General features: G+C 42.7%; 2 protein-coding genes across 2 annotated transcripts; one reads left to right on the top strand and one right to left on the bottom strand.

Annotated features, from left to right (window-relative positions):
- Positions 1 to 14,909: 14,909 nt before the first annotated feature.
- LOC145404256 (uncharacterized) lies at positions 14,910 to 18,997 on the bottom strand. The gene is made up of 4 exons (XM_080275778.1): positions 18,948 to 18,997; positions 18,478 to 18,665; positions 15,567 to 15,746; positions 14,910 to 15,280 (listed from the first exon to the last, which is right to left on the bottom strand). The coding sequence occupies exons 1-4, from the start codon at positions 18,995 to 18,997 to the stop codon at positions 14,910 to 14,912; spliced, it is 789 nt and encodes a 262-aa protein (XP_080131904.1).
- Positions 18,998 to 23,348: 4,351 nt separating this feature from the next.
- On the top strand, positions 23,349 to 37,979 carry LOC145404255 (vesicular glutamate transporter 1-like). Its single transcript, XM_080275777.1, has 7 exons — positions 23,349 to 23,451; positions 26,510 to 26,718; positions 27,697 to 27,822; positions 30,312 to 30,465; positions 30,699 to 30,854; positions 32,716 to 32,795; positions 37,848 to 37,979. The coding sequence occupies exons 1-7, from the start codon at positions 23,349 to 23,351 to the stop codon at positions 37,977 to 37,979; spliced, it is 960 nt and encodes a 319-aa protein (XP_080131903.1).
- The last annotated feature ends 34,110 nt before the right edge of the window (positions 37,980 to 72,089 follow it).

The raw sequence follows: 72,089 nt of genomic DNA, 5'->3' as shown, positions 1-72,089 counted from the left end.
ACCGACCAAGTCAATATTCTCCTCTTCATGTATAGCTGCAGCAAATCTAACTTCTTTATCTACTTCACTACCATGGTCCTTTTACCCTCCACCTGACAGTCAGAAAGGGTGTTGTTATCACTGAGATCAACAGGTGTCCGTCCGTAGAGTTGGGCGGCAGGGCGGCAGGCCGGACGCAGAGAGTTTGTTTCCGGGCCAGAACTCAGAAAGTATTCACTACAAAGACATGAAGTCAACACTGTTATGTGTCTTATAGTGAACTGTGCCTTTTGGTAGGTAGTATGCTGTGTCTTATGTAGCTTTTTGAAAATACAGTAATGAAAAAGTAATTTAAAAAAATCGTTTCCGGGCTGGGACTCAGAAACTAATACAGGTACAGGCTTCAAATTTTCCAGTTATGTGTTAATGTGCTTCCTTGTGCCTTCTGGTAGTTAGAATGCCATGAGACTATATAATGTTATGAAACTGCTTAAATACATAAAACTGATTATTTTAATGCTTCTTTGTATAAAACTTTGCAACTATTATACCTAGGAGACAGAAACTGTGCATGATAAATGATTACATGAATATCTAATTATGTATGATGTTTCATGACTGTACGTATCATGTAGTCATAAAAATGGCTGCCTAAATGAAAAAAGCACGTGTCATACTTTCATCAAATCTGCTCATAATTTCACTAATACTGTGGATAAACTACTGAAATTTTTAAGTTTTAATGTCTCTGTCTTATACAGAGGAGGGAGGGTGAGGGCCGTTATGCGCTTGGTTACGTGTGCAGGGAGGTGGGTGGGGGGGGGTATGTGCTTGGTCAAATGGAGCGTTGCAACAGCGTAGCGTTGCCTACGTTTATATCATCTTGTCACTGCCGGACAATTTTTCTATCTTATGCGGGTCCCATAGGAATGAAAGTATTGATGAAGGCTATATCTAAAAGCCAGTTGAAAAGTCTCTCCTAAAGAGAATAACATTGTCCGGTGGTTGTAATTTTAACAATGATAGACGTCCTGGAAGGGTTAAGCCGTCTGGAAACAATCTGAGAACCTTCTGAGATCCTGGCAAGCTATTTAATAATATATTTAAATGGGTTCCAGTTTCACTTCAATATTTAAAAAATCTAGAAGCGCCATAGTACTGACTGGCATTGTACTGCAAATGAGCAAAAGTTTGCCGGCACATTCCTGCTAACTGTGGCAATGTAAGGTATTACATGAACTATTTTCACGTGACAGAAATATGAGGTACACAACAAAGGAGTACAGGAAGAAGGATACTTCCTGTCATTCGGGCAGGAACGAGAAATTTGAAAGACAGGACACAGTGCTGGTAGAGGACTGACGGTATTCTTTAACTCATGACTGTACACTAACCGAAAACTATCCAAACACCTGGCACGATCGACGTGAAAATGAGCAGAAAGTAGCCTGTCACCTCGGAATGGCTGGTATGTCTGCTTAAGGACTGGCGCATTATAAAGCCATTACACTTTGTGGTGCACTGACAAGAGAAGCACATGAGGAGAGCTGTTTAAAAACATTTCGGTCATATGTTTCATATTATACGGTTCTTACAGCGTTCATATACTTTTTGGTGAGAGTGTACCCTTCTCTCTATTCTATAATATCATATTTGTTGGCACACGCTCCATAACTGTTTTCTTCTAGTGCATCACAGCAAGCTTTTTATCTCCAGCATCACGAGCTGACTCCCTCCTTCTATTCACAGCCAGTCCCCATCCCATCTCATCTGCTCAGCTCCGCTCCCATTTCTTTCTCTCTTTCCTTCCAGCACAATCTCCCTTATATAATTCTAATTACCATTACACAACAATTTCTTCCCCTAACAAAACCATACCTCTACACAACCCCTCTTTCCCATACACAACGTCTTCCTCTCCTTTAACACACTCCACTTCATTTAAGCATCACTCTCCACTCCTTTGTAACTTCTTCCATCCCTACACACAACACAGCTCTTTCTTTCAATCACATAATCCTTTTCCTCAATACGCTGCACCATCATTCTCCTATCCCATATGGAAGGTGGTCCGTAAATAGCGCTCCATTAGGAACTCATCTGGTGGTGTTTTATGCGTTGTGGAGACGGCTCAGCCTACAGGTGTGGGCGCGGGTGTAGAAGTAAGAATTAATAAATGCATCCTCGACGCTGAGAACGCTGAAGCCGTTCTTGCAAAACAGGAAAATTCACTCAGCGAAATGGAAGAGGAACGTTACATATGTACCTCGCTGCACAAGCCTTTATACAGTGCATATCCTCGACCCCTCCATCAGAAACTCTTTTATATTTCACGACACACAGTCATGTTTCCTGCTCACCCTTTCCAGCCCTTTAAAATTTCCACCTCTTAACCATTTTCACAACGACCACATTAATTTTATTATCTCAGTGTGCCCCCAGACGATTTTATTCGAGCTGGAGGGGTTAGATAATAGTTTCAATTAACATCTTCGCTATTACTCATCGTTCTTACGTTGAATAAAATAATCACGAGACAGCAAAAGTACAGCAGCAACTCATTCCACACATACATCTTTCGACTTCACTATTAGACAACTCTCCCTTCCAGTATCCGTCATTCACATTCATCCCTTTTATACGACACAAACACTTGCACTTCAAAACACATAGGCTACACTCCGTTTCTTCCTCACCTCTCGCTTCTCCTCTACACAAACACTTCACTTCTTGTACAAAATACATGCACTCCCAACACATACACTCCGTTTTTCCCAGTCCTCGCTTCTTTTGTGCACCAAGACTTAACTTGTTAAACAATCTACCTACCTGCCTACCTACTTATCTATCCACCTACACACACACACACACACACACACACGCACTCCATTTCTTTCCCAGGCCTCGCTTTTTCTCTACACAAACACTTCATCTCTTACAAATATATATACACTTTCAACACATTTATACATTCTGTTTCTTCCTCAGTCTCTACTTCACTTTCGTACAAAATATGTCTATCTATCTATCTACACACACACACACACACACACACACACACACACACACACACACACATATACTTTCCATTACTTCCACAGTACCCGCTTCTTTTCTACACCAACACTTCACCTCTTACACAACCTCTTTTCCCCATTATTGCACTTTTTGTTCCTGCCAACACAACACATCCTCGTACCAAGCTGCGTCCAGGCCTACAAAAACTTTCCCTTAATGTCCAACTCCATGACGCCTAACACCAGCCATTCTGTATCTCCCCGGCCCATGTCTCTTCCCTAATATATCCCCTTAAATCCCTAAGCTACTTATATCCTTAAGAAACCCGTACTTCCACTCTACTCACTCACTCCTTCGATATTTCCTACCCCGTTCCTTCTCTAATTCATTCTCTTAACTCTCAACACTATATACTTCTTCCCCTAAACATCCCCTTCTCCCATTCTGCTCACTCTCCTTCACTGTTTCCTTTCCTGTTCCTTCCCTTATACAATCTCTTAACCCCCAACACTACCTCTCTCCCTAGACATCCCCTTCTTCAATTCTCCTCATTCCTTCATTCCCGTCCTTTCCTTAAGATATAACTCCAAGCACTCTTTCTAACCCCGAAAAACTACAACTACTCATCTCACCCTTACACTCACCCCTTCTATCCATAACGCAGTCTCTTATATCCTGCCCAGCTCCAGTCTTCTTCCTTAATATATTCCTCTAACTCCCATCTAACGTCTTCACAACTCCCTTCCATTCTACTAATTCCTTCCCATTCTTGGACACCCCTTCCGCCCTTTCCCTGCCACATCTTCATGGCCTTTTCTTTCCAGGCTAAGCTCCTCACCCATTTTTCACTCCGTCACATCTCTAGACAACCCTCTTCCAATAAGCTTATCTCTTTCCAACCCCAGCACTCTCCCTTCCACCCTTCTATGCAATACCATACGAGTATCTCCACGCAGCACTCCTTCCACTTCCTAAATCCACTCCCACCCCTTCACAATCTTTCTCCCCTTCTACAAACCTCTCTCCACCCAAACTCAATCCCTTTTCCCAACCCTTTATAAATTTTCTCTACCTTATTAAGCTTTATACTTTTGTCCCACCCACACGGGGGTGGGGATGGGAGACCAAACCTAGTGTATGCCCCTAACAGTGTCACTCACTCACTTTCTCATTGTACCGTTATAAAGGATGGGGTCCAGGACTCATGGGATGTGTATTAGTGGATAGGGGCTGTTGGTAGTGTGTCTGGTGTGTGTCTTGGACGTATCTGGGGTGTGTCTGAGGTGCCTGCTGTGTGCATCTAGTCGACCGGATACCTGCGTCGTGCCGAAACAGCCGTAAATATGACAAAAAGGGATATGGCACTAAGCAGTTAACAGTACTAGAACGACCTGTGAGCCAGAAGGGTGTCACTGAGGTGGTTAACCGGTAAAGCGTTAGATTTTCCCCTGAAAATACTGTTTTGTTTTTAAAAGTATAAAATACAATAAAGTTTAAAACTCTCCATCATCTTTCAAAACTCATTTCACTCTTCTTTAGCTTTTTACCACCTCTCTGCAATCCATTTCTTCCTCTCGACAACCAATTTCCACTCCACCACCACCTTTTCGCCTCTCTGTGCTCCATTCCACCCCTCCAAACCCCCTTTTTCATCTCTCCACAAGCTCTTTCCACCCCTCCACACCGAATTTTCACCCCTTCACAACCTCTCGCAACCTCTCTGCAACTCCTTTTCACCCTACTCCTCCACGTCCCATTTCCACCCCTAAACAACCCCTTTGCATCCTTTTACAAATTCCGTCTACCCCTTTATATTCATTTTTTTTAATCCTTCGACCATTTTTCACTCCTCTATAACCACTAAACCCTTTCCCATGCCCTTTCCGTCCCTCCATATCACTTTTTTACTCTTGTGCAATACCCTTTCCACCTCCAACCTGTCCTTTCCATCCCTACCCTGCCCTTTCCATCCCTACCCAGCCCATTCCATCCCTCCAAAACCCTTTCCCCTCCTCCACAACTCTACACCTCCTCTCCAGCATTATCTACCCCTCTGCACCTCTTCATAAGCTCTTCCACTCCTCTACATCCCTTCCCATTCCTCCACAATCTCCTTCAATCCCTCCACGCAAATTTTATCACTTATAAAACCCTTTTCTACCTTAAACAACCCCTTTCACTCTATGTATAAAACTTCTTTCCTACTCAGCTCTCTTTTCACTTCTTCACAACTTGTACCAGACCTTCTACAGTGTACACAGTCTTCACCCTCTCCAATCTCCTGCATACATCTCCACCTCTACTAAGCTCTTATCCTTCCAGTCAAAATCCCTTTTTACCTTCTACGGAGCCCTCTCCACCCCTACCCAACCCTTGCCACCCAATCATAACCCCTTTCTACCCTTCTACAACCTCTTTTCGCTCTTGCCCAGCCCTTTCCACCCAATCACAACCCCTTGCTACCCTTCTACAACCTCTCAATTCCTATCCAGTCTTTTCCACCCAATCACAAAACCATTCTTACCCTTCTGCAAACTCCTCCCCACCTCTACCCATCTATCTACAACCCATCTCCACCCCTTGTAAGTCCTATTCCACTCCTCTACAACCCCCTCCTACCCGTAGTCAGTCCTATTCCATTCCTCTACAACTCCCTTCTACCCCTATTCAGCCCTTTTCAAGCCAGAGTCACTGTCAGGTCTCCGTTCAGTCGGATCACATCCAATCCTATTCCTATCCCTCAATAACCTCTTTCTTCCCCTCTACATATCCTTCTCTAACCCATCAAACCCCTTTCCGCTCCTCTACGAACCATTTTCCAATCCACCACAACTCTCTGCCCGTCCACTAACCACCTTCCACACCTGCACATCGATTTTCATCCCTCTATAACCTCTCTCCACCATATCACAACTACATTCTATCCTTCTTCTAAACCCTCTCCACTCCTACCCAACCATTTTTTTTTATCACAATCAACACTCCTCCACCCAACCAACCCCCAATCCACCCTACCAACCCCTCATCCACCCCAACCAACTCCATTTCCACCCCAACCAACCCCTCCTCCATCCCAACCAACCCCATTTCTACCCAAAACAGTTCTTTTCCAGCCACACTCATTTGCAGGTCTGGGCTGAGTCGCGTCACGTCCCTGGCTCTCTGGGGGAGGCTAAAAAGGGAGGTGCAAGGCAGATGCAAATGTAATCAAACTTATTTCATGTTGTGATGCTGTGGTGTGTGTGTGTGTGTGTGTGTGTGTGTGTGTGTGTGTGTGTGTGTGTGTGTGTGTGTGTGTGTGTGTGTGTGAGAGAGAGAGAGAGAGAGAGAGTTTAAAGTAAATGTATACCTAATTACGTTTACTGGCAAGATGTTTTTGTTTGTGTGTGTGTGTGTGTGTGTGTGTGTGTGTGTGTGTGTGTGTGTGTGTGTGTGTGTGTGTGTGTGTGTGTGTGTGTGATAATCGTTATGAACACATTTTTCATAAGGAAGGTATTGTAGTGGTGTTTATGAATGTTTACGCAAAATGAACATGTGTATGTACATGTACATGCGTTTGTATTATTGCATGTATCTATGTGTGTGTATATATATATATATATATATATATATATATATATATATATATATATATATATATATATATATATAAATGGATTAGAAGATAAATGAGGCTGTGGGATGTATGGTGATTACTGTGAGTTATGAGAGGCTTATGGGGGTAGGTGGCCGAGTGGACAGTGTTGAGTATGATGTTAGGCTTGATCCCGACTAGGACAACTTCAAATGGTCGCACCGATATTGTCGGGCGCATCCGCTGCCTGCTTATACAAACCTCCCTCAATTGTTTCCATACTTCCGAAAGGAGAATGATGGACTGCAAGAGCTTCATCCTTCAGTCCACCGGGTTCACATTTCAAATGTGCTTGGGGTCACAATAAAAACAGCAGATTCGATTCCAATATTTACGGGGTACAGCGTCAGGATTTTGAATCTGATATCGCTGTGTTTACTGCTCTTCCATTTTACCTCGCCGAAAAGTCTCAAAATCCTCCTCCTCATCATCATCATCATCATTCCGACGTTCTTTTCCCACACAGGGATGGGGTAAAAACGTCATAAAAACTCCCCCACCAATATCATAACACCAGACCTGAATGTGATGTCCCTAGTTACCTCCGACAAGGAGGTTATTCTTTCACCGCTGTCCGCTTGTTTGTTGGTTGGTTGGTTTGTGAGCAAGATTACACAAAAACTACTGGACGGATTTCCACAAAACTTGGTAGAAGAATGGGCGTTTACCCAGAATAGACTCCATTAAATTTTGGTCCGGATCCGGATAAAGGTGCGGTCCAGGATTTTTTTTTTCTTTTTCACTTTCTTTAACATTGTGAGACAGGGTGTTTTTCGACATTTTCGTAAATTTTTCAGCGAATATTGCAAGGATCTTGATGAAAGAAATCACGAATATTTGGGATGTTTGTATCTACGAATGTGTACAATTTGGCGCGGATCCATATAAAATTCCGGATCTAGCAGATTTAAATATGCTTTTACAGGGGGGTAGTCTTCTTCCAGCTGCCGTACAGTAACAAGTACGACTTGACTGAATTAAAAGGAACTGTATGTTGGGCCTTGGCGGAGGTATGCACTCTACTGAATGCCATTCTAGTTTTTCATGGTTTCCACATCACAATGAAGATAAATATTCAGTATCATGCCCAGAGGATTTCTAAGGTGCTTTCATTTCCCTCCTTCCCATAAAGGCTTTGACCACATTGTTGTGGGCGTTCCCAACTGCCTTACTCGCTCCCACTCCTAATCATCCTAAGAGAAACGAATTAGCTTTAGTTTAGAATTCCACTGTGAAAGAAAGTTAAAACCCAAAAAGCGCAAGGGAACTCTTCAGTAACTTGGAATCTCAGACACGTCGGTGCCAAAACCTGAGTTCTTGGGACACTAATAGAAATGGATAACAACCTTTATCAATTTGGAAACACAACTGAGTAACGAATGTCAAAAACAAATAAACTCTTTCTTGTCAGTGATAATAAAGCAAGCTTGAATCTAACAGTCTTAACCCCGAAAGCGTAAAAGATGTCAAAATCAGAATGAGCTTTTGCTATATCAAGCAGGTTAGAATTTTTTCACCAATTTGTAGCACACTGACTCTGTACACTGACATGTGACCGCAACTGTATACAAGATCCATAGCTGACAACATCCAAGTAATATCCTACAGTACCCAGTTACCCAAGTACCCAAGTTCATAGCTGACACTAACCTTCATACATGGTTGGGTAGTAGCTTTTATCTTCACGCCTGGTGTCAGTTTTATCTTGAAGCCTAGTGGTTAGTTTTATCTCGAAGCCTGGTGGTTAGTTTTATCTTGAAGCCTGGTGGGTAGTTTTATCTTGAAGCCTGGTGGGTAGTTTTATCTTGAAGCCTGGTGGGTAGTTTTATCTTGAAGCCTGGTGGGTAGTTTTATCTTGAAGCCTGGTGGGTAGTTTTATCTTGAAGCCTAGTGGTTAGCTTTATCTTGAAACCTGGTGGGTAGTTTTATCCTGAAGCCTTGTGGTTCGTTTTATCTTGAAGCCTGGTGGTTAGTTTTATCTTGAAGCCTGGTGGTTAGTTTTATCTTGAAGCCTAGTGGTTAGTTTTATCTTGAAGCCTGGTGGTTAGTTTTATCCTGAAGCCTGGTGGGTAGTTTTATCTTGAAGCCAAGCGGTTAGCTTTATCTTGAAGCCTAGTGGTTAGTTTTATCTTGAAACCTGGTGGTTAGTTTTATCCTGAAGCCTTGTGGTTCGTTTTATCTTGAAACCTGGTTATTAGTTTTATCTTGAAGCCAGGTGGTTAGTTTTATCTTGAAGCCTGGTTATTAGTTTTATCTTGAAGCCAGGTGGTTAGCTTAGTTTTATCTTGAAGCCAGGTGGTTAGCTTTATCTTGAAGCCTGGTGATTAGCTTTATCTTGAAGACTGGTGGGATGTTTTTATCTTAGAGCCTGGTGGGTAGCCTCCTTGCTCGCCTTCAGATGTCAGCTGCTGGGATATGTCAACCTGTGGGAAAGACCTCGAAAGCCAATGTTATTCGTATCCATGGAGGCGTGTCAGTGACCTAACAGCCCTAACGCCCTACCAACGAATCCAATGCAACACTCACCACCGGCGAGCTTGAACGAAGGGTTGGCTGGGTTGCTCCCTCGGAGAGTTATTAGATTACCTGCAAAGATAGGAATAGAGGTGATGCAAATGAACTATAAGTCACATGTTCGGGCCAATCCATATGTATATTAATCTCAAATATTCCAAATATAAAACTAACACGCCATAACTGCGTAATACTGTATATACAGGGTGTTTCAGGACTTGACACACTAACTTCGAAGGCGAGTCTTGGGCCAATTATGAGCTAAATTTGCTGCATGACACACATCCATGTACCACACGTTATGAAGCTACATGTACTGATGTCATGAGTGAAATGTTAGGGGGATCATTTCTGCCCATATGGAATTAACTGTAGCTTCATTACGGCTAGGAGCTAAACCCATGTTCATATACCGTTTTTTGTTCAAAATTAGCATAAGAATCACCTCCTGAAGCTAGTGCATCAACTTCTGGGATATTTATTTACCTGTCTAAATAACTCGTATAATATATATTATATATAACCGTATAATATACATTTTATATATCATATAAAGCAGTGTTTCTTAACCTGGGGTGCTAGCTCCCCCAGGAGGTGCTGAAATAAGTTTTAGGGGGTACTGGAAAATGCTGCATTATTTTTCTTGTTTTCTTATTGGTTTTGCCTAATATTGGCATCCATGACGTTTTATTTTTGGAGAACGTATGAAATAAAATGTCAAGCAGTACTTCACTTGCAACTGTAGTTCCACTAACCAGATGTATGGGGGTGGTGGGCCGTAAGACTTTACCACAGGGGGTGCTGAGGTCGGAAAAGGTTAAGAAACGCTGATATAAAGTATGAGAGAGAGAGAGAGAGAGAGAGAGACAGAGAGAGAATTGGAAAATACATCACTGTAGTAAATGAGTCCATGAAGACTAAGCACTTCATTCAAAGGGATATCACACATGCTCAAAGAAAAAAAAGCTTAGCAAAACTAAAATACCAATAATCATTCATCAGTTACATAATTTACCTTGCAAGAAGTGACGACGCATGTGGCGGAATCGATGAACAGCGTCAGTCGCTCCTTCAGCACATGTACATCACCATACCTGCAGGACGCAAATATGAGTTAATCAACCTGAAGCTCACCGCACCTGGTGTCCACAGTATACGACGGAACTAGACATTTACAAAAGTTAATAAAGAAGGGAACCCCGGGGTAGGGACCTATGAGCTTCGCGACTATGAACCGACATACGGAGAGCAGTACACTATCACTGCAGCACAATCCCTCACACAGGAACCTTGAGAGCTAAATGGGTTAGGCACAGACGATTCTTGACGACAGGAATGCAAAGAGGTAGTGGAACGCGGCGGGCGAAACCCTAAGACTTTTTTTTTTCGATTTTTGTTTTGTTTTGATATCATCCGCCTAGCGACACGATTATGTAATCGACTGCGTCTTTGCGTGTGTGTGTGTGTGTGTGTGTGTGTCTTACCAAAATATCTCAAAATCATGTGGGCCAATTGTATTCAATCTTTGTGTGCTGTATCCTCGGAGATGTGGCTTGAATTAGGTAAATTTTGGCGAAGTTGTGATGATAAGTCATTCATTACAGTGGATTACTGATTTTTTTTTTTTTTTTTTTTTTTTTTTTTAGTGGTCTGTCCTTTATATTTTATTCCTGCAATCTCCTCACGATTTTTTTTTCCACCTCAGAACTAACTTGTCGAATGGAGGTTTGATATAACCTTCATTAATTCATTCACTACTGTGGTTTTCTGGTTAACTGAGTAGGTTTGTCAGGAAACAGCCAGAATCAAAGAAAAATACGTCATCGGACTGAAGGGATTAACTCTATATCAAACATAATCTTGTTTTCAATATACGTACTTCCGTGTTGTTGTTTTACACACACACACACACACACACACACACACACACACACACCATTTGTAAGTTCATTCGTCGTTGTTTATAATACTGTATTTTGCTGCACATTTCTAGGTCTGTTCGATTTCTTTAAGCTTCATTCCTCCTTTTTTCTCTTGAACGTCTCTGTCTGTCTGTCTGTCTGTCTGTCTGTCTGTCTCCCTCTCTCTCTCTCTCTCTCTCTCTCTCTCTCATTCGCATTTTATGAATCATAAAAACACATACACAGCAAAATGCCTGCCACCAAAGGATGGTCGGCAAGAAGCAGCTATTCAACATCCAACCTAAAAGTCGAAGATCGCATTCATAACGAAAGGAAAAGTGAACCTTAGGAACACCCCTTTTCCAGCGCCTTTCAAACCCTGAACCCCATGTGTTAGTGGCCCGAGGGTGGCAATACAACCGGAATTAGCCGTTTTCGAGGTCGTGAAGTGAAGCACACGAATGTAAACAGATATAATTGTTTTATGAGGGGCTGGGCTGGCAGGCTGGCTTGGTGGTGGTGGTGAGGGAGGGAGGGAGTGAGAGATAAAGATGGAGGGAGGGGATGAGGTGGTAGGAGAGGGGGAGTTTGAATTGAGAGAAAGAGAGAGGGAGAAAAGTGAGGGGTAAGGAAGGATAGTGGGGAAGTGAGACGTAAGGGAGATGAGGGAGGAAGGAGAGAGGGGGAGGAAAGAAGGATGGTAGGGAAGGGATAAGTTTGAGTGGGGGAGGGACAGTATGATGGGGAGTGAGGGAAGAAAAGACGGGGAGTCATGGGGGTAAGGATATATATATATATATATATATATATACTGGAAGGGAACCCGGTGTTGCCGGGCCAAAAAGGCGAACACTCTAATCTATTTGTTCTAGTCCACTATTTCTTTCTACTCCAGAAAGATCATGTGCCTCTTATAATTTAGAAGGGAAATTATCAGATGTCCAGGAAGTTTCTCTTTCAGCTACAGCAGACTGACACACAGGATTTGTGCACACTTGTTTACTATTTCAGGTGAACTCAAATGATCTCCGACCGGTGACCTCAAATGACCTCGGAGGTCAACCTCACATAGCCTGTCTGAAATGGAGGTCATGTGAGTCTCCATGCCAAAAATTGGGCTGCAGGGGTACCCGGCGTAGCTGGGCCAAAAAGGTGAACACTCAACCGGTGACCTCAAATGACCCAGATCTGAATTTTGACCCCTCTAAAACCATCCTTGGCTCACCTTGGTTCAGAATATACAGTATATGGGTCTGGGGGTCTCTGGCCCTTGGTTTGGGAGTACTTGAAGGACAAACAACGTGGCTCTTTTATATACAGTATACTGTATATAAACACTGTATATATATATATATATAGTATATCCATCCATCATCCTATCCTACATTGCCCCAAGAGGAGCGTAGGAGCCCGGGGCTAGGCACTTGGTGTCGACATTTAAGATGAGAGTGACCAGCCTCACTCATCCCAGAGTGGTATTACTGTACATGACTTATTCCTTGTTATCTCTAGACGACCATAATCTGCTTGGCAGCAAGTTTTTGAACCATAATGGTCAGATACAACCAACGCTAACCCTCCGACATGAGGGGTTGTCCAAAGTTAACAAAAGGACGTGTTTTATAATTTATTTTTGCTATCTCTAGACGATTTTATGCAGCTCACAAGAGATATTTCGAACTGTAGGTGTTAAATATTGCCTACAATAAGCTGTTCAACACAAAAAGTCTCCCCTAAAGCTGACTATAACCACGTGGTAATAGCAAAAAAAAAATAATACAACAAAGCCATGCAACCGAAGCAGTTAACATCTTGTTACTGGACCTGAATTATTTCGATAATAACCACACTTCCATTATCCACTTCACTCCCATGACGTATTTTACATTTTAAAATTACTACCAAAAGATGATTTTGTTCAGCTTTGAAGAAACTTCCGGACTGACGGAAATACAGTAAATATAATGTATATTTATGAAACCTTTCAGTACTAGTGGTGTGTCCTACGTGAAGTTGCCTGGTGGTAACTGCAACAAAACATTACGTCATGAGATAAATGGAGTCAATATTTTCCGTGTCTACTTGACATGTCCTATCTTATCACTGCAGTCTGAGCAATATCATTATCAATACTGTTATCACCCATTTGTAATAAGTACAACACTAGGCCACTACACGTAAGTCACTATAACTACAGAAATAATTTTGCTTCCATTTCTTCTCCCTGGTCGACACTATCATTGATTTGTAGACGACAGAGGAATATGGTGATGGTGGAGGTGAGAGCTTAATAACAAGCGTATACGTTGACGCAAATGAAAATAACTGCACTGAATACCCGAGAAAAGAGGGATGATAGTTTTGAACGAAACTGCGGGAGGGAGACTGAGGAAAACACAGGTGAACAGAGGTGCGCTTATTCGCCACTAGTTTTGTCAATGACTTACTTGAGAATAAACTCCCCTTCTATTCACCTACATTTTCTTCCAACTCTTCCTACAACTATCAAAATGCCTTTACACTCGTTGGAAACAAATATTGGTACGGTCGTTCAGTGTAGCAGCTGCGGTGTGCCTCAAGGAGCATCACAAGACAAAGAATTATGATACCATCAGACGTATAGTACACATGCTTAAACTATCAGCTCTTGCAGATGCAAAGGGAGTGATTTAAGAAACAGTACGGCCTCATCAGTGTGAGGAGGTAGTTTTGAGCCGTTCAGTTTGATACACGATGAATTACAGAAACTTGGACCAGTAATCTCTCTCTCTCTCTCTCTCTCTCTCTCTTTCCACACCCTACATACGTGCCATCCATTATGGGCCACATCCGGCTGAAGAGTTTTGACCCACTAGACCAGCAAGCGTCCATTTGGTTATATAATTACCACCCAGCTTACTTAATTTTCTCCTGCGATACAAAAAAATTATCCGGCTTGTCACTCATTGTAAAGTCACCTGATGATAACATTACATCAAGTGAGTGGATGGTGCCTCACCTTCTACCAACTCTATATTATTACCTTTGTCCCCATCACTACCACAGTCACCACAACACCATCACCATCGGTACCTACATCACCCTTACTATTACCCTACCATCACTATCAACTTCAAATAGACAGCAAATGAATAAAGAAAACTGCATCTTTTTATCTTGACTAAGTTTTCGATCATCATCAGTCATTACACATTCCAGCAACATGAGCATGTCACATCAGTCATCATCATTACCACCATCATCATCACAACTGTCACCACAATCACCATTATCGTCACAATCACCACTACCACCCTCACTGTCACGTGTGCCAGCATCACCACTCACCACAGTCACTACATCCACCATCACTGCATCTTCAACAACAAAGGAAGTGAAAGATCAGACACATTAGAGTGCCATTACTTAAACTTTCAAGGTGCCAGTCCTAAGTACCATTACTGTTCCACAACAATTCCATCTTCTGGTAATAATGAAACTGATGACTATTTTCGTACACCACATAATCACCGTAAGTACCGTTTTGTGTACCGCCGCCCCCAATCTGTCCACACGAAAGAAAATGAGTACGGCGGCGGTACAAAAAAGAAACGAAGATAATGAAGGAAGAGGTCATGGAGGAGAGGGAAAGAGAAGTAGGAGAGGAACAGTAGCAGAAGTGGACGACGAAATGGAACAGCTGGAAAGGAAACGGGTGAAAAACAGACATGGAGAATGAAACAAGTAATGTGAGAGACGCCCATTGTAATGTACAAAAAGAAACACTTGCTAAAACTTGTAAAATACTTTTATTAATTCCCTCCATAGTAATTTTCTGCAGTTAAAATTATTCAAAACAGAAAACTTCATTAGTTAAAAGCAGTCTATCGAGCAGACACGGCAGTATGGTATGAAACTGCTCTCAGTAAATTTTTTGCAGACCTGTCACCTGCGTTGTACTCCTCCCAGAGTTTTACAAGCTGTCCATGATGTTTTGTGTATTTGGCGCGTTCTTTTCGCAACACCTTCCCATCTGAGAGGAGAAGCACTTGGAGAGTTACTAGTCTGGCCTCGTTATGAACTAACTTGATGAGCTGATAAAAACTGAGTTGTCCTTTGCGAGCCTTCAGATTTAACCTATTATGCCAACCTTCAACATCATTATTGGTACGGACACTTCTACCGAATACACAACACGCACAGGGAGGCCAAATGTCAGAATTAATCCATGTGTTTTTTATGTAGTCTAGAAGATCTGTGAGTAATTGAGAGCCGTTTGCTTTTCTGTAAAACCTTATAAACAGTTCTTCGATATGCTCAGCTGGCACGTATGGTAACGCAAGGACTTTTCTAAGGTATTTATGCATCCCAGCATCATTTGGGTAAGATGCTTGTAGGCCTAGTTCTTGTATTTTCCTACACACTGCCTGCCCCCAATGAATGCTGCATCCTCGAATACCAACATCTGGCAGGATGTCAGGAATCAAACGCTAGACACTCCTCAAAATCAATAGTAATTTATTCAACTTTCAATTCCTCACCCAGAAGTTCTTTACTCTTTGCAAAAACTTTTTTATAATCTCTGCATCTTTTTCCAGACATCATCGCAAACAGCAGTGGCACCTGTTTCAAATTACTCTCACACCGTACAAATGTGTGGATGTTAGGATGTACAATTATCTGGTAACGTACCTTATCACCCATTTTATCTATCTGTCTGTCTGTAGGCATAATTATGTAGGTATAATTATATACTTGCTACAGGTAAAATTCTATGCTTTGTAATAATTGGTGATTGTTAAATCGAGAGTTTAAAGAGTTGTCTAGGCGAGTTGAATGAGAGATCGAAGTATGTCTAAGGTCCATGGTACAGCTGATGGTCCGAGCTGGTGTTCCAAAATGGTCCGAGCTGGTTTGCGAGGTGGGCCGAGTTGGTAATCGTTAATGGTCCGAGTTGGACCTACACCCTTGCCGCATACATCTCAGCTGCACAGGTCAATCAAATAAACTATAGAAATGTCTCGCTGATTATTGTAGCGCGCTTCCTCTGTCCTGAGAAAGACCCAAAACCCCTTTTAGCTCAGTTGATGACGAAGTGTGGTAAGACTGGATCGGTATTTCTGTTAACTACTAACCAAAGAAATTCATTCCTACAGCTTAACATGGTCTCACCGAATTTTATGCAACGGCAAGTTAGTATTCAAGCTGTGGTAGTGGCCCAGTTCTGCCAGAAGAAAACAAATGGCCTGGAGTCAACCTATCCCTCCAGTCTGATAGCACTTGGTCAACAAAAGAGCTGAATGTGGGGTAGGGAATCTTCGTCACGTCGGAAGGAAAACTATGTTGCAATAATCTGACGGAAAATTTGAAACACAAATTAATCTCTTAATTTCGTGGTTGACAAGAGGGAATGCCGTCTATAATACTGCGGCTTAATTTTAGTTTTAAATGAAAATAACTATTGAACTTTAATTTACTGTACATACTGATTAGGCAAGAACAGAAGCCCCTCACTTTCATCTCGAAGAACAAAGATTTATTAGTCAATGCTTAACTAAAGTATTTAATAAATATAAAACAATATTAAGTGAAATAGTAGTATGAATTCATTTTATGTCATAACCATGTGATGAAGAGGAACGTCTTCACGTGATGGAAATGATATAGCTGAGCAGCTCCACTGTCCGGGAATACATATGTCCCTTAACTACCTTCCTATCCTCTATGAGGAAAACAGTGAATTACTGCAAGGGAAGGGCAACTTCAGCCTGCAATCCGCTGGATTCACGTTTCATATGAGCACTGAGCCACAATTTGAGCCTGTCATTATTAATTTTTGAGTGTAGTGCAGTCACACAACGACCAATGAAAATCCTGCAACTCATATTCATCGGTCGTTGTGTTACTGCAAGTGATCCAGTACTACTTCCTCTCTTCGTGATGGCGGTGGTAACCTACCGTCCAGTAAAGAACGAAACTTGTGCCTTCCATCTTGGGTGTGGTACGAATTTCTGAACCAAGCTGAACACTCAACTAAAAATGTGCTGTACACCACAAGGTAACAACTCTCAGGCTCTTACACTTGCTTTCAGCGGAATGAAATCGTCTGTTGTTTGTTGGAATAAAATACTAAGGTTGTCCCGACATGAGAGGGTTAATGGTGACAGTATTAACACCATCATGCTCGGATGACTCACTCTCACCTGAACAAAAAGTTTGGTATTGGCTGGAACAGAACTGTGCCCATGCAGACAGGGAGAGGATTTCAATATAATGTCACAATGATTCACGCCGACGACAGCGTATCTGAATGCCAGGTTATTAGCAGCAGCAGCGGCGGCGGTGGCAGCGGCGGCGGTGGCGGCGGCGGCAACGACAACGGCAGCGGCAGCAGCAGCAGCAACTACAACCCAAGGCTCATCTGACAGAGAACCCAGTGGACGGCAGACTTAAGTTGCCCTTCTGCAGTCCACAGTCCACCTTTTGGGGATGGGGAAGTAGCTGAGACACCTTTGTATAAACAGTTTGTAGAGCCGCGTGGTTTATATCGGTGCCACCACATGCAGGCGTCTCTCGCCTGCATCACCACGAGGTTTATGATCCCTCTTTATGCGGTTTATGCAACACGATACAGAGGCACACGTATTACTGCAAATATTGACACACAACACGCAACTCTGGTCATTGTTGTGGCTGTGGCGTTGCATCATACCTTATCTTGCCGAGACACACTCATTACCCGCTCGTGGTATTGTTGCTGCTGTAGTAATGGTGGTGGTGACAGGTACAGGCAGGGTAGTGGCAACGGATGCATTATGAAAGAGGATTGAGAGTTAAAACGTTCACTTTACTCTTTTCACTCTAATGTGGCCATCTTAAATGCTGAGCTGTGACGCAACATTAACACAAGGACATTGCGCTAGTCACGAAAGGCTAAGGAAAAGATGTAGAGTCGAGGTACTCTCTTATACTGTCATCAAGAATCTAACGGAAATAAGCCAAAAAAGTCGAAAATCTCCGTCAAGTTAAGCTGAAAGACCTATAGCAGCAGTGATGCTCGTGGTGAAAACAATAATGCAGTAATTTTATTATCACCAGCCAAGACATACATCACAGGTCAAATGTGCAAAAGTAAGGTGCTAGTGTAACTAATGTTCTGGCAAAAGTGGTAGAGGCCGGCCAGAAACAGCGATCCATTAATACAAGGCAGGGACGGTACTTCTACAGGTAAGTCAAACACTAATCCTTTTTTTCGGTACTAGGAAATGGTTGTGTAGGCCTTCATAATAACAATTACATACTGATTGTGAACAGTAGAATCTTAATTAAAATCAGGGGAAAAACAGAGATACTACTGATACTACTACCTTCTACTACTACACTACTGTACACTACTATTACTACTGCTAATACTGCTACTACGAGTACTAGCAGCTGTAATGATGGCTGTACTTGAAGCCGAGGTGGCGTCGATGGCGAAGGCGGCAGTGGCAGTGGTAGTGGTAGCTGCAGTGGAAACGGCAAAGGTAGTTGCAGTAAGTGTAATAGTGGCGGCAGCCGTGGCAGTAATAGGAGCTGTGGCTGTGGCAGTGGCAGAGAGGTTGCAGCGGCAATGGCAGTAGCCGTGGCAACGGCAGTAGCTGTAGTATTGGTATCAGTAATAGTAGCAGTAATAGTTGTGTGTGTGTGTGTGTGTGTGTGTGTGTGTGTGTGTGTGTGTGTGTGTGTGTGTGTGTGTGTGTGTGTGTGTGTGTGTGTGTGTGTGTGTGTGTGTGTGTGTGTGTGTGTGTGTGTGTGTGTGTGTGTGTGTGTGTGTGTGTGAGAAAGAGAGAGAGAGAGAGACGGATGATGGTGTATACTGTACAATGGTAATAAAACAGGTTGTTCAAACAGGAAGGAGGATGCACGCCCCCTGCCACAACACATCCTCGGCTTCATCAGTCGTTGAAGCGGCCGCCACAACCACCTCCATACCCGAAGGAAACAACGAAGCCAGTAAGAAGACAGGTAAGAACTTCACAGGAAATTATATTTATGCCGTAAAAAGGGTGAAAGCTTGTACCTCTTCATCTCCACGACGGGGAGATTTGGAACCGTTTAAGTAAGATATGATTTAAAGATCATGGTATGTTTTGAGATCTTCCTCTCTTCGGGCAAAAGAGTAAAGTTCTTGTGTTGGAAGAGATAATTGGAGAAACGACTGGTCACGACAGATCTTGGAGGAAAATAATTGCTTAAGTAACAATACTTAACACTTCACTTTCAAATGCCTCTTCAATATACAGTATATATATATATATATATATATATATATATATATATATATATCTATATATATATATATATATATATATATATATATATCTGTGTGTGTGTGTGTGTGTGTGTGTGTGTGTGTGTGTGTGTGTGTGTGTGTGTGTGTGTGTGGATGTGATAGGAAGCGCTAGGAGGAACACATTGAGGTGGACTGGCCATGTGGAGAGGATGGAGGGTGAGAGACTGACGAGGAGAGTGTATGTGAGTGACGTGGAGGAGGGGAGAGGGAGGGGGAGGCCGAGGATGAGATGAAGGGATGGAGTGGAGAGGTATACGAGAGAGGAGGGTGTGAGTTGAGAGCAGGGCAGTGAAATGGGGGGGGACAGGGTGACATGGAGGCGATTTGTTTGTCGCACACCCCGTACGGGATTAAGGCGTCTGGCAATAGATAGATAGATAAGTATATACTGGTATATATATATACATACGGTATATATAAATCTACCGGTATATCTATCAATCTATCTATCGATTGATCGATCGATTTATATATATATATATATATATATATATATATATATATATATATATATATATTGCCAGACGCCTGAATCCCATACGGTTGCGACGTACCCATACGTCGATGGGATGCCTCAGGTTAAGCAAACATCTTGCAAGTAACTCCTATGCCTTCTGCTAATTGCAATGTGGTCAGTCTGGTTACAATATTTACCACATGGTGAAATCAAAGTAGTTTTATGTATTTTTCTATGCTCAAAGATAGTTCCACCAATCATAAGGTAATTTGCCAAACAAAAGCCTCCAAATGCATATATATATATGTGTGTGTGTGTGTGTGTGTGTGTGTGTGTGTGTGTGTGTGTGTGTGTGTGTGTGTGTGTGTGTGTGTGCCTGATTATACATCCAAGCACTTAAACGCTAGTAATATTTCTCTCGGCCCGTGGTGGTGATGATGGTGAAGGAATGGTGTTGTACGTGCCACTACGGCTGGTGCTGCTGGTGCTGGGGTTCATTGCCAGTGCTGTGGAAGGCATGCTTCGGAGAGGCATCAGTGTGGCCATCGTAGCCATGACCAACACCACCACCACACTCAACAGTAACACAACATCACCCGCCGCCTGTCCTGCAGCTCTCAATGCCTCACTTAACATTCAACAGACCCAGGTACTACCGCATCACTGCACTGGTGCTGTCGGACGCAAAATTTCCCTTATTCTTTCTACTCTACGTCTCACTTCCATCTGCCACTTACTGTAATATTCCTAAACTGAGATGCTTGGTATGTTCCTCTGCCCTTAGCTCTAAGGAAAAAAAAAAATGACAGACATATCTAGAGTGTGAAGTGGGCGCAGTGGAATTGTAGGCAAGTCTAACACATCATGCACTGCAGCCTATTATTAACATGTTATTAAGCAACTCTCTCGATGGTACAGTATATGTATGTCATATATCCTTGTGAACTGCTGAACATCTCAAGTCAATCTCTGGGTCAGGTTTCATTTTAAATACAGATCCTAACTCGTTTCTCCTGCGGTGGTGCACTTTAGAATAGAAATTTTGCCCCTGACAATGTAGCATCAACCTTCTCATGATTGGGACACCTCTAATAAACTCCAGTACTATATTCTAGCTACAGCTAGACGACTTCATTTCAGTGAAAGTGTGTCATACCAGAGTTAATAATGTTATCTTGTTTTGCGGTGTTGAGGGCGGTGGAGAGTACGACTGGAGTGTACAGTGGCAAGGCATCATCCTCAGCACCATCGCCTGGGGTTGCCTGATCACCAAGGTTGTAGGTAAGACACACACACACACACACACACACATGGTGAGGGGACTAGGGACCCCCTCCTCTGTGTTTTAGTTCCTAAAAAGAGACAGGCCAGAGAAAGGGATGGGGGATGGAGTTATCCCCGTACCCTGAAGATTGGGTCTATGAATGTGCGTGGATGTAGTACGACTGAGGCTAAAATGGAGGAGATTGGGAGAATGTTTGTGAGAAGAAAGTTGGATGTGTTAGCTTTGAGTGAAACGAAGATGAAAGGGAAGGGTGAGTCAGTACCATATATATATATATATATATATATATATATATATATATATATATATATATATATATATATATATATATATATATATATATATATGGTACTGAGTGTTGTATAAAACCTTTGAGAATCTATAAGTAAAATAATACATACCATATAATTTACAAAAGGGAAAACAAAACACTCACCAAACAGTAAGCAGTGTTGATGAATGTGTAAAAGTGCAGGGCTAGCGAAAGATGAAGAGGGTGTCAGCAGTTGTCCGATAGTACTAAGGGTCAACCCCCTACATGATGGCTGACGCTTCCATCTGTTGAAGAAGACGAGTTATGTTTACGTCTGTTGATTGCACATGGACCATTACAGCACACATTCAACTCATCCGCTGGAAAACGACACGCAATGATCGAATTTATATTCAGGTCAGCAACTACACTGCTGGGTGAAGTAAGACATGGAAAACCATCTGTTTTCAAGTCTGTCCGGCCTAAGTTTGGGGAGTATAAAGGATAATTAAAAAAATAAAAAAATAAAAATAAAGAATTATTTTCTCTCAATAAATCATATCCTGCGACTCCGTAATAATCATCGTGGCTACGAGTATACACATAAATAATATTGTAAAGGAAACTTCAATATCGCCTGGTATCCTAAACCGCACCCCACCACACCACGCAGTGCTCTGCCTCAGTGCACCCTACCCTACCCCAAGGTGCTTTACCTTCAGACACCCCACCACACTATCCTTTGTCTCTTCTACACCCTACAGTGATCTGATTTCCTACACCGGATCTCTCCCGACAGCATCACGCTCTGCCTCACACTACACCACATCACACCATGCTGTCTCCTCCATTCACAAGATCACAGTACACCTACCTCCCCACAACACTACACCACACCTGCCTTTGCAAAGATGCATCTACTCTAAGACTAATTTTCGTATCATCAACAAATGTGGATAATTTACGACGTGAGAATTTGCCAGTATTTTTTACCTCCGCCAGAAGGTATATGTTTTACCACACGTTGGTTTGTTTGTTTGTCTGTCTGTCTGTTAGCAGGATTACTCAAAAAGTTATGAACGGATTTTCATGAAATTTTTCGGAAGGGTAGGGTATGGCCCCATGAACAATCGATTAGTTTGGTTGTGATCCGGAATTATTTGTTTGTTCACACCATATCTTTAAAAGTTCTCAATGAATTTCAATGAAATTTTGTGGAAGGGCGGGCCATGGGACGAAATCTTTAAATTTGGGGGCGGATCCGGATCTGAATCATACTGCACTGTATCTCTAAAAGTTCTTCATGAATTTCAATGAAATTTTGTGGAAGGGTGGGTCATGAGCCAAGAAAGAATTGATTAAATTTGGGGCGGATCCGGATCCGGCATTGATGGAGGCATGCGCTCTCGGAGTGCTGTTCCAGTTTATGTATATTACAGAATTTTACACAGTGTTGAACCCTATTACATTCCACTTGTATCGTCTTGCGAGTGATTCCTTTCCAATTATTATGACTCTTGTTTCCACCACACAAGCCAATTATCAATCCTAAGCCTTGTTTGACTGGTACTAAAGCCTTTTCCCTGTAATTAAGAGAATGAAAACGTTTTTAGTTAGGATATGTTACCCCTTCCCCCCGCTTTTTTTAAAACCTCAAATGACTCCTTGCTATACAGGTGGATGGGCCAAATTTGCCCGAAGCATGTGATCGACAAGATGAAACGAAAATAGGGTTAGATCTGCTGCAGTATTTGAGTTCTAATACTGGAATTTACCTTGATCCTCGTTTCTTCATCGTCATCGCATCTTTGGGGAAAGTGTGGCCGCAGGGTAATACAACTTATGTTCGTCATGTTCAGGTGGGCGTATCGCAGAGGTAGTGGGTGGGCGGGTGACTGTGGGTGTGACGCTGGGTCTGTGTGGGGTGATGTCCCTGCTGTGTCCTATGGTAGCCAGCTGGCACCCCCTAGCACTGGCTGCGGCGCAGCTACTGATGGGGATGCTGCTGGGACCCATCTACCCTGCTCTCTACAGCATCACCTCCAGGTGGGCTCGACCCCAGGAACGTGCCACAGCGTTGATTATCGTCTATGGAGGTAAGTTTCGTTTACTGGTTCCTGGCAGGGGGAGCGAGGGAGGGAGGGATATTATGGTTGCTGGACTGTTTGATGATGATGACTTCGTCTGACTGAATAAACTTGAAGCATGGGCAATAACCGCTCGCTCAGTCGTGTTGTCTCAATGCTGTGGACATGTGCTGGAGGTGGAGGGGGTGGAATTATATCCAGATTACAAAAGTTCTCCCTATCTATCTATTTATCTATTGCCAGACGCCATAATCCTGTAAGGGGTGGCCACAAACAAATCGCCTCCATGTCGCCCTGTCCCCCGCCATTTCATTGCCCTGCTCCCAGTTCACACACCCCTCTCTCATATACCTCTCCACTCCATCCCTCCATCTCATCCTTGGCCTCCCCCTCCCTCTCTCCCCCTCCACCTCACTCACATATACTCCCCTTGTCAGTCTCTCACTCTCCATCCTCTCCACATGGCCAAACCACCTCATTGTGTTTCTCCTAACGCTTCCTATCACATCCACATCCACACCACAACGCTCCTCCACTTCCTCATTTGTCAGTCTGTCTCTCCATGCGACTCCACATGCTCCTCTCAACTCATTTCCACTGCTCTCACTCTCAACTTCTGTCCCTCCAACAAGGTACAAGCTTCACTTCCATACGTTAGAGTTGGTATCAAATTCACTTCCATGCTCACTTCCCTGTTTCTTATCAATGATTACAAAGAACCAGCAACCTCTCTTCCTTGCTGTACCCATTCAAGCACTTCACCCTCTAAACTTCCATCCTTACTCATCACACTAACCAAGTACTTAAACGCACTCACATTTTCCATTTTCTCCTCATCCAACCTCACTGTACATTCACTGACCTCACATCTCTCGAAGACCAAAACTTTACTCTTCCCTGCATTGACCTTTAGATTCCGTTTCTTACACACTCTCCCAAACTCATCCACCAAGCCTTGCAGCTCTCTTTCGCCTTCACTAACAGCACAGTATCATCTGCAAGCAACATTACAGGGAGTTTCCAAACACTGCCCTCTCCCACTAGGGCTGCTCCAACATCACTGCCCTACCTTGTTTCTCTTTTATAACCCCATCCATATACAGATTGAACAAAAGTTCTCTCATAAGGTGGATAAACTGTCTAGCAATGCTAATAACATGACGACAGGGGACAGCTTAGTAAAATAATGAAGCCATCACCGCACTGAAGGGGTTAATATCGATGCCTGCATTTCGTACAGTCTAGTTCCAACCAGCCAGATTTACCATGGTCAGGAGTAACCTACAATCACAGCATATGTGCTGCATCAAGCAGCCACTTTACCACTTAAGGTTGCAGGGTTCCTGATCTCCATTACAGCCTGATTAAGCAATGCCACCTGTACAGTACAAATACGACCCACATTATCAATCAAACAAATAAGGTCACCCAGGCTATGACCGTCCCACTGTTTTGCAACACCGTCTATCATGCCGCAAGGATAGACAAGGATGCTGCAGGTCAATTAAGTGATGACTGAAGTGCCCGGTGATTAGTTCTCTCCGACTACAGACAAGGTGAACAAAAAGGCTCATCCTTCAGCATGGGTTCCCACCTTTTTCTGCCAAGTTTCCTCTTTCCTGCATCTACCCTGACTCTTTTGCCACACGACTCAGCATTTCCATAACTGAAAGCTTGCCTTCTTAGAGTTAACTGCAGCTTATGTTATAGTCTTTTGATTGATCTGTGCAGCTGAGATGCATGGGCCGAGTAGGGTGTGTTTGATTCGCAGCTGCTTATTGGCCGCCGATGATGCAAATATACAGTTCTACTTATTTTAGCATATATATCTATATTTTTAAACTGCTTGCACTATAAGCAGCCCCAGTTTAAATATGGAATAGTTTCCGCAGCTAAAGAGGTCAAAATTGGCTTGAAAAGTTTACCGTTATCAAAGAAAATTAAAGCTGATTATAAAGTTTCCTAAAACGATGAGTGACGTTTCAAGTACATATTATCCACCCACGGTGTACTCCCACGTCCGCATGCTGCTCTATAATATCGACCCACGGTGTACACCCTATGTCCGCATGTTGCACAACAATACATGCCTGCATTTACTTCAATGATATCATCGGCGGTCAATTAGCAGCTGCGTATCAAACACACCCTACTTGCCGCATACATCTGTACAGGTCAATCAAACAGATTATAATATTCCATGATTGGAATGTCCCCATCAGCTGTATTATTGGTTTTGAATATATCTAATACAGAATATCCACAAATTATCTTCACAACTATGGAAGTTTAAAGTTGGTGAAGTTAGTATGACAATGAATCTCGGTTTTTGTACACTGAAATGAATATTTACCTCCGCCATGATTATGTCTTACCACAGGTTTGTTTGTTTGTCTGTCTGTCTGTCTGTCTATCTGTTGACAGGATTACTCAAAATGCTATGAACGGATTTTGATGAAATTTTGAGGAAGGATGGGCCATGGGCCAAGGAATAAATGATTAGATTTTGGGCCGGATCTGGATCCGTAGTATCCCGAACAGGATCTCCTAAGTTCTCAATGAATTTAAATTAAATATTGTGGAAAGGTGCGCCATGGACCAAGAAAGAATTGATTAAATTTGAGGCAGATCCGGATCTTATATCTACGGATCCGGAGCCGGGATTTCTCAAGAAGTTATGAACGGATTTTGATGAAATTTTGTGGAAGGGTGGGCCATAAGCCAAGGAAGAAATGATAAAATTTTTAGCCGGATCTGGATCCGGAATACCCAGCACAGTATCTCCAAAAGTTCTCAATGAATTTCAATGAAAATTTTGTGGAAAGGTGGGCCATGGACCAAGAAAGAATTAAATTTCGGGGCGGATCCGGATCTTTTTTAATGGCAATGGCATTGGCGGAGGTATGCGCTCTCTGAGCGCTCTCTAGTCTCCAATTTTACAGATAAAACCTTAAATACGGATATGTACTCCATTAACACCAATTACTTGTCATGTATCAGAACACACCATACATCGTTTGATCAATGCATGGTGTGACATGATGCATGGCCGAATGTAAATACACAGGGAATGGCGTGGGTTCAATGATGGGGCTGGGGTTGTCGGGGTTGGTGGTGGAAAAGCTGGGGTGGCAGTGGGTGTTCTACGGGAACGGCATCGTGGCCCTGGCTTTGGTGCCCTTCTGGTTCCTCCTGGTGAGGGACAGCCCTGACCAACACTCCCTCATATCCGCCAAGGAGAGGCAGCTGTTGGCGGAAATCAACGTTCAGCCTCGGGTAAGTAAATCGGGCAACTACACATGGTTCATCTCCGGGCTGGCAAAATGCACAGCTGCAGACATAAATATTGATGAACGTGCCGCATACCCGTCAAGTAGAGGAGATTATTTCGGAAATTAGGGTTTAGCCCAGGCTATTGATATTTTAGCTTGAGGTTTGCCAAAATTATTGTTTCTCCCCTAAGAAACACTTTTTCCAAACGAAAGTAAAATTGTGTCATCAATTCACTTCATTACGATACACAGTGAGACAGCAGGCAATGGCTATAGGAACCCAGTCATGCGATCGTCCAAATCCAACAAACAGAGCACTGAGTACGTTTCATAACGGTTTGACTGAAAAGTGGAGTAACATTCTTATTTGCAACTGAGCTCCTGTAAGAGGTGGTGCATTGTTAGCTTACGCTCTCAGCAACTGTCTTGTCTCCTCACGATAAGACTGACTTTTCAGGTCCTATTTCTCTTTTCCCTGTTTGTTTTAATATAATGCCCAATATCTCTACGGCACATACACGACATCTTCATTACGTTTCTCGATCGCCTGAAAATATCTCTATCATTTAAACTTTCAACACGATGACGTATTCTGCATTATGTTGTTCCTTTCACAGACGGTTTTATTCAGCTGAGAAGTCTGAGTCTAAAGGGATTTGTGAAGGACATAATATCCCCTCTAGTTCAGACGCGTCTCGAGCTGAGAAGAGAATGTCTGGAGACAACAAGATTAATATACAGAGTACGTCAACAGAATGAAGAAGTTAACAATCAACCTTTGTCTCTTCACCACAAAAAAATAATCATGATCCCTTAACCACTTCACTACGATAATTTAGGTATTATTTAAACTAGGTAGGCCCTACAACCAGACGATCTAATTCAACAATTGTGTTCAACTGCATTAATGAATTAGATAAGGCTATATAAGGATGGATATAAATATATAATAAGTTCCCAACATTTTCACCACACATCACAGAGACGGGTGCCGTGGAGTCGCCTGTTCCGCTGTCGCATCATCTACATTCTCATTCTGGTCGACTTTTCTGCAGGTTGGATGGAGACATTCACATCTACTCAGGCTCCTACTTTTCTCATCGAGCAGGTACGTTTTCTTGTTTACGGATGTGCCTTGGACGGAATTCCTGTGAACTAACCAGACTTTCTAGCACTTCTTCCCTCGCGATTTATTTAGCACATCGCACCAAAATACTGTTTTATACGATATTTGTCTTTTCATCACTAAAATACATTGCATAGATAATATGAAAGAAAAAACTTACGCCCTATATGAAGAAATGAACTTGTAAGGATGAGATGCTAGAGAGTCTCCTTAAGCGACGAGAATGAACCAACTAACACTTGGCGATATTATTCGGCTGAGGGTGAGTCAAAGGAGGAATGAATATTAGGCTGTAACATTTCAATTAATATGTCATCATAAGCTGTTGCATAGCTTGAGCAGGTGGGAGGAGGAGGACTGGGAATCAATAAGAACAATTCCCATAAGCGGTATCTTTTTATCATTCAATACATTTTACATAACATTTGCTAAAAATAGTATGCAACATATCATTACTGTATCATAACTATGATATTTAGTATTATGTATAATGTGAATACATATCGTGGTCTGTGCAACTATAGGTAGGTTACGTAGCTTATTGTTTAGTGGTAGCCTTCCTTTCCTTCCTCATTTCATCGTTACATTCATTTTGTATTTTTTTTTTCTGTCCTTTCCCTCCCTCTCCATTCCCCCCACCCTCCCCTTCCCTCCCTACACGCTTCACCCTCTCCATACTTTCTTCACCCTTTCCTAATTTTCTTAACTCTTTCCCTCTCTTCTCTTTCACATCCCTCCCTCATTTCTTCCTTCTTTCCTCTTTCCCTCTTTCCTTAACTTTCTCTTCCAATATTCTCCACTCTCCTTCCTTCCATAATCCCTCCTTCCTTTTTCCTCCCATCCTCATACATCCACCTCTTGAGCAACCTATATTATTTCCAATGAACTTTTACTACCTATCGACCCAATTACTTTCCTAACTACTCACCTGCCTATAAACTAACCTATTTTCTTCTTTACTCACCCACTTTCCTACCTACCCACCCACTACCTACTTACCTACCCACTTACTTTCCTATCTACCCGTTTTCTTTCCTTTCCACCCACTTTCCTGCCTACTTACCTATCCACTTATCGTTCTACCTGTCAATTTTCATTCCTACCTACTCACTTTCGACCCACCAAAATACTTTCCTACCTGTCTACCTATCTACCTATTACACATACCTACAGTAGATGCCGACTTACAGTAACTAAACAGCCTGTCAATTTGCGAAGTCAAAGATGTTTTTGGCATCTACTTGGTTTGTCTGCTGTATGACATGTGAGTTATCTGACAAGAGGAAACATTATGTAATTAGGCTCTATTAATACTCAGGCTCCTTTCACTCAATCTCAGTCAGCTGATACGAGACGAGTTATCTGATAGGAGGTGAGATACTATATTTAGGTTCGTTCTATCAGCAGTCCGGCTCCAGTGACTCACTCTCGCTTATCTGATAAGAGGGAGGTGAGTTTTCTGATATGGGAGAGATGCTGGGATTAGGCTGTATTAAATCTGAGGCTCCTATGACTTACTCTCAGTAATCTTACAAGGACGGAGATACTGCATTTAGGCTCTATTAACACTCAAGCTCCTATGACTCAGTCAGCTGAATAAAGTCAGGCGAGTTACCTGGAATATAATAGTCTTTTCGATCATGAGAGAATTACTGTTCCTGCAACTCACTCTCAACTGAACAGAAATCGTCTGGCGTTAGGTGAAGTATAATACCAGGGTTGTCCTGATTTCCCTACAATTTTATTCAGCTTAGTAAACACTGTTCTGATAAGTGAGGCTGAACACAGGCCTCACTAACCCTTTCTTTAACAGAGTCTCTTCCTAGGCTAAGCAAATAGTATGGAGGCAGCAACAATAAGCTATACTACACTCTTTTTACTCTGCCTTGGCCTTATTCTGCCATCCCACCATCTTGAATGCAGGACTGCAACAACAAATTAATACTACCATACTATGATGGTCATGAAGAAGTGCTATGGAAACGATGGACAGCTGCTGAGCTGTTCTACTCTTCAACTGAAATACGTGAAATACGCTTCAAAAGTACCAAAATCTGATCCAAGTTAAGGTGAAATGACTGTAAGACATCGTCGTAGTGTTCCGTCTCTGATGTCTCTTCTTATTATCAAGAGCGACATGAACTACGCCACACCCAACACAGCGAATAAAATAAATAACGGAAGGTAGCCAAACTAAACTAAAACATGATCGTGCTGAAGACGATAACTCCTTCAGTCTGGTAATATATTTAAAAATTTATTTTTCCTATTCCAGAGTTTTTTTTTTTTCTTAGGAGCCTCTCGTACTGATGCGGTTAATGGAGGTTACATAATCCAACTCGTTAAGTTGGAAAATTCTATCCTAAAGTGAAGAGTACCTCTGTAAGTAGGAAAAATAAAGCAAGAGAAACGATCCCACGGTGAGGTGGCACCGTACTATCCTTCTCCTCCTGTCTACTCCCTTGTTCCAGATCGGCATGAGCCTTTCCACCTCTGATACGCTGATGGCGGTGTCACAGGGGATGATGACGCTGTTTGGCATTGCATTCGGCTGGTTGTCAGACTTCCTTTACCGCAAGGAACTGCTCTCTAAACTGGGCATACGGAGACTTATGTATGGCGGAGGTGGGTGAGCGTGGACTCGCTTCTTTTTTTTCTCTGGCCATTGTTATCCGTCCTTTTTTGGTTCTTGAAATTTACTGCCAGTGTTTTCGGCTGATTGTCACTCTTCCTCCTCTGTAAGGAACTGCTCTCAAAACTGGTTATATGGATGGTTTGTGTCTAGTTTATTCCTTTCTCTTTCCATTTTTGCCTGTGTTCCTTCGACCTAGGAATGTACTGTTCTCCTTCTTCCCCAGGCAGCATGGTGATTATGGGCAGCTGTGTGGGCATTGTACTGGCCGGTTGCAATGCAGCTTGGGTGTTCGCCCTCTTTGTGGTTCTAACCAGTTCTTACTCAACCCATTATGTCGCCAGCCTGATGACACCAATGGATATCGCGCCCAACTACGCTGGTAATGTATGAAGGTGTCCAGTTGGCATTGACACTGTGCGCAGAAACACCATAATGACAGCCCACAACGCGGCTTAACACCTTCAGTCTGGTTCTATATTTTCCATTCATTTTTAACAGTTTAACACCTTTAATCTGGTGTTATTTTCCTATTGAATTACTGCTGCTTAACACCTTTAGCTTGGTGACGTATTTTTCTATTCAATTCTAGCTGCTTAACACCTTCAGTCAGGTGATGCATATCCCATTCCTTTCTTGCTACTACCAGTTGCTTTTATTCAGCTTAAGAGAGTTCCCTGGCGGTAGGAGGGCTAATGAAGGCTATATGTAAGGTTCCAAGTCTCTCCTAGGCTAAATATAACAGTACAAGGGCAGCAAGACGGAACTAGAAATCTGTCACTGGAATGAAGTGGCAAAGTGCAACTTTGGGCTACCGCGTTTTCATGATTACGATCTCCATGTTAATATTATACTCATGGACGAGGAACGAATTATAGGGACAGTTATTACTGAAATAAGGTTGTAAAAGTTTTATTGGCGGCGGACAATTCATTAACTTCTTTAATAGATCCAAACAGTGGTCTTGCATACTGTAGAGCATCTGTACAAAGTCTCTCACATTTCCAAAAGTATAATCGACTAGAGAACCTTTACATCCACCAAACCTGCAGAACAGTGATTGACTCTGGGTGGCGGAATTAATGTTATGCCCTTTTTGTCCGTTTGTTTGTGTTTCTGCATACAGAAAGTAACAAATTATGGTGACTTCCCAGTATGTTATCTATGCCAAGTAAAAACATTTCTATACATTCGGTTATAAAAATACTCCACTTGAGCGGTGAAAACATGGTTGTCATCACCAATGACTGATATATGACGATAGCAAAGAGTACGAGGGTATGATTTGAATTCAAAGGCTCCGAAGCCAAACCATGTGTAGCTTTTTCAGGAATGAGGTAAGATCCTGTATGGTTAGGGTATACATAAGACCGGATTCAGCCTATGATAAAATTTTGCTTATTATTTCACTGCGTACACCACTTCGCATTTATGGCAGGTCTCACTATCCTCCCCTGTGCGTCATATAAAAGACAATCATATGGTCAGGGAAACATATCGAAACTCTCGCAGCTTAGGTATTAGGTAGAGGAGGAAAGAGAAAATGTGAAATATTGGATGAACTTTTCTCCCTGACTTTGTGCAGAATTTAATAAATAAAATCTGAAGTTCCTTGGTTCCTTTGGTTAATTTACAGAACACATCATGGTAAATGCATACATGAAAACCTAGCAGTCAAATCTTACTATATTATCCTCAATCTCATAACATATCTGAAAATCATATTCTTGCCATCTCCAGGCTATTCAGTTCTGTAGAAACGTTTTCAACTGGAGGTAGTTGACACAACCTTCATTAATTCCTCCACCACAGAGGCACTCTCTATTAAGCTGAGCAAAATACAACCTTCATTTAGTCCTCCACCACACAGGCACTCTCCTAAGCTAAGTAAAATGTCTGGCAGTAATAAAAATTTTGTTTAAAAAATTATATTGCCGTATCCATGGGGGTTAACTCTTTCACTCCGTTGATGTAACTGCTACTTCACTCTTGCGACCCTCAGACGATTTTATTCAGTTTTGGGTAGACCTCTTCTGAGGCAATGAGCAAAAGAAGGTTATAATCTAACTCCATGAGTTCAGAAAGTCTGTCCTAAAATGGATGAAGCTGTCAGGAAAGCATAAAGATAAGCAAGGAATATGCCACTGGACTGAAAATATTTATAAAGTCGTCTTGAGAGGGCAAGTACAAAATGAAGTCTGTCAGAGGACTAGATGTGTTACTCATTTAATGGTTCATTGCAGGTACGATCACTGGCATACAAGGGTTAGGCACGCTGGGAGCCTTCGCCGCCCCCATCGTCAACTCTCGGCTCATCTCTTTGGTATACATCCCAGTTTTTTTTCCCCTGCTCATATGTTTCATTTTAACCCCATGAACGGTTGCTGGAGAGGGGTGCCTTTGTGTGGTGGCACTGATATTGGTTGGCTCCACTGCCAAGTTACACAAACATCCCTCAGTTCCTTCCCAATCCCCATGGAGGTGAATGATGGACTGCATGAGAAAGGCAGGTTCAATCTGCAGTCCACCGGGTTCAGGTTTAGATGGGCATGAGGCTGCACCTACAACAACTACAACTACATCATCCTCGGACATCACCTTTTGCTCCCCAAACCTCGCCCCCATAACATGCTGGAGAGTGGTCAAAACCCTTGGCTCTGACCACCTCCCAATCATCATCATTACCAAAATCAGAATCACCCCAGCAGGCCACAGACACACATACACTAAATATAATACAGCCAACTGGGAGGCCCTCACAACTGAAACAGAACCACACTTTGAAACATTAAACAGTACACCCATTACAAACATCAACACCGCTGTGCACACTTTCAATACAATAATTCAAAATGCAAGCAAAGGACACACCCCTAAAGGCAACAGAGACACAATCCCGACTTTACACCAGAAATTCAAGGCCTCATCAGTCAATGCGACACATTACAACATACCCCAACACCCCATACACAATACACCGTACAGCAAATGCAAGAACTCAACGCTCAAATAAACAACAAAATGTCAGAGCAGCAAACACGAAATTGGAATAATTATCTCCAAACACTTGATCACAAAACAAACACCAACAAACTTTACAAAACACTAAACAGCATCACACTCTCCAACAGCAGCACTACACAATCACACCCTGCCATCACAACAGCAGACATCATACCTCAAACAAACACTCTCATCAAACACTTTTCACACGTCAGTCATCTACACCCCTATTGCGACGACCGACGTGTCATCCGACGCAAGAGACAGTTTCCCACAGACCCACACTTCTCACCCTTCACTTACAACCAGACGAAACGCATGTTAGCAGCCTGAAGCACTCATCTGCCTGTGGCCCAGACAACATAAGCAACATACACCTTTAAACATCTTGGACCACGAGGGATACAAGCACTCACCAACATACAGTATCACACTAGTTACCACAACATAATACCCAACATCTGAAAGCATGGTACTAACATCACTATCCCCAAACCTAACAAAGACCCCACGATACGTTTCTCCCACCACCCCATCACACTCCCCTGCACCCCCTCCGAAGTTACTGAACGACTGGTATACAAATAGTAACACCTCACATCTCCCTAGCCCCATCACAACATGGTTTTAGCCCGCTACACTCCACAAACACTCTTCTTACAGACCTTACACAAAGAGTTTTTGATGACATCAATTCAGCCAGGCCAGCACACTGAACTCTCCTATTCACACTAGACATTAGCAAAGCTTCTGATGCCATCCCCCGCCACAACCTCACAAACAAAATATTCAACACAAACATGCACAGTAACACAAAAAGATAGCTGGCAAACTATTTAGCAGGCAGATGTGCACATGCAACATTTGCCAGTCAGTCATCGAACATTAGAAACTTCACAAACAGTGTCCCTCACGGAATCTATGAAGCCGCCGCCAGGGCGGCGCTGGTGTAGCGGCAGCCATGTTACACCACGCCTTATGCCCGCGTTTTTGTACTGAGCTGCTCTGTGGGTTTTTGAAAGCAGCTGATGATTCCGGAAAATATAGTGCCATGGTCCACTGTGCAGCTTACGGATACAAAAATGGGCAAAGGAATTCATCGAAGAGACATGGCAATACATTTCACATGTAAGAAAAATATCTTGATGCTAATCGTATAAAATTACTGCCCCCTGGGGTGGGGCGGGAAGATTTTTCCCCAGTATCCCTGCATGAATGAGGCCACTAAAAAGGGCCCATTTATCACCAGTCTTTCTCTCCATGTCCTCTTCTCTTCTGTTCACACTCTCTTGTAGATATTTCCATGTTTCTTCTGGCCTTTATCACTCTGGACCTTCGGTTTCATGACATGGATAGTCTAAGGACTTCCCACACAATTTCAACACCATTACTTCGACGTAAAACAGCTTCAACATCACAATCATTTCAACGTTAATACCACACTATCTTTTCCCTTCCTGCCATTACCTTCCTCTGCCTTAGTGCCATAAAGGATATATTCTGCACTGAAGCAACCTATGGCGTTGTTTTATACTAATTGGCTAAATGTACCCACTACGCCAGTAATTCGTTGAACTAGGCCGGAAAAAAAAAGTCAGTTCATACATGTTTTTGTATTATAAGCGACGAGTGCAGGTGCTTCAATTTGGCGGCCAAAATCACACGCTCGCGGCAGAGATAGCCTATCCATACTACAGAACTCAGCACGACATACCCAGACTCCACACACCACAAATACACATAGCTTCCTATGCGGACGACATAACACATGTACGCACCAAAACGCAAACACTGCTGCACACATCCTCCAACCTCACCTCAACACATTACACGAATGTTTCACCACAAACAAACTCACAACAGCCCTAGCCAAATCCACAGTGACCCTTCTCATACACATGACAGCAGAACATAGTCACATTCCACACCTCACCATAAACAATACTCCCCTATCCCCCCCCCCCACACACAAGAACAATCCTTGGTGTTACATACAATACATCGATGTCATTTAAACAACACATCACAAACATTAAAAATAAATTAGTGGACTGCTAGAGGAAAAGGAGGCAGAAGTAGGCCGAGGGAAACCTGGTTGAGGACAGTGAAAAGAGAAACAGGAAAGGAGTGTTGGTAGAACCTGAAGGAGATGGCAAGAGACAAATATTGGTGGAGAGAGTTCATCGAGGCCCTATGCATCCCGTGGGGTGCCACAGGAAATGATTGATTGATTGATTGATTGATGACTCAACGCCCTTAGGTTACTTGCCCATACAACATTTAGGCACAACAACAAAAAACATCATAACAGTATACAAACAATATATACGTTCAGTGATAAACAATGCAAGACCTGCTTGGGCTTCTAACCTCACTGAAACACACTACAACACTCTACAGACCATACAGAACAAGGCCCTAAAAATAATCACAGGCTGCACAGCTACTGACCACCTACACCAAGAAACCAAAGTCCTCAAAGTCAAGGATCATGTAGACATGAGTGGGACACAAATTCTCGCCGCAGCCTCCACGAACCCACACCATCCACTACACTACATGGCAGCATATGCACACATACCAAGGAACAACAAAACAACACCAAGCACACGATATCATACACAAATACTGCCATCTCTTCCCCCTCGCCCGCCTCAAACCAGCTTCCAGAAGCATATCCATGCTTAAATCACTCGCCGCTCTATTCAATCACTCAAAGACAACACACAGCTGCATGAACGGGCTCCTGATATCCAACCTTCTTAATCCTACCTCCCTCGTGAGGACAGGGTCCACCTGGCCTGGCTGAAACGTGGGCATCATCCAGCCCTCTTGAGTTATCAGAAGAGGCTGGATGACTCTGTCTCAGATGCCTGTCCAGGATGCAACACAGCACCCCATACTATTAAACACATTATGAAAGACTGCATTGCACACAATCGCCTCTGCCAACAACACTCTGTGAGAGCTGCCTAGGGAACAACAAAAACAACAACAACAACAACAAAAACTACTACTACTACTGCTGCTGCTACTAACAGCAACAACAACAACAACAACAACAACAACTACTACTACTACTACTACCATCTGAAACTCGGCGGTATCCTTTCTGGACAATTTGTATCGCGGTAGGTGTCATAGGCTGCCTGGAAATTATGTCCTGGTGTGCAGATTTAAATATGCTTGTCTGAATCAGTAACATTTTTTCAATCTGTAAGCTACTGATCTCTGTAATTCATACCTCAATCAGCAGGAGAGGGGCCCGAGGAGGGATTCATAACCATATTTTTAGTTGATTCCGAGTTTTAATCATTATTATTTTTCAGGACGACCAAAAAACACAGGGTAATTCTGCACATTTCTTTCCTTCTCCCTGCAGAAAACTTGTAATCTTGTACGATATTCCTTTTGCAATTAAGATTCGTTGTTGCTGGATGAGCAGAGACATGAGAAGGCTCTACACTCTCTTTTTCTTTTCCTTGCTAAAATCAAACCCTGAAACAAATCCTAGTAACGAAAATACACTGATCGTAAGTCTATTTGTGAATTCTGTTCCTGAAGTTGTACTATATCAATACAAGAGAATTTTCGTTGTGTTTTATGGTCTATAGAGGCTTTTTCTAGCAAATCACAGAATAAGGGCACACATAAAAAGTCTCTGATCATTTTCATATTTCAGAGTCAGTAATGCGGGATTCTATTATCGGCTGAAATATAAATCTTTAAAAATGACTATTTATTTTAAGGTTGGCCTAGCAGTAGAACATTATGCTAGTAAAGGAAGGCAAGAAATGTGACAGTGTGAGAAGCATAATTCTTATATTTAAAATGCTACATGAAAACTCTGAAGTGAATCATCCCTAACCTATCATGCACAACAAATCATTAACACTCTTCAATCCGATGATGTCTCTTAAATGATACTTCTGCTACCTCTAGACTATTTCAATCTGTCCTGGTGATATTTTCGAGCTGGGAAAATTAGATACAACCTTCATTATGTCCTTTGGTACAACAGGTCCCTCGTAAATTAATACAGTATTACCATGTGAGGGTTGGAGGATCAGTGAATACAGATGTCAATGTTCTGAGGGAATTAACTCATTCAGTTCAGCGAAGCAGGAAGACCACAGAATAAATACACCATTGTACTGAAGGAGCTAACACCTTCAGTCTAATGATGCCTAACGCCAAGTTCGAGAAGACACTCCTGAGGTTAATAATCAGGACACAGCAAGAATAAAATAAAGGTTCCTAAAGCGAAGCAAAGAGCAAGATATAAAAGAAAATATTAAAAAACCCATCCGTGGGCTGAACAGGTAAAATTCCGTTTTCTCAAAACTAATGCCAATTTTCCTGTGGTGACCAGAATGACGGGTGGGACGCGGCCATCCTGCTGAATACCCTCCTGTACATCACCATTGGGGCTCTTTATGTCTTTTGGGTGACGGCTGATGAACAAGACTGGAACACGTACGAGGAGGTGGCAGGCAGTCATTAGGGCGGAGGTGGCGGTCAAGTGGTTGGGAAAGTGATATGCTGTCTGAAACAACGTGAATTCAATCCCTGGCTGAGAAGGGGGGAAAACATGACTGACCGAATTTCATTAAAACAAACCATCCTGATCTTCCACAACACCCACAGACATGTCATAAAAATACCCCCTTTAATACCATCACACCAGTCCTGCATGTGACAACCCAAGCATGCCTTCAGTATGAGCAGTGGGTATTAGTGTAGAAGTGGTGACATGTGAAAGTGTGCTGAGCCTTTTGGGAATGGGTTGTTAAGGTTATGCAAAGAGTCGGACTTACCAAATAAACTGATGAGGACAACGTCACGCCATGCCAGGGGAAGGACCTACCCAAGTCGCTAATGTCTCGAGTATGACATCAAGGAGCTGCTAATGTCTCGGTATGACATCAAGGAGCTGCTAATGTCTCGAGTATGACATCAAGGAGCTGCTAATGCTCCAAGTATGACATCAAGGAGCTGCTAATGCCCCGAGTATGACATCAAGGAGCTGCTAATGCCTCGAGTATGACATCAAGGAGTTGCTAATGCCTCGAGTGTGACATCAAGGAGCTGCTAATGCCCCGAGTATGACATCAAGGAGCTGCTAATGCCTCGAGTATGACATCAAAGAGCTGCTAATGCTCCAAGTATGACATCAAGGAGCTGCTAATGCCTCGGGTATGACTTCATGAAGTTGCTGACGCCTCGAGTAGGACGTCACGGAGTTGCTGATGCCTCGAGTATGACGTCATGGCATTAGTAATGCCTAGAGTATGACGTCAAGGAGTAGGTGATGTCTAATGTATGACTAAGAACAGGAGTAGGTAATGTTTAGTGTGTGACGTCAAGAAGCTGCTGATCCCAAAAGTATGACGTAAAGGAGTTGGATGCCTTGACTGTGACGTTCAAGAGTTGCTGTTGACTTGAGTATGACGCTAAAGAGTTGCTGATGCCTCGTGTGTGACGTCATGGAGAAGGAAACAGCTACTGATGCCTCTATGCGACGTCACGGGAGGGGAAACAGCTGCTGATGCCTCGTGTATGACATCATGGGAAGGGAAACAGCTGCTGATAACTTGTGTGTGACGTCATAGGAGAGGAAACAGCTACTGATGCCTCGTGTGTGACATCATGGTAGGGGAAACAGCTGCTGATGTCTGGTTTGTGACGTCATAGGAGAGGAAACAGCTGCTGAAACTTGAACACTTGAGCTCGAAAGACGAATCATGGGAGTTTGCTGGAGTGGAAGGAACGACGTCAGCAGTGAAGACAGATACCATTCACAGGAAATACACACACACACACACACACACACACACACACACACACACACACACACACATGCTTAACTGCTGAACGATGACAAATATATTACGTATCTTACTCTTGCTACCGCCAAATAATTGTATTCAGCTTAGGGGTGGCGTCTGGCAGTAAAAGGGTTGAGGACACATCAATAGCTAGATACAGTGACAGCAGAATATAATTTATACATCTTATAAACTACTCTCAAATCTGATAAAAAGCACAAGTTAGTAGCTCTGCAAAGCGAATGTAATTCTGATTGAACCAATGTCATTATTACAATTAAATTATATTGTTGCTATTGAGGTTGCTGTTGCTGCTATTATTATTATTATTATTATTATTATCATTATTATTATTATTATTATTATTATTATTATTATTATTGTTGTTGTCGTTATCATCAAAGTGTTTTCTGGAGGGGATACTCTTAAAATTTCTGCCTATAAACTTATTTACGGTTAAGAGATCACGTGACTGCAGAAAACTGAAGATAAGGGAGTTCATGTACTTCTGAATGAACAAAATAATAAAGCAACTGAAACTAACAGACATACATAGTTAATCTGAATCTATATCACTGCCGATGGCTGGTGTTACCAAACTATAAGTAAACCGTCTACAAAGAGGACTACATGAGTGGTAGCTTCGTCATTCTCACAAACGCCTAGTTCGTGATATCGATGGAGATTTTTGTGTATTATCTTGTGCGAAGATTCTGCGTGTTTTTCATCTGTCTGCCTGCTGTTGTATACGCCATAAAAATTATAAACAAGCGATAAGGCTTTCCGAAACATGAGAATCATAGAGTAACCTTAGCAAGCACCAGCAATGAATTGAACTTTCACCCCACTACCCCCCTCTCCCTCTTTTGACTCTTGCCAATATTCGGTAGAAATTTCCACTGATTTTACCTCTCTTACTTATCACAAGATTTAAGGACTTTAATCCTACCACCAATACATGTCTCCCTCCATTAACCAACACATCACGCAGTGGGTCACTTTACTTACAAACATCACTTTACTTTTATCTACATTAACATTCATACTTCATCACACTTTACTTATATCTACATTAACTTTCATATCTCATCACTCACAAACATATATTAAACCGAACTATTTCGCTCTGAACAATCGACACATAAGAGTAGAGGATTACTGCTGTAGGCCAGTTGGCACATGCAGCTCCTAAAAAGAGTAACTAAACTACCAGAATGAGATAGGGATAGTACAGGAGAAAGCTCTCACCCACCCTCCAAACTCTCCAGCAGAAGCCGGTTGGAAAAAGAAGGAACACCACGCAGTATAGAAAAACTGGCAGGAACATTTTATGGGAACGTGCGAAAGGAGAAACGAGACTATCATAGTGTAACCTGAAAAGAAAAAGAATGAATTTGTGCTGGTTATTGGGTGATTTTTTTTTTCTTTTATACATATATCCAACCCTTCCTTGTCATATGCTTATCTAGCCTATGCTTGAAATTCTCGAGAGAAGGGGCGGCAACTACATCACTTGGTAGCCTACTCTATTCGTCCACTACTCTACTACCAAACCAATTTCTACCTATTCCCTTGCTAAAATAAAATTCATCTAGTTTAAAACCATCACTTTCAGTGACTTAATCGGCAACATCAATAAACTGACGATGCAAAAAGTTAGTTATACACAGAAATATATCAAAATTGATATGTGTATATATACAGGAGGTGGAGAGATGAGATAGAGGTTTGCAAGCAAAACGTGGCAGAGATTGGCTATGTCACGGAATTCATGGAGACGGAATTCATGGAGAAATTGAACTCGTATGTGCAACACTAGCCTGTATCATCAACGCAACACTCGTACAACACACGAGTGTTGTGCAATTATAGACGAGTCAAAGTGGTTATAGTCTCAGGTGAATGAAACCGTCTGGCACTAAAACAATATCAGTATAGTGATGTCTGCGTATAAAGTTTCATATTTAATACTCTCATGGTCGGCAATCTATGTTCTTATTTTCAGCTAACGCCAAAGAGTTTTTATTCAGCTGTGAGTGAGTATTGTAATCTAAGAGTGTTAACAGATGCATAAATAAAACAATGTCGGTACTCACATTGATGTCTGCAAACACCCGGCTCATGTTGTACTCACCTGGAATGACAGGCATTATAATTACGTATAAGCGATGATAAATAGATTACGGCATACAGACTTACAAACATATATGAAGAAATGCATACTACTACTACTACTACTACTACTACTAATAATAATAATAATAATGAACAGGACCAGGCAGTGCCATATTACTCACTTCGGGGCCTGGGGGTCTGAGGCTAGGCTACCGTAGTCCAAAGTATTAAATTAAGGGATGGTGACCGACCTACGCCCCAGACAACATTTTACATAAAAGAAAAATCTTGAGTCACCTCTACAGGATTCGAAGTGTGGCGCGTACGGCAAGGACGTCACTCCGGGCCCGGTACTCCACCATCTTGATTTAGTGAAACTGAATGGGTACTAGTAGACATAAAAATATGGAGGGAATATGTGAATGTGAAGTCATTAATTATGGACAATAAAAACTTAAACGTAAAGAACAGAACGAAAATTGTGCAATGTTGATTACCCAAGACCTTTCATTACTAAATAAAAAAATTAAGAGTAGAACTCATTTTGTGGACAGTACTGTATATTCCATACCCAGGGTCCCTGAAAGGTTAGTCATCTACATCCTACACTTATTTTTTTTCTTGCTAAATAATTAAATTTGGTGAAACTGCTTCTTTGTTCAATATCTCTCGTTGTTAGCACTTTCTGTCTGTTCTAACGAAACCTCAAAGCAGCAGTGTTTTCTTTATAATATCTACAATACCTTTACGTAAGAGTCTTCCACACCTTGTCCTCAAGTGGCCCTCATAGTCGTCAGCTTCAGATAAGCCATTTTTTCCCCGTATTCTGGAAATCCCATGCACAGAGGTCTTTTATATTCTTAAGTTTTCTTATTAGTCTGCTTAATAACTTCAGATGGTCCGTTATCGCATAGACTAACCACTACGAAATCCGACGTGCTTTATTAGTCAATTTATAATAAGTGTTGGACTAATACAACTTTTGTAACATGTGTCTATATTACGGGGAGAAGACATATTCAGTGGTAGTATTTAAGGTCATTAATGGATCCTTTTATGATAAAAAAAGAGACACATTTTTCCATGAACTGGGTACTGCTTTGACAAGAACTTAAAAAAACAGCCTGTCTCATGGAGTAGCACCTGCAACTTTAACTCCGTCATTCCCATGACATTTTTAAAAAATATTTTATCCTTCCTATATCCAGACGATTATCTTCATCACAGCGGTGGCTTTCCTCAGTGGATGAGGTAGATATAGCCGTCATTAACCCTTCAGTGATAAAGGTCTTTCCTAAGCTGACTCAAATCGCCTCAAGGTACCAATAATCGAATAAAATAAAACAGGGCATGCACAGAAAGGACTGAATGCTCCCGTCAAGTGCCCTGCTTTATTGATTTATTCTTGCCACGTCCAGATAATATTATTTACCTCTGGCCAGACCTTCGGTAAATGGGTGAAATTAATGTCTATCTGCCTTCTTTAGTTCACAAAGTTTATCCAAAGTTGATGAAACCTGGCCGAAGGTAGTTTGAAAAAAAGTCATCGAACTGAAGAGTTAAGGCATGGCCAGCATCACCTCCTGTCATACCCTTTATCACTGTCTTCACAGCTGTCTTCATTTCACCTATCATTCACAGGCACTATGACAAAATTAACATCAGGTTATTGTAAACACACACACACAAACACACACACACACAAAGAATGTCCTCACCACTAGCTTAATATAGTCACAAACATACAACCACACCAGAGACAAATGAATGTCCTCAACACTAGCTTAATATAGTCACACACACACACACACACACACACACACACACACACACACCGGTCGTGGTTCATCCATACGAGCAATAAAGCAGACCATAACACATCGCAGGACGGGGTAGTCCACCACAACTTATACCAGTTTCCCCTCACGACGCTGCGTTTTCTTTACCGTAATGAAAACGGAGTGGGGGTCGTATATCATGAAAGGGAGGGAAGTTTGGAGGAAAGGAGGAAATATGGGGGAGTTAAAGGAGAGGGAGGGAGGGAGATGGGCCGTGGAAGAAAGGATATGTATGGAGAGAGAGAGAGAGAGAGAGAGAGAGAGAGAGAGAGAGAGAGAGAGAGAGAGAATGTGCAGGGCATATACTGGGAATGATGGAACCAGATATTATGTAATTTAGAACTGCTCCCCAAGAGTGAAGTTAAAGAAGACTACATCTACCCCTTCAGTTACAAACACCTCTCGTAGGCTAAATAAAACTGTCTAAATGCTGGGACAAAAAGTCAATATACTGAAGGGTTTAAGGAAGGAACGGTGGATGTGAAAACGAGGCAGAGGAGAAATTGAAAAGAAGGTGAGTCATAAGCTTGAGTAAAAAACAAAGACAAATGAAGGAATGAAGAACAAAATGAAGAGTGGAAAGTAGGTGCCATTAATCCTTCCACCTAAAGTTTTTTTTTTTTTTTTTCCAATGCTTGCTCTACACGACTGTATTCAGCTTATGAGGGCCTTTACAAACTGGAAGGGCTAAACACAGCGTTCATTAACCCATTCATTACTGGATACCTCCCTAAACTGTATATATATACACAAAAATCGCCCTCTGTTTTAGGGATATTAAATCACTGATATTCGTGATCATGGTCATGACAATGATCTTATACAGTATATTAGTATTCTGCTAAATTAAGTGTAACACACAAAATATGTCAAGGACGTGCGTGAAATTTATTCTATTGTAAGCTGACATTCATACAGCGCCAATAAACTACAAATTTTGAAAGTCACAGGTAAAAAGCATCTCTAATTCCTACAGTTAGTGAAGCCGCTCCTTTGGTGATTATAAACTTCTAGAGATAAAGAGTAAAAAAGTTATCAAAAGGGAATTAACAGCACAGAGATATGAAGGATGTTCGAATGGAGAGGGAAGACTATGATATACACAGACGGGAGGAAGGGATGGGTTGGAGAAGCAATAAAACCATGAGTAAGGAAGGGCCAGAAGGAGGAGTTGGAAAGGAACAGAATATTAATGATGGGAACGAAGGAGAGGGAGGAAAGAGTTGGAGGAAGGAGATATATGAGGGGGCCAAGAAAAGAGAAAAAATGAGAGAAATCTGCCGAACGCTCTCATGGTTGGGACAACTTTAGTACAATGTTCCAGCTAATTAATACCAGGCAACTTTACTCAGCTGATAAAGAGTCACAGGAGCCTGAGTGTGCAAATACTTGTATTATTTACTCTCTCACGGTTGGAACAATTATAATATTATATCCCACCTAACGCCAGACATTTCTGTCCGATGAGGGAGTACTGGGAATCAAAAACAAAAGATGTGCAAAAAATAATAATAATAATAATGCAAAATCACTCTTCGGGAAAGAAAAGCAAATTAATGATACAGAAGTTCAATAAGAGAGAGAGAGAGAGAGAGAGAGAGAGAGAGAAGGACCCAATGACTGAGATAGCCAGACAGCGTGATTTAGGAGACAGGATGTGAGAAAATCAGGGAATTATACAGTGACCGAGCGAATTAGGAAGGGAGGAAGGAATGGAAGGTCGTTACTGAATAGGGATGGAAACGCATGGAAGTTTTTTGTCGGCAACCTCATACAGGATGCAGCATCAGCCAAGATACACAGATAATAAACATTTTGATAGACACAGCCAGACAGACAGACGGGCAGATAAAAAGATAAAACAATAATACACAGCTATTCAGACGGGAGTGAAATGTGGAGGGATGGAGAGTAAAGCATTAACCTCATCAGCTCGAGGACGTAATTGTACTCAAGTGAACTGGTCAATAAAGAAGGAAAGATATGAAGAGTAACACAACTTACTAACAAAGAATGATACAGCTCTGAGGATAAAAGGAAGAGGGAAAATGAAGATTAAAACAAAAAAAATGAAAGAAGATGAAACAATTACAGAAAGAGGTGATGATGATGATGATGATGATGATGATGATGATGATGATGACAATGTACGATAAAGGATGAGAGAAAAAAAAAGAAGAAATGATGAAGGAGAACGAAGGAAATAGGGCACTGAAGATGCAGAGGAGAAATGGAAGAGAAAAAGGTGTACGAGATATATGATGAAAGAGAACTAGAGGAAGGAAAAGAAGAGAATGTAAAGGAAAAAAAGAAGAGAGAAGAAATGAAGAGGAAAACTAATGGAGGAAGGCAAGATAAAGAATGAAAAGGAAGGACGAGAATGGAAAAGGATATGAGAAAGGAGAAGGGGATGGAAAGAAATGAAGAGAGAGACAGTGGAGGAAGGAGATGAGAAGGAAGAATGGAAAATTGAGGGAAGAAGTGGACAAGGTACGGAAATATGCGATAGAAAAGAATGTTGGAAGAAATAAAAGGAAGGAACAGAGGAATGGGAATGGATGGAGGGAAAGGAAGTAGGGTAAATGAAGGACTGGTGAGGGAAGGAGTGGAAAAAATATATATAGGAGAGAAGGAAGGACGAGAGAAATGAGAAGCGGAGGAAATTTAAGCCAAGTAAAGGAAGAGAAAAAGAGCAGACAGAGGGGAAGGGAAACAGAGGGAAAGGGATAGAGAAGAAAGAAGACAAAGGAGAAGAAAATGAAAGGGGAAGGGAGAGAGAGAAAGAAAGACGATGGGAAAGAGTGGGGGGGGGGAAAGGGAAAGAGAAGAGAAAAGGAATAAAGAGAAGGTGAAAGAGATGGGACTGGAAAGAGAAGAGAGGAGGAAAACAGGGAACGGGAAAGAGAGAGAGAGAGAGAGAGAGAGAGAGAGAGAGAGAGAGAGAGAGAGAGGAAGGGAAAGAGCGAGAGGAAGGGAGAGAGACAGGAAGGGAAAGAGCGAGAGGAAGGGAGAGAGACAGGAAGGGAAAGAGCGAGAGGAAGGGAGAGAGAGAGAGGGAAGGGCAAGTGACGAGAGAAGGAAGAAAGAGGGGAAGGGAAAGAGAGAGGGGGGGAAAGAAAGAAAAGAGAGATGCAAGATAGAAGGGAAAGACAGCGAGGGGAAAGGAATGAAAAGAGAGAAGGAAGTTAGAGGAGAAAGGAAAGTGAGAGGGGAGGGGCAAGAGAGAAGGGAAGGGAAAAGGGCAGGGAAAAGGAAAGAGATGAGACAGAGAGGAAAGGAAAGCAAGAGGATGAGGGAATGAGAACAGTGATGGGAGATAGGGGGAAGGGAAAGAGACGAATGAATGTTGATAGAAAGGGAGGGAAAGAGAGAGGGAAGAAAGAGGGGGAGGGAAAGAAAGAGGGAAGACAGAGCGGGAGGAAAAGTAAGAGGAGAAGGGAAGCAAGAGGGGTAGGGAAAGAAAAAAGAGAGAGGGATAGCGAAAGGGAGAAGGGAAGAGAAAGACAGATGGGAAGGGGAAGAGAGAGGGAGGTAGGGAATGTGATAGGGGAGGGAAAGAAATGCAGAGAGAGGGAGAGGGAAAGAAAGAAGGGATGGAAATGAGAGAGGGGTAAAGGAAACAGTTAGGGGAATGAGACAGTAGCCATGAATCAAAACTTGTAAGATGAAGGGGACCGCACCAACGGCAAGACATGAAGATATTTGCTATATTCCCTCTCCTTCAACTTTTCTTTCCTCTCTTTCCTTCCCTTCCCTCGTCTCTCACTTCTCTTTCTCTCTCTTCCATCTCCTCTTTCTCCTTCTCCCTCTATTGCCTCTTCTCTCTCCTCTTTCACTCTCATCCCTCTCCTCTTTCTATTCCCTTCTTCTTCTCTCTTCCCGCTTTCTCCAGCTTTTTCCCTGTCCCATCCCTCCAGTCCCTCCTCTTCTTCTCCCTCCTGCCTCCTGTCTTTCCTTTTCCCCTCTAAAAAACTGTTTTCTTCTCTCTTCTTACTCTCCTTCCCTTCATTTCCTCTTCCACCTCTCTGTCTTTCCTCTTCTCTCTCTCTCTCTCTCTCTCTCTCTCTCTCTCTCTCTCTCTCTCTCTCTCTCTCTCTCTCTCTCTCTCTTCTCTTCCCTTCTTCACATTACTTTTCTCTCGCACTCCATTCTCCCCCCCCCCCGCCTCTATTTTCCTTCAGTTTTTCTTACTGCCGTTCTCTCTCTTCCCTTACTCTCTCTTCCTAGCCTCCGAAAACCCTCACCTTTCTTGGATCCTCTCTCTCTCTCTCTCTCTCTCTCTCTCTCTCTCTCTCTCTCTCTCTCTCTCTCTCTCTCTCTCTCCACAAAGTATGGCTGAGTCTTGTCGCCGTGGTATTTATCTTGGCTGATGTACCGTCTCCGGGTAAACTCTGGAAACTTTCTCTCTCTCTCTCTCTCTCTCTCTCTCTCACACACACACACACACACACACACACACACACACACCACTCGCTGGTTCAGTGGTAACGCTCTCGCCTATCATCTGCTAAGAAAGGGGTTCGCGCCTTGCTCATGTTGCGAAGTTTCACTGACAAAGCGGGTGGTTACTGTCCCCCTCGAGCAGGGGGATGGGTGTGTGCGTGTGTAAAAGGTCACAAGCCTTCACCTTAGATCGGACTATACGAGTTCTGAGCTCTCTTCCAGGAGGGTAAAAGCTGATGATCATGACCATCACGTAATCCTCCTCACCGAACAGGTGAATTACACACACACACACACACACACACACACACACACACACACACACACACACACACTATGGAAGTATACTGCTACAAGTTTTAGGCAGGTCAGTTTCTAGTATGTCAACCTCTTAGTCTGTATTTAACCTATCCAGTTAAAAAAATCTTGTCAAAGCATACGATTTTTTTTTTTTTTTTCGAAAAATAAAAAGTAAAAAAAAAAATTGCTTGAATTGCGTGAAAGGTCAATTTTCCCTGCCTTCTGCTATACTTTTTTTGTTTAATGTTCTATACTTTAACTTCACTCAAATGTTCGTCCTTTTACAGTTTATTTCGCGTGGCTCTGTCAGGAAAACACAACATCCTTTACACTGCACCTCTTCGCGACCAGCATCATATCTTAGTGTTAATCTGTTGTTAACACTCAGCACTGAAGATAGCGAGATGACAATTTTAGGCCAAGTTTGAGTAAAAAGAGTACAGTTTTCTCTCCCTCTCCGTATTTCCCATCCTCATGCCATCTAATAAAGCAATGTTTTCCTTTTTAACAGCACAATATATTCCTTTATACTAACTTTCACTGGTCCAGCAAGGGTCAAGTTCCTGAATACGTTCTGTTATACCACTTTATTCATGTCTATATTTTCCCTTTACTAAAGTTTTCTGTATCTCTTACTTTGTCTGTCTCATCCTCCATTCTCTCTGTACCCATTTCTCGTCTCTTAAAACAACCTCTCTCTCTCTCTCTCTCTCTCTCTCTCAAATTCCTTATACAATCCTCTACTTTTCCTGTTCGTTTTATAACACCCCATCTCCCACTCTCCTCCACTTTCACCTTTTGTCCCCTTTCAATCTCCCCTCCCCCATGTCCCTCTCACCTCTTTTCTTCCTTTCTTTCCTGTCCTCTTCAACCTCCACCAATATCTCCTCCTATACTTATTCCTCCATTTTTCTCTCCAAATCCCTCCACCTCTTTCCCATTCCTCTCTCTCCCTTCTCATCTTCCTTTCCCCCTACACAAGCCCCATTTTCATCCCTAACTCCTCCCTTTCTCCCCGGAGCAGAAATATCCCCGCCAATTCGATTACGGATATGAAAATGTCACCACCCAAACGGACCTACGATACAGACCCAGAAATTCCCCCAACCCTCGTCCTTACGTCCTCACATCCTAAGGGCGTTTTCCTACCTCCTTCTCCCCCCCTCCTGCAGCACTGTGTTGCCTCCTACGGGTTGTAATAGATTGTTGTGGGTGTTTTTGTTGCGTCGTGAGGCTGGTAGGTAATTCATTGGACGCTCCTGGGGATTGAGCTATAAGGGGGAGGAAGAAGAGGAAGACAAGTGGTTTTTGTTGTTGTTGTTGGAGTGGTGGTAGGAAGTGGTAATAGTGGTAGTGGGGAATGGTAGTGGTGGTAGGGAGTGTGTTGAGATGGTGGTACTGGTGGCAGGGAGTGTGGTGGGACGGTGGTACTAGTGGCAGAGTGTGTGGTGGGATGGCGGTCGTGGTGGTAGCAGGTGTGTGGTGATGTTGGTAGTAGTGGTAGGGTGTGTGTTGTGGGATGCTGGTACTGGTTGTAGGGTGTGTGGTGGGATGCTGGTAATGGTTGTAGGGAGTGAGTGGTGGGAGGGCGGTACTGGTGGCAGAGGGTGTGTGGTAGGATGGTTGTAGTGGTGGTAGGGAGTGTGTGGTGAATGATGGTAGTGGTGGTGGTAAGGAGCGGTTGTTAGGATGACTGGATACTTCAGGCAGAAGGATTGTTTGAAGCGGTAACACTGACTTACAAAGAGAGGATGATGCAGCCGTGAAGGAAACTGGAAAGTGACTAAAGACAACAAACAAGGGAAATGTATGAATGGCTGGCAAGCTAAGCACAGGAATGACAACTGTCGTGGTAGATGTGAAATAGCAATGGTCAGAGGTGGCTGCTGACATTATTATTATTATTATCATCACTATCATTATTATTATTACTATTATTATTATTATTTTTATTATTATTATTATTATTATTATCATTATTATTTAAATGCATTAGGTGGTTGCAGCAGTTGTGAGTGGTACAAGCTGTAGGTAGGTACTGACAATCACGTTGGCAACAATAGTAGCTGTGGTAAGAAAAACCAAATGCAATTTGGTAGTAGTGCTGACTGGTAGTATGGGAAATGTTATGGCACTGTTTGTTAAGAGGGTAATTTCTCGGGGTCTGTGGTAGTTAAAGTGGGGATGTTAGTAGTAGTGGTAAATGTTGGTAGTAAATGCTGGAAGTGACACTGGCCGTAACGACTGCGGTGCACATAACAATAAACGCCATAGCAGAGACTGTAGTAATAATATTCATAATGTTGGTGGCTGCGATGGTGGTACATACATACGAGCAGATGCTTTGTAGTACTGAGCCTGGTGACGTCTGTTTATTTATTCATTATTTTATTTATTTGTGTAAAACGGTAACAATTCAAGAGTGAAAACAGTGGACAAAAGATAGGTGAAAGGAGCATGTGGAGTTATGTGCAGAAACTGACAGGCAAATAAGGAAGTGAAGGAGCGTTGATGTGAATGTCCTGGAAAGCAATAGGAGAAGTAGCCTATACCCTGAGATGGCCTGGCCGTGCATAGACAACGGGGAATCGGAGACTAACTAGAAGTGTATGTAAGTGAGGTTGAGGGGGAATGGAAAGAGGGAGGCCGAGGATGATGTTGAGCGATGAGGTGGAAAGTTATATGGGAGAGGGAGTTGTGAGGTGACGAGATGGCAACTTGATGGCGGAGGCGAGTGTATCATGGAGGCGATTCGTCTTTGGCCACCCCTTACGGAATTAAGACATCTGACACTTTGGGGGTTTGCTTCCACGACGGCATTTTACGCTATCCTATAGTTCTTTCTCTCTCATTTGTCCTTGATTTTCGCCCTCATGCAGTTTATTACATTTTGCGTAGCAGAAGGAAAAGGAAATCCTGTGGCTCTACATGCTTCCCACTGCCCCTCTTCGTGACTAGCATAGTATACTAGTGTTAATCTAGTGTGACAACTCAGCATTCAGGATGGAGAGATGGATATTTTAGGCCAAATATTAAAGTACACAAACACAGCATTAGAGGGATTAACGCCTTCAGTCAGATGACGTCACCGTACTGAAAGGGTTTACAACAATGACGGTGTTGTGATGATAGTTATAGTGGTGGTGGTAGTCGTGGTAGTGTTGGTGGTAGTATTTATGGTAGTGGTGGTGGTGGTTGGAGTGGTAGTGATAATGGGTGTGATGGTGGAAGATAGACTTGTCTCAACAGGGACAGTGGTTGTAATCATGGTAGTGATGATGGTAATAATGGTAATTTTGGTGACAATATTGATGAGTCTGCCTGTCCCAGAGGCGATAGTGGTAGTAGCCATGGTAATGGTGGTAGCAATAATCATGGTTGTGGTGGTGGTCGAGGTGGTGGCAGTGTTGGTAAGCACTCTTGTCTCGGTAGTGATGGCGGCAGTAATCAAGGTAGTGGTGGTGGTGTAAGTGGCAATACTGGTAAGTGATATTGGTCCAGTGATCGCAGTGGAGATGACAACGCACACAATAAAGATGGTGGTGGCTGTGGTAGTGATGGTGGTAGTTGTGACAGAATGTGGTAGTTGTGATAGGGATGATGGTAGTTGTGCAGGGATGGTAGTATTGGTGGTGGTGATTGTGGTAGCTGTGGTAGAGAAGGTGTCAGTGGTGGTACACAAAATGGTAGCTGCGGCACGGATTGTGGTAGTTGCAGCAAGATGTGGTAGTTGAGGCAAAGATGGTGGTAACTGTGGTAGCGATGGTGGCAGTTATGGCAGCAATGACGACAGTGATGGTGGTGATGGTGGAAGTAGGGATGGTTGAAGTGACCGCGCTGGTGACAGTGATTACAGGTATATTGATAGTTGTTGTGGGGATGGTGATAGTTGTAGCGATGGTGGTAGCTGTCGTAGCACTGGCGGTAACTGTACTAGCTATGGAAAGGATGGTGGTAGCAATGGGAGGGATGGTGATAGTTGTGGTAGCGATGGTTGTAGTAGTGGTGGCGGGTCTGTAATATTTATGACTCCTCCTGAGGACTTTGCTGCCCATATCTTTTATACTGTATTATTCTCCTTCGTCCCCTCCCCTTCCACCTCCCTCGCCACTCATCCATACAACACATTAACCCCCACACAACCACCACCACTTTTATGCTTTGTTCTTCATCATTCCAGACGATTTGATTGCATACTGTTTTCCTCTCGTACACCCCATCCCTCAGGCATATCATACATTAATCCCAAATAACCTCTCTCTCTCTCTCTCTCTCTCTCTCTCTCTCTCTCTCTCTCTCTCCGCTATGGCACTCAGGAATATAAGACATAAATATGGGAGGAATTATGTGGGTGTCTCTGTATGGGTCACTTTTACTGCTGGCTCGTGTTGTCTCATACTTGACCGCGCTTAGCTGCAGGGGAGAAGCGGGGACATGGAGGGAAGAAGCACAACAGGGAAGAAATGAAGGAAAAGAAGAGGAAGGGATGACAGATGGAAGGAAGGAAGGAAGGAGAGACGATAAAAGAATTATGAGAAAAAAATAAAATTCAAGCTGGTGAAAGAAGGAAATGGCAAAAAGAGGAAAGGTCAGAAAGTGAACATGTAGGACTGAAGGCAATAAGGAAACCCAGAGAAAGAAAAAAGAAGATAAACAGGGCAAAGAAGGCAAAAGAAGAGAGAAAATGAAGCAAAGAAGAAAGAAACCAGAGGGGGACAGCGAAAGACTACAAAGGAAAAGGAGGGGGTACTGAAGAAAACTAGAAGGTAAAGAAAAGACGAATATATGGGCAAGAAAAAAAAATTAAGGAAAGTTTGGATGAATGGAGAAGAGGGGCCTGAATGAAGCTTAGACAATAAATAAATGAAAGGAGGAAGAGGAGAGATATACAGGAGCATAAGATGGAAGGTGAGCGGAGACGAATAGCTGAGGAAAGAAAAGGAATAGATGGAGAGTTAGTTGAGAGAGAGAGAGAGAGAGAGACTTCCCACAGTTTACGTGTCTCATCCCGTCAAATAAGCCCCCAACCTTTAGATGGACTAGGCCGGCTGTTCTCCATGCCAATGAATATAATAAATAAATCGGCGCTAAAAAAAAAAAAGTAATCTAAGTAGCTGAAAAAAAAAAATTAGACGCTTACATGAAGAAACTAAAGCAAATAAACACACACACACACACACACACACACACACACACACACACACACACACACCTTCCACAATTTACGCTTCTCTTCCCTCAAACAAGCGCGCCACTTCTTTCGTTTTGACTGGGCTGCTGGTTCTCTCCGCGCCGCACCAATGTAAATAATACTGTATATATCTTATCTCTCGCTGACTCTGGCACTCTCAATTCTTTCCTTTCGTGGCTCTTGTTATTATCTTTTTTCCCCTACCGTTTAGTAATGTCAATACATCTCACAATTCATTTCTTCTTCCAGTTCCTTTTCCTTCTATATTTTATAAATGCAAATATTTTCTTATCTATGGCTGACTCTGGCCTCTACTGTAAAATCTTACCCTTTTATGCTTCTTCTTCCTCTTCCTTTTTTTATTTTATGAGTGCAGGAAGATCTGAGTTTTTTTTTTCATGAATCAATCTTCACAGACCACTCAGTTTCCTTTCCTCCACTTTGGTCTACTCTTCTTTCTCTTAAGTTTTTATTTCCATACTTTTCTGTTCATCATCATCATCATCACCGAGATCGTCACCATCCTCATATTTCCCTAATCACGACAGGCTGGTGCCAAAAACGTATTATCAGTGTGTGTAGCAAAAATGGGCCATATGTCTACTCACTCATTAATTTATGCATCGATATTCTCATAAATCCCTTAGTCCCATACATCTCCGCCCCGTTTACAGAGAAAATGGGGGGAAAAAAACTAATCGCCCGCTCCTTCAACAGGGAACCCATCCATTCCTTCCCTTTCATCACCATAAACGCGAAATGCGTCATTTTTATTGTGACGGGGAAAAAAGCTCTCAGACGAAGAGAAGTGGGGTGGTTTCATGCGTCATTCTGAGATTGCTCTCTCTCTCTCTCTCTCTCTTTACGACTGCGACTGATACGAGAAAGAGAAGAACTATAAGAATAGCTGAGGTAACGATAACAGAGCGGGACGGAAACGAAAAATGGGGAGGAAAACCTATGGAATGGGAGTTATAACAAGGCCATGAAAAACGACAAAGCATGACATGTATAATGAAAAAAAGGTTGGTTACAGAGTAGTGTGCGTGAAAACGTGATTATGACGATGATGATGACGATAAGTGACGATTATGATAATGACGATGGCATCTGTTGAGAAGAGGTTTAAACTGTGAAACACGGTTAACTGAGAACCACCCCAAAAAGTTGGAGGGAGGGAGGCTGAGACAGGGAGAAATCATGAACAACAAACCACTGAGCAGAGTTCTCCAACTGAGTACCTAAATTATTCATGATAAGGATCTTCATACGCAATGAAGCCTGTCTGTCTTGATCTTCATACGCAATGAAGCCTGTCTGTCTGTCTGTCTTTCTGCAACTACACAAAATAACACCCACATGGTCGGAAGAACTCCAGTACTAGATTCCGACTAACACCAGACGATTTTATCAGACCGAATGACTAATAAAAGTCAGAGTGCTTATAGCAAAACAAAAAAATATACAAATTCAAGTAAATGAGTCACATCAGAAGCACTCAGAGATCACGATTTTCCCATATTCCAAATGAGTAATGGCATGTGGAGGCGCTCACCATCCACTTACTGAATGTAGTACTACTTCAGTCGATTTATTTTCATCTGAGGGAAATGAGCCACTCAGAACTTGTATACAAAACCGCGGTTGCTTAAAATTCAATGTACTTTCGTTATGAAGTGAATCTCCCTGGTTAATAGTCAAATCAACTCTACACTCTGAATACACTTAGCCATCAACCGAGCTGAGTGTAAGGAATTAGAGATCTTTGTCACGTTAGGGTAAATGTGTAATATTGACTTTGCAGTTATGTACTGACTCTCAAGTCAAATGGTTTCCTGCACTAAAAAAAAAAAAAAATGAGGGGGTGACTATATAACCAAGAAGCAGGTGCCTCGAGGTATAGTGGGTTAAGGTGTTCCAATCTGATGTGACCCATCCTGGTTCAGTTCCAAGCCATTGTTGGGAATAACATCACTCGGGGAAGCATGACCAGGCACCCTCCCCCGCCTTAAATGTCTTGCCGTGGGATCCTACACATTTACACTCCGAACAGTCTCTGAGCTTGAGCGTGGAAGGAGTGAAGCATGATTTGTTTCACAAGGCACTGTACTCACTGATTCCGTTGATTATTCCTGTCCGCCTTACTGTTCTCGCATCGGAATTATACACACTTCTTTATCAGCGTGCAAAAAGGGGATGGGATGGACTGGCGCCGCCGCCGCCGCCGCCGACGACGATACACTCTAGAGACATTTCGACGCGTATGCCATTACATTCACTTTTTTCAAGACATCTTCTTTCATAGCACACACACACACACACACACACACACACACACACACACAAAACTCCATTAGTTCTCATATTCCCTCAACAAACCACGTACAGTACTCTCACTCACACCCACACACCCTTTACCCTCCATAGGCAAATTCATATCCTCATCACAACTCCCACCCATCCAAACACATTCTCTTACTCACCCTTCCCCGCCCCCACACAACTTCTTTGGCTCTCTCATCCCATAACCAACCCAAGTCTTCTCACTCATACTCTCACAAACCCTCTACCCTCCTTAAGCACACTCATAGCCTCATAAAAACTCTCCCACCCCCACACATTCTCTTATTCACCTTACCCCTCCCCCACCGCGAGATACACAAGAGCTTCTGTCATAAATCAGAGGTGCCATCATTAATCGGTGTAAGTGCTTAGTGTCCACTGCTGGCCCGACTTGCAACCCCAGGCACGATCCCACACTTGCACACCACCACTGTACAAGCCCCCCACTCTGTGTGTGTGTGTGTGTGTGTGTGTGTGTGTGTGTGTGTGTGTGTGTGTGTGTGTGTGTGTGTGTGTGTGTGTGTGTGTGTGTGTGTGTGTGTGTGTGTGTGTGTGTGTGTGTGTGTGTGTGTGTGTGTGTGTGTGTGCATTTACTTCTTTCAGTCTAATGTCCATTCCAAAATAAAAGTCAAATGATAGCAAGATTGTAACAAAAAAGTCATCGGAATCAAGAGCTTTAACCACTCTTTCTGCGTCACCATACTAAAAATCTCTTGTACAGAAGGGGTTCATGAAGATTGTATTGAACCCCTCGTGCTCGAATAATCTCTCCTTTTCTAAATAAAAGCATCTGAATGAAGCAAAAATAAAATAAGGCTTACGTTACTTAAGTGAGAGGCTAAACCCCCTTTTTATTCCACTGATAACAGAATAACCTTACCCTCCACTCCACTTTCAGCTTCTCTCCTCCTTCACTCTACAAAGAAACTTCACTCTATTATAGCCTCATTCTCCCCCTTTATCTAAAACACTCTACCATCATCACCAATCCACAAAGATATAACATTCTCCACAATTACTTAAAGCCCTCTCCTTATTCCTTAAACAACTCCACACTGAGGCCTTTTCTCCATCACGCTACAACACACAAATTCCATTCTCTTCATCTACTGAAGACTCTTTCCCTAACAACCTTACTCTAAACAATATTAATTTGCTTTTAAACAACTACTTAAACCCTCTCTTAACCAATCAACAACACTAACCTAATCCTTCACTCCACACTAAGCCCCCTTCTCCACACCACAACATACACACACTCCACTCCACTGCTCCACCTTGATAAATTGCTTGATTCCGCCCCAAGTAACTAGCACCCCGTCTCCCCTCCCTTCTCTTCTCCCCAGTTTAATAGCCCCCCCATCATTCTCTTTAATCACCTTCCCCCTGTCGGTTATCCCCCCTCTCTCCTTCCCCCTCTCCGAGCTAATCATCCAATTTTCAATCAATTTTCTAACTACCTATTTATCTTTCTCTAACTGTCTATCTATCTACTCGTTATCTATTCATTCACCCATCTATCTATATTCAAACTTTCCATGTAATCTCAATTTTCCCTCTCTACAGTACCCTCTATTTCCTACTTCATTTCTGTCTATCTGTTCAGCTTCTCACTATCTATACCAGTCTTCATCCACCCATCATTGTACAAGTATCTGCTAACTGTCTATCTAAAGTAGTCTCCATCAACGTATCTATAACTATCTCCTACTTGTCTATCTACACTACTGTTCACGCACCTACCTATATTCTGATTATCACTTTACCTATGCATCCATCTAACTATTAGCCACCTATCTATATAAATATACATCCTCCCATCCATTCATCCATCTTCTAGCTGTCTGTTCATCTATCCATGTCTCATTAAAGTATCCTTTAATACCCATCCATGTTTCCATCCACGTATTCCTGCCTACACACCTCCCAATTTATCTACCGGTTCAATTTGTTCCTCCATCCTTATCTACAAAGCAGTCCCTCCCTCCACCACTGCTGTTACATTCTCAGTTGGGGGAGAACAGGGTGAGAGAGGGGCCAGATGCATTACCATATTCCCCCTTCCTTTTGTTACTCGTAACTATAGCTTACGTATCATTTTTTTTTACAATCAAGTATATTCACAAAGGCATGCACAAAGTTCTCTCTCTCTCTCTCTCTCTCTCTCTCTCTCTCTCTCTCTCTCTCTCTCTCTCCGCCTTAATCATCGCCTCCCTCCCCGCCGGATTATGAACGACGTCTGATGCAGTGATTAACGAGGATTATCACGACGGAACTCAGATCACAGTCCCCAGCCCTTCCTCCAGTAATCGTCCCCCCCTTACCCACATCCTTCGTTTCCTCTTCCTCCTCTTCTTTCTACATATCTTCCTCTTCTTCACCCTCCTCTCTCATGGATCCTGCTACTGCTGCTGCTCCTCCGGGTACACATATATATTTTACACCAACCCAGTTTCTCCTCCTGCCATCTTAAGAGTTGTGTTCTTAGTTCTGGGTTGGTGATCTTGGTTCTTGCGACGGGTATCTGAAGCATAACACACCTGACAAGATTTACTTTTCTTGTCTTCCTTCCCCTCTCCCTCTTGTCTCGTGCTGTTTCCTCCTTTTCCTTGTTTTCTCTCACTCGTGCGATCTGAAGGCTCTCTGTGTTCAGAGTCCTTCGGTAGTCATTTCGGTCTGCACGACTGGTATCTGACGAGTATGTACCAATGCACAATATTTACCCTCCTTTTTCTTTTCCCCTTCCTGTTGATTTCTCTTCCCCTCCTTTGGGTATGTACCGGTACATACATCTTCCTTCATCTCGGTTCCTCACTCACTGGTATCTTAAGGGTGTTCATGTGAGTCTTCGATGGCTTAAGTGTCTGACGAATCCCCCGAAAATAAATAAATAAATTATCTGATGCTCAGAGGGACTCAGTTTTTCCCTTCTATCAAAACTGTTTCCGCGAGAGACAATTTTCGTTGTGTTTTACTGCTGACTGGTTCTTACAATTAAAGTCATACAAATAACAAGACAATAGGGATCTGTTCTTGATGTGAAACTCTCCCCAAACTATCCTTGCAAGCGAAATTACCCCGGCAAGGCATTTTTCCTCTCCTATATTATTTGTATGACTTATAATGCGACAGAAAAATCTATTTCCCTTGATGTCCATCGCCCTCAACTTTCCTTTCGATAACAACGACCGGCAAGAGTGAGATGCTGACCCTCACGTTATCTTATTACTGACTGTGCTCTAACTTCTTGCAATTGGTGTCTGCCTACTAACACGACAGACAAATCTATTCCCCTCGACGTCCAACTCCAATAAACTTTCCTCTCAACCACAGCCGCCCACCAAGAGAGATATATTGTGTCTCCTAACTCTTTTATCGCTGATTTTATGACTTGCTCGCTGATTCTGTGGAGTCCATCGCTATCCATCTCAGCGACTACGCATCAGTGACTGTTCCACCCACTCGATTCTCGGCACCATTCTCTCGTCAGCTTACGAGGCTTTTCAGCACCTCATCCTTGGCGATTTATTCCTCTTATTAAACCTATTTATTATCTTGAATGCTGATGTTATCTCTCAAGCGAGTATATTCTATTCATTTTAACTTATCATTGCTATTACACCATCTTCAATGTTGTGCTGTGGCAAGAAACAGTACTAAAATATTGTGTTTGTCACGAAAAAGCGCTGTGGAAAGGGTGTAGAGCTATAATATTATCTTATTTTGCCACTGAGCTACAAGAAGTAAGCTGCAAGAAGACGAACATCTCCGCCTAGTTAAAATGAATGAACTATACACTGCATAAAAAACAAGTGAATATCAACGTGTAATATGAAGAAATAAGTTAGTAAGGACGCGATGCTACGGAACCATCTTAACTGATGAGAATACGACTCCCCTTCTCCTTCTCTCTCTCTCTCTCTCTCTCTCTCTCTCTCTCCATGTATGCCACTTCTGGGAACCTCTCCTCTTGATTAGTTCTTTTACTTAAGTGGAGTGGACAACAACTCAGAGTCACGTATCGCTGCCTCATTCAACCATCTACGTAACCCACACACAAAAGATATGTCCGAGTGTGTTAGCTGAACGACTTACTATTATCATCATCACCATCATCATCTTGTTTTTTTTTATGTCCCTTCGTATAATCAACTACGTCCAACACCAAGATACAGTATAATTCTGGTACTGAACTATCATCATCCTGAACACCACCACCATCATCATCATCATGCTTATTTTATTCTCTGTTATCAACGTGGTGGGTAGGAATATGCAAATGGGGAAAAGGAAAATGAGTAACCAGAGTAATGGAGCAAAACTTCCAATCGCTTACCCTCATCCAGGTTTTCGAAATTATCTGTTCTGAGTTTACCTACATCTTCATAAAATTTCTATGCCATCCCGTCACCTTTTAGTTGAATGTAACTGGCGCTTGGTAGAATGAAACTGATTCTGTCTTCATGCCATAACAGCCTTCTCATGGTCGCATCTGCTCTTGTAGTTCACTCCAGTAAATTTTCTTCCGCTGATGTGAGTCGTAGAATTCTGATAGTGTTAAAACTGCAAAGACAGTTTCACAGATCCACATCGTCTTGAGGCTCGACTTATTCAATATCATACCTCAAGGGAATGGCGTCAAATATAACTCAAGGGAAAAGCATCAAATAAAATACCTCAAAGGAAAAAAGTTATTTATCACAGTCCTATAGACCTTGTCAACAGTCACAGTAATACCATAACTTATCCACTCCACTACCATTATGCCTTATACTGGGTGGTTCGTACATAGCACTCCATTAGAATCTCAACTGGCAGTATCTTATGTTACAGGAACGATTTGATGTGGCAGTGAGAGTAGGACATAAAAAAGAATGCAAAACATACTTTGATAACGCGGACTGAACCGTCCTGCATACCATACCTTGTTACCAATTTAGCCAGCTTAGGAGAGATTTTTTTTTCTTTTGAGGTGGTGGGGCTAGACAAAGCTTTCATTAATCCATTCAGCACAAGACGTATCCCTCAAGCTGAATTAAATTGTCCGACAGCAACAGGAATGAACTACAAACCTTTTAACCGTATTGATGAAGTAAACTTTATACACTGATGGCAATATTATATCAGTACCGGTGGTCTAGTGGTAGCCTACAGCTCCCAGGTCAAAATGCGCTGTGCCTTATGTGCCATGGTTGAGTCCCAGAGGTGACTAAAGGGTTTTCTATCACGTAAAACAGTACCTTGGAGGTAGGTCGGTCTCCTGTCCTTAAGGCAGCATTCACACGAGACCACCGGTGGCCGCCATTGGTGGCACAGTGTGAAGGGGCCGGCAACTAATGTAGCCGTATGAAAGCTCCGATTTGAAAAAATGCTTTACAGCAAGTGGCAGCAATCGCCAATGGCGGACACTAGTTGCACTAGCGAGCCACCGCCGGGAGCTGGTTGCCGGCCGGGCAACTGTAGTGGCCTCGTATGAAAGGCTCCATTGAAAACTATGGGAGGCAACTAATTGCGGCCACCGATGGCCTCGTGTGAAAGCGGACTAACTGTTTTGGGCCATGATGGCCAAGCCTGGGACCTCAACGCTTCAAAAGGGAGAAGATGGGATTACGATTGCTGAATTATAATTACAAGTGTGCGATGCCTAACTTCATACTTTTCTGGATTTTTTTGTGTGAGTATCCGCAAAACTACATACTATTCGTGTCGATCTCTCCTTCCTTTTTCTTCTATACATCTGTCCCCCTTCATTCACTACTCCATTCTGTTCTTATCATTTTCTTATTTTCTCTCGGATATCCTCGCCGTCAGCATCATATCTCTTGCTCACTTTTTTCCCTGTTCGTATTCTAAGACCCCTCACTGATTTCAAGGTAATTTATGTGCGTCCTTTTTGTTTACCGTCCTTTTTTTTTATTATTATATTCTCGTGTTATCGTGTGTCTCCCTTTCAATGCATTCTGGGCCCACCTTACCCCAAGCTCAGATGGGAAAGTGGTCGGGATGATGATGATGATGATGATGACGATGGTGATGATATTCCTCTCCTCTCTTGTCAGCTTCAGCTTCTCATGATTCGTCTTTTCACTCCATAATTACTTCTGTCATCACACTTCCCCGTGTTTTTTCGCGCCATTTCTTATTACTTTAAATTAGCTTCCTCCAGTTGTATACGCGCTTCCTTTTTACTCGCTTCTATGATTTTCTTTTTTAATTAACTCGCTCAACCTTAACTGGAATGCAATATCTGAGTTACCCCGACCATGAGACGATTAACGATACTTGATTAAACAATTTAAATCTCCAATGACTCCCTCTCGGCTGAATATAACCTACCTTCGTTACCGCAATAGAATATTAGAGTTGTCCTCACCGCGAGAGGGTTAATTTTCTTACATTCTGGTTCATCATCTCTAAATCACTTCCCTGGTTTTCTTCTTCTATCGTTTACATTCCATTCTTCACAATATCGTCCCTCTCCATCATCGACTGACTCTCTCTAAACTTTCTTCCATCATCTATCTCCCACTTACTCTTCATTCTCACCCTCCTTATCTATCTATCTATCTATCTACTGCCAGACGCCACAATCCCGAAAGGGGTGGCCATTTGACTCTGAGTTATTTGTTTTACGGGGAGGGGCACTAACCCTCCACCAATCCACGTGTTGACACGTAGGGAGCAAGTATGGTTTGGTTATATGGTTACCACCCAGCGTTGTAAATGGTTTCCTGGCTTACAGGAAACCATCTGGCTTGTCACTCAATGTAAAGCCACCTGTAAAGGAGAGAAAAGCAATAAGAAGTAACAGGAAAGATGGGAGAAATAAGAAGAGAGGAGGGCAGGCACAGGAAAAGAATGATAAAGGCTAAGGAAGAAGTAGGCAGCACTACATCAAGTGAGTGGATGACGGTCGCCACCACCTACCACTAATCCCCTTTATAATTCTCCCTTTTCTTTTCTCAACCACATCCTTTTCATTGCGTTCTCTCTGTTCTACCTCCTTCCTCTTTCTGTTTCTCCTCTACACACTATCTTTTTCTTGTCTAAATCATAATCACGCTCCTGTCTCCTCTCACTTTCATCTCCATCTTCCTTGTCATTCTCATTTCAATTTTCCTCTGCTCCCTACCATCATCTAGAACCATATCCGTCTCTCTCTCTCTCTTACTTGAATTCTCTGCATCACTGAGGAGGTGGTGCATTAGCTAGCACGTCCAGCTCGCAACCAAAAGAACATGAGTTCGATTCTCGGGCCTGTTAGACTCTTGCACAAAGTTAGTTTCCTCCTTATTCCTGTTCACCCACTAGTACGAATGAGGACCTCAACATCGACCAACGTGAGTCATATACTAAGGAGAGACTGGAACACGGTAAAAAACGAGCTCTCTGCCACAATGACCCTCGTATTGTTGATTGGCATTGAGATAAGCCTTATTTTTCTTTTCCTTTTTTCTCATGCGATCGTTTCTTCGTTCTTATTTGTTTCGTTACCTGTCTCTTCCTTGTTCTTTCGTCTCCTTCGTCCTCACCCTCCTATTTCCTTCTATGACCTCACTTTCTCATCCGCCACTCTATATTTTTAATTTTCTCCTTCAACAACTTCCTGCTTATTTTTTCTCTAATCTCTCCTGCCTAACTTCTTACCCCTCCTTTCAATCCCACTGCAACTTTCTCCTTTCACATCTCCCGTACTTATCCCCTCTCTCTCCCAGCCCATTCATCCTTGCATGAATATCCCTAACACTCTCATGCTCCTGTAACTCATTCACGGCTGAACAAAATCGTCTAATGTTAGCTGGAGTTCAATACTGAGTTATCCCACCACAAGGTTAATGGTACCAATATAACACTTAGCTGCCATGACTCACACTCAGCTGGCAAATCGTCCACCGTCGGCCGCAGTACAAAATCTGTGTTGTCCCCACTACTACAGGGTCTGTGGTACCCATATTAACATTCTCAGCCTCCTGTATGCTCTCTTAGTCGACATAAATTACCTGGCATGGGAACATGAGTTGTCCCGAGCAGGTAAGGGTCAATACACTTCACTCCTCTTCACTTACTCTCCCTTTCTCTACCAATTTCTGTTCTTAACGTCCTACCCTATTTTCACTCACTCACCTTTATTTCAATATTTCAGTGCGGGAGCATCTCCAGGGCCGGCTCGGTCACCAAGTCACATCCTAAGGATTTTTAACTGCAAGGTGCTTCACCAGAAACACCCCACACAGTGCATCACTTTGCCAAAGTCCCACATGGCTTTGCATCTACCTGGCACTTCTTTAGGCTACTTGTTTTCACTCCTTTCATTTTCTGTCACATTCTCTCAACCATTTTCACGTTTACCCTTTACTTCTCCTTCGCTCTTTTTCTTAACAACTGCCTCTTCCCTCTAACTTTCCTTAATAATCTTCACACCATTCCATTCCGTTGCTCTCTCTCTCTCTCTCTCTCTCTCTCTCTCTTAATCACCAGCAGCGGGCCAGACGATCAGTAAGGCTGGGGCGACGTGACACCCCCAAGGGACACCCACCCTTACGAACACGCCCGATCATGGCTCCCAATTAATCCCATTATTATGAAGTGGTAAGCGCTAGGGCAGGGGCTGGGCCTTGTCCGGATCCTCGCCAGGGGTTACGGCTTCGGTTTTGGCCAATGTATAGACAGAACGATACTAAATGTGTTCGATTGCTTAAAAATAGGTTCCGAGTATTTATCAAACCCTTTCCTGTACAGTCTCTCGGTAATATCAGATACATAACAGATCCACGAGTATTAATATGGATGCAAAGCGAGTACCTGTGGGATTCGGAGATGGCTGAAGGACTGGAAGGAGAGAGAGAGAGAGAGAGACGCTAATGACTAAGGCTTCAGCTTAACGTAAAAATGGGGAATAATGTGGAGTTTGGCGCCTCCTCCCCTCCCATCTCCTCCAGCGCTGAGAGAGAGAGAGAGAGAGAGAGGGGGGGGGGAAGGAGAAAAGAGGAGACGGAACAGTGAGTGGGATAGCTGCGGAACGAACAGGAAAACAAGGTCATCGTCATCATCATCATCATCATCATCATTTTTACCTTTTCCCTTCAAACGATGTGATGCGATATGCACAGAAACAAAAGGAACTCTGTGCTACTGGTTTAGAGATCAAGAAAAAAGAGTAATCGTACTGAGGGACTTAAGATCAGGTCCACTTTCCAATACACAAATCTCTTCCTTCTGGTGCTGTCTTTCTATGGTTTATTCTCGCTGCTGACTGAAGAGTTTGTTCACTTTCAGTCAGCTTGCCTGGAGTGGTTAATTAAGGCTTTGGCCCTTATTGTAAGTGGAATGCGAGGCTTCTTAAACGATTTATTACACATATTACACCTTGATATTGTTACAATATTTACACAGTTTAAATATCAACCAAGTTTCAGCCAATAATTACATATTGTTCATTCGTAATATGCACAATAAACAACTGTAACATTCTCTTGCATGTCATTTATATTCTTTTCATACCGACATAGGTGTGTGTGTGTGTGTGTGTGTGTGTGTGTGTGTGTGTGTGTGTGTGTGTGTGTGTGTGTGTGTGTGTGTGTGTGTGTGTGTGTGTGTGTGTGTGTGTGTGTGTGTGTGTGTGTGTGTGTGTGTGTGTGTGTGCTGCGCCTGCCAGCAAATATGTATGTATATATGTATGCGTGGCTGTGTGCGCCCTGGGGGTTCAGTAAAAGGTTTGCAATTCTGGAAATTTCTTGGCCAAGTATTCAAGGTTCCTCACAATTTTTCCAAAACGCCAAATTCCTTCATGTTGTGAGATTGTCCACTGCCGGGCCTTATATATCTGACCCCCGCCACGCTCCATTCACCTCACCTCCACTCCATTTTCATCTCATTTCCTCCTCCCTCTCTCCACTCATCTCTCCTTCACTTCATTTTCATCTCATCTTCTCCACCTTCCTTCCACTCAGTTGCGCTGCCCCTCTTTCCAGTCGTATCAGCTCCAGTCCACTTCATCTTATCTCCTCCCCCTTCCCTTGCTCCACTCATTGCAGCTCCAATCCATTTTTTTTTTTAATCCTCCCCCTCCATTTAGCCCCTCCCGGTTTTCCTTTTTATTGTTTTTAATACTTATTCCTCTTCAGTTTAGTTATTCCTCTCAACTTCTCTTCCCTCATTTCCATCCCACCTCATTTTTCTCCTACTTCCTCATCCACAACCCACTTATTTTTCCTCTCACTTCCCTCCACCAACTCTAGGTCCTTACTGTGCTCCCCACCTCTCTCTCTCTCTCTCTCTCTCTCTCTCTCTCTCTCTCTCTCTCTCTCTCTCTCTCTCTCTCCTCTCTGCCTGCTCCCTCCTTCCCCTTTTGCTTGACACTCCCTCCTCAGTGTTTTCCCTCCCTTACTATATGATTATCTTTATGTATTTTCCCTGACTCATCCTCTTTTCTCAAAGCAGCCCGCTCTCTCTCTCTCTCTCTCTCTCTCTCTCTCTCTCTCTCTCTCTCTCTCTCTCTCTCTCTCTCTCTCATACACACAAGGCAATATCGTAGCTATTCCTTTTTCTAACATTTTTTTCTATATACCCATAACACCTAATAATTTCCTAACACAATTCCCTTCCGTCCCTCACTCACACAACCTCCCTCCTTTACCCACTCACACAGCTCTCTCTCTCTCTCTCTCTCTTTCTCTCTCTCTCCAATTCCTTGCAGTTACTATCATGGCAATCCCTTCCTCCTCCATTTCTCTTCTGACGATCCTCTTTCAGGCATACATTCAGACTCACTCAGGCCACAACTGCTCTCCATTGACACTCATCCTCTCATCATCCTCTCACCCAACTAAATTTCTATTTCCGCTCTCAGCATTCACTCCGGTCACCCTCTTGCCTCATCCTCTTCCCTTTGCTCAGTGCTCCTCATCCTTTCTGCACATCCTGAACGTTCACCCCCTTGACTTATCTTCTGACTCTTTTTTCTCAATGTTCTTCATCCAATCCGTTCATCCTGTTGTATTTATCTGCGGGTATTAATCCTCTTCTCCATTCATCCACACCGATCACCCTCAAGACTCATTCTCTCCCCTTTTCTCAGTGCTCCTCGTCTACTCCACTCATCCTCTGCACCTTATTTATATTTTTCCTCACATTTCCTTCCTGTTTATGAATTCGTTCAGATAGGTATATGTGAAGCTACAGAACGTGCTGATTTTTTTTTGGCCTATCTGATGAAGCCAAGATTCTGTGGCCTTGAATGATCAGTGAATGGAAGCGTGGCCCACTGAAATGGGCAAACTTAAGCTGTCTGGACGTTGATACTCCTCACCCAGCCCTAGGGTAGGAAAGGAGGTCCGGATGATGATGACGTTCCGTCATCTACAACCTGTCTATTCTTCTCCACTACCCAGTTTCAGTCACCTATCTCTATCTATCTACAGCCAGACGCCTAAATCCCGGAAGCGGTGGCCACAGACAAATCGATCCCCTATCGCCATGTCCTCTGCCATCAGGCTGCCCTCTCTTCAGCTCATACCCCTCTCTCTCATATACCTCTGCACTCCATCATCTTATATATATATTAACCCTTTCAATATGAAGCGATATGCATTAGTTATTTATTTATTCGATTACTAATTGTACTTTACTACTTTCTCTTTCAGGTTATTCATACTGGTAGCTTAAAGATAATGTATTATAGAATGTAGCTTTTCCTTTTCAGTCTTTCCTATGAAATTTCCATGTCAGTTTTTCCAAGCTGCATGGTGGTTTTTCTCACTTTTTCTTGCCAGTTTTGGCTGGAGGGTTTGGAGGCGGGGGGAGCCTTCTTGCTTTACTATCCTTATCCTTCAGCATGTAGAGTTAGATCTTGTAGTCATAGTCTACTCTGTACCAAACAGCCTCGAAAGGACCATAAGATCTGCTGCTGTTTGCTTTCCTTTGCACTCTTTTGTACTCCTTTGTACTGTACACTGTTAAATCTACAGTGCCTGTGTGTGTTAAGAAAGAGGGACTTGCTCGGTCATCGCGCTGCTACTGAGTGGGAAGGTACGTGTACTGGTGAGCGAGTGGATGGGAAAAATGGTTCGGTTGGGGAACAGGTTCATAGAATAAACAAGTCCATTGCTGGAATAGGTCCATGCGGAAAATAGGCGCATGAAGGAATAAGTCTTTGAGGGAAATGGACCCACGTGGAAGCACAGGTTCAGTGGATAAAGTAAGATCCACAAGAAAAACTGATCCACTAGAGAATACAGGTCCATGAGGGATTTAATGTTTCCTAACGGGAAGTAAATATGTACAAGAGGGAAACTAGATACTTGAGGGAAAACAAGCCCATGGAATGAAAACAGTTCCATCGAAAAAAGAAGAAAAAAAAAAAACAGATCCAAGGAGGGAAAATAGGTTCATGGGGGAAAATAAGACCATGGAGAAAATGTCCGAGGGAAAAATGTTGAGGGAAAATAGGTCCATAAGGGAAAAAGGTCGACAGGGGAAAGTAGGTCCATAAGGGAAGATAGGTCCAAAGGGGAAAATAGGTCCAAAGGGGAAAACAGGTCCAAAGGGGAAAACAGGTCCAAAGGGGAAAACAGGTCCAAAGGGGAAAACAGGTCCAAAGGGGAAAACAGGTCCAAAGGGGAAAATAGGTCCAAAGGGGAAAATAGGTCCAAAGGGGAAATAGGTCCAAAGGGGAAAATAGGTCCAAAGGGGAAAATAGGTCCAAAGGGGAAAATAGGTCCAAAGGGGAAAATAGGTCCAAAGGGGAAAACAGATTCATGGGCATTTCAGGTTCATGAAGAAAGTAGGTCGACAGGTACAGGTTCCTGGGTGAAAATGCGTGGGTGGCGGGCTGACCTCTTAGCAATTGCAGCTTGAAACGAACTTTGTTATGGCTATCCTATTTTCTATTGTTCGTTTCTAGTCTTCCTCTTTTGCTCTTTCTCCATCAAAAATATTACCATCATTATACCTCCACCACGGAGTTTATGTTTTTGCCCGCATTTGTTTGTTTGTTTGTTTGTCTGTTAGCAGGAATACTTAAAAAGTTATGAACGGATTTCAATGAAACTTTGTGGAAGGGTGGGCCGTGGGTCAAGGAAGAAATGATTAAATTTGGGGGCGGATCCGGATCCTATATCCACTGATCCGGATCCTTTTTAATGGCAATGGCATTGGCGGAGGTATGCGCTGTCTGAGCGCTCTCTAGTTTTATTATTTTTATATTGTTTCTTCTCTCTCCCTCTCCCTCCCTCCCTCTCTCTCTGTCTCTCTCTCTCTCTCTCTCTCTCTCTCTCTCTCTCTCTCTCTCTCTCTCTCTCTCTCTCTCTCACACACACACACACAATCTCACTACTATCTTAATCAATTTTTTTATTCTCTTCAGATCGTCACGTCATTTTCTTCCTCAGCCCTACGTCGTCACCATCACTTTTATTTGGTTTATTACTTGCATTGTTGTTCTTTGCCTCCTCTACTACGAATAATTTCCTTGTCTTCTTTATCTTTTTCTTCTTCTATATCTACTACTACTTCTTCTTCTTCTTCTCCTTCTTCTTTTTCTTCTTCTTCTCTTTCCTTCCTCCTTCTCTTCTTTCTCACTCCACCTCCCACTTGCATTCCTTCAAGACTGAGGATATTATGCGCCCGTCATCTCCAGAGAAGGTGCGTGGGAGAGGTATGGAGGTGGGTTAGGTGGGTAAATGAGGGGGTTTAAGTGCGGATGACTCGAGTTGCGTCAGTAGGTGAAGATGTTAGTGGATATGAAGGTTGTGTTGTGGGTAAATGGGTGAGGAGGTGGGTAATATGTGGACAGGTGGTGGGTGAGTGGGTAAGAAAGTGCGCAGGTTGGTCGGTAGGTAGGAGGGTGGTAGACTGATAAGTGAGTGAGATTTAAGGTAAATTTGTGGGCAGGTGGGTAGAAGTGTGAGGTTGATAAGTGAGTGAGAAGATAGGTGAGTTAGTGGATAGATGTACAGAATTGTTGGTTGGTGTGTCGGTAGGTGGTTGAGTTAGCGACAGATGTAAAATTGTTAGTAGGTGGTGTTGCAAGTAGGTCACACTGAATTTGTGGGGAAGTGTGTAGATGAGTTAGCAGGCAGCTGTTCTGGTTGGCTGGTAGGTATGGTAATAAGTGGGTAGGTTAGTTGCGAGAAGGGTTTGTGGGGAGGTAGGAGGTTAACAGTAGGTGTGGGCAGAGGTGAATTCAAGGGTGAGAAGGCAGGTGGGTATTCGGGGATGGTAGGTGGGATAGGTATGTTACAAGCTAGCTGATGAATTAAGAAATGAATTACTTGGAGTAGGCAGTAGACTGAAGATGTGAGTGTTGAGTTAAATTATCACGGACGTGGTTTAGTGGTGTGGGCAATAGGTGGATTAAAGAGTGGGTGATTAGTTGGGTTATTAAATTTATACGGTGGGTTAGTATATTAGTGGGCAGTAAGCCAGTGGTAAAGAAGAGGGTGGTAAGGTGGATTATCTCTGACTCCCTAGATTGGACTAGTGCATTAGTAGGTAAGGAAGCAGGTGAGACGAAGTATGTAAAAGGAAAGTGAAGTGGATTAGGGTAAATAACGATGGTAGCAGCGATCAATCCAGGTACCACTGGTCGAGCAGACCCATCAACTGCAGGCAAACAATCGCCCATGCAAAACTGGCCCATGCAGTGAACCGATGTTTCCTTGTGGTGGACTGCGCCTCGCTGTGGCGAAGCGTAGAGGAGTGTGCAGTGGTTTGATTTCTGGATGGATGCCGCATTTGCGTCCCTCCATCCAGTTAATTGGGGCACCATAGTAGGCTCCACATTATCCCGTTATTTGTTCATATGGTTATCAGCCAACGTTGGAAATGGTTTCCTGGGGTACACGAAACGATTAGGCCTGTTACTCAGTGTAGAATCACCTAAGGAAGAGGTAGACAGCACTACATCAAGTGAGTGGATGATGGTAGCCACCACTTACCACCAAGATGACGATGTTATAAGAAGCATGTGAAGGAAAGTTTATAAAAGTTCATAATCTCGTGGCTTTAGGAGGTTCCCTAGCAACTCTCCCTTAACAGCTGCTTATGCATCCAACAAGTTAATATGCTTTTAGAATATTAGTCGATAAAAAAAAAAAAGTATGGTGGACTTACCATTCAAGGGAATATTAGCCATAGGAAAGGCAAATAATCACTTCAACTTTCATTCTGGCTAACACCATATGATTATATTCAGCTGAGTGAAAACCCTGTTTGACAAAAGGATTAGAGAGAAATACGTCGTCGAAATGAAGAAGCAAAACCATTGGACCACCAGGCGCCCCCAAACTGCCCCATTTAATGTCTCTTTCCACTTTTGTATTTTCCTCCCTGACCTCTGGCCCTGCCTTTTCTTCCCTGGCATATCCTTTAACTTCTGGGTTTCATTATTTTTTTCTAACTCCGCTGTGCCTGAAGTCAAGTGGCCCGGGAGAGGAGGAGGAGGAAGGAGAAGTGGAGGAGGAGGAAGAAGAAAGAGGAGAGAAGTGGAGGAGGAGAATGGAGCTGGAGGCGAGTTTTTCCTGCATTCTAATGTGGGTCGTCGCAGGGAGCCGCGTAAAAAAAGTTTTGATAGGTGGAGAGGTGAGGTGGAAGCTGATGGAGGAAGTCAGGGATCACGAGAGATAGTGAGGGGGAAGAGGGGAAGATAGCCATGAAAAGTGAATGTAAGAGAGAGAGAGAGAGAGAGAGAGAGAGAGAGAGAGAGAGAGACTGCACAGGACAAAAAAAAAAAAAAAATGAATAATATTTTGGTTAACAGTATTTAAGTTATGCCAATATATCGAATAACGCTCAAATTTAAGGCACGTATGAAAGCAGGACTGAATGGCGGACAGACAACGTCACACACACACACACACACACACACACACACACACACACACATGCAGACAGATAGGTAGACACAGATGGTTATATATGTGTATAGAGATCGACAGATACGTAGGTAGACTGATAGATAGACAGATATAGACAGAGTGATTGATACCGGAATATACAGTATATGACAGGGTGATACTACTGTCTACTAGAGCAAGTATGTTTTTAATTGATGAAAATTATATTGTAAAATGGATTTTTATAATTTTGAAATATATTACTTCATGTTAAAGGTGGACTGCAAACTGTACCTTACACGGAAATTTTTTTTGCATTTACCGTGGTAAAAACTATTTTGGAGGAAGCATGTTACCTTGAGTGAGCTTAGTGTCTCTAAAGTCTATGCATTAAATACAACTTTGGATGTCTTTGTCATATGAATAAACAGAAAGGAAAACATTATTAAAAATTAGTCATTAATTTTTTCACCATCAGTGTTACTTCTTACAGCAAAGTTAATCCGAATACAAACTTGATCGGCACCGTGCGTGTGTTTCGTGTTCTGCACTCCATTTCCGAAAACTGTTATCAAATGTGAATATCAGCAGATACATACTACTTAACAACAGTAAGTAGCCAAACTGCGTGATATAAATACAATACAGTTAATCAGTGACTACAAACAGTTGATCGACGTATAATGAAGATTAATATATATGATTACAAACCGGAGAATGCAT

The sequence above is a fragment of the Coenobita brevimanus genome, chromosome 63 (genome assembly GCF_032717465.1).
Source record: "Coenobita brevimanus isolate Jiangsu-jjx chromosome 63, ASM3271746v2, whole genome shotgun sequence".
Taxonomy (NCBI): Eukaryota; Metazoa; Arthropoda; class Malacostraca; order Decapoda; family Coenobitidae; genus Coenobita; species Coenobita brevimanus.
This window is presented reverse-complemented; position numbering and strand designations above follow the sequence as displayed.

Bases quoted from the DNA above. Each gene is read 5' to 3' on its own strand.
- LOC145404256 (XM_080275778.1), bottom strand. From the start codon at position 18,997: ATGGAGGTGGTTGTGGCGGCCGCTTCAACGACTGATGAAGCCGAGGAT. The intron at 18,666-18,947 runs GTTGTGGCAGGG...CCAATACTACAG, and splicing joins ACTGATGAAGCCGAGGATGT to CTACTGCCGTTGCCACGGCT. The intron at 15,281-15,566 runs GTGAGGAATTGA...AATTACTCACAG, and splicing joins AAAGAGTAAAGAACTTCTGG to ATCTTCTAGACTACATAAAA.
- LOC145404255 (XM_080275777.1), top strand. From the start codon at position 23,349: ATGGGGATGCTGCTGGGACCCATCTACCCTGCTCTCTACAGCATCACC. The intron at 27,823-30,311 runs GTACGTTTTCTT...CCCTTGTTCCAG, and splicing joins CTACTTTTCTCATCGAGCAG to ATCGGCATGAGCCTTTCCAC. The intron at 30,466-30,698 runs GTGGGTGAGCGT...CTTCTTCCCCAG, and splicing joins GAGACTTATGTATGGCGGAG to GCAGCATGGTGATTATGGGC.